Here is a 72,089-nt window from a genome sequence, read left to right on the forward strand (position 1 = left end):
CAGTATATTTTTTTTTTGTTTTTTTGTCCTTGCCCTGAACAATGGTTTTAATTCCCTTTGCCTGGTAGTCCAGGCTTTTTGTGAATGAAATTTTTTTGAATTTGAATGGGAATTGTAAAGGAATTAAAATTTCTAGTATTTTATACCTTGAGCATTTGCTTGCATCACTTATTACTGGAATAGAGTAACTGACAATAGCTACGTCCGGGGTAGGTAAAAAAAAAATGCTAGAAATGGTCTGAATAATTCATTTTTCCATTCAAATACCACGTGGTGGTTAAATACAGAATAAGTACCCGATGGGTAGCTTGCCATAGCTGTATGGTCAAAAAGCAAAAGCTAGGACAAGATGCTCCCGGAGCTACTTGTAATAGTACCGCAGGCGCTGGGTATTCCATGGATGCCTGGAAATGACCCCGTTCATGTCCCGGATGAAAAAGGTTGCGGGGCCTACCTCTTCAATTATCTCGTATGGGCCTGTCCAGGATGGATCCAGTCCCCGAAGCTCTGGGTAAACTTGCTTCATGACCCAGTCCCCCAACTTTAGTGTCCGGGATTGTACTTTGGCATCGTAATAACGAGCTATCCTCCGTTTGTTTGCCAAGTTATGCATGTGTGCCACATCCCTTCGTTCCTCGAGTAAATCAGCATCGAGCTGTAGGCCTTCTGAGTTGGTACCCGCATCGAAGTATTCGATCCGGGGACTCTGGATTTGTGTTTCAATAGGGAGTACCGCCTCTGACCCGAAAGCCATGCAGAAAGGGGTCTCTCCGGTGGCTTCCGTTGCCGTGGTCCTGATAGCCCACAGTACCTCCGGGAGTTTAGCAGCCCAAAGACCCTTGGCTTCGTCAAGCTTCCTTTTCAGTATTTTCTTGATTATCTTGTTGACAGCTTCGACCTGACCGTTGGTCTGGGGGTGAGCCGGGGATGCATATAGGATCTTAGTGCCCAGGTTTTCTGTGTAAGCCCTCAACTCATCATTATCGAACTGGGTACCATTGTCCGTGACTATGGTGTCCGGGACTCCAAACCTGCAGTAGATGTTCTTCCACAGGAAGTTTTTGACTTTTTCCGTGGTGATGGCGACGAGAGGTTCTGCTTCTACCCACTTTGTTTGGTAGTCCACAGCGACAATGGCGTATTTGAACTGTCCCACTGCTGTGGGAAGTTTACCAATCAAGTCCAAACCCCACTGACAGAACGGCCACGGTGCAAGGAGGATGGAGAGGGCCATGGGCGGTGCCCTTGGGATATTTGCATACATTTGGCACTTGTGGCAAGAACTAGATATTGTTTGGGCCAGGGCCGACATGGTTGGCCAGAAATATCCTGCCCTTAGGGTCTTGTGTGCAAGAGATCGGGCTCCGGCATGGTTATTGTTAACGTTAGAATCCGTGGGGACTCTAGTTAGCATCAAAGAGAGAGAGATAGAGAGAGAGAAAGAGTTGACACGAGATGTATAGTGGTTCGCCTCCGCATGAGCGGGAGACTACGTCCACTTGAAAGCTTATACTAGTGTGTGTCGAGCCTTGCGGCCCAACGAGATTACAAGGGATGTAATGAATGTCTTGAGTTGTGGGAGGAGGCATTCCTTTTATAGGTGAAGGAAGCCATCTCCTTTACATTGTTTTCGATGTGGGACAAGTAACAACTATTCTAGTGTAGAAACTATTCTAGTGTAGAAATGCCTAGTTTGTGGAGGCAACTTTGCAAGGGCGGGAAGGTGGCTTCCCGGTGGCGGATTTGCGACTTCCGGATACCGTAGCGTAGCTTGAACATAGGGCTACACGATGCATGTCTTGGTTGGGCCTTGCCATGTCTCGTGGGTGTCCCAAAGTGGGTGTTAATTATGCTTGGTGATGTAGCAAATACTCTATATTGTTGGAGGTATGTACAAGTCCCCGAAGTCCCCAAGTAAGAGGAGCTTCTTGGTTGGGGAGTTATACACACGATGTCACCAAGCATAAGTAACCGGGCGGTACGGAGCCCCTACAAGTCCCCGAACTCCGTAAGCAAGAAGGGACCCGTTAACCTGCACAACAAAGACAAAAAACAGGCATACGTAGAATGCTCGTTGCATTGGGCAACAAATGTGAGTTGCACCGATATGCGTTGGCATATATGAACGTATGGGGTGCGTGATACACGGACGTGTGAGCATATGGATTGCATATGATAAATGTGTAACGCGCGCAAGGAGACGAACGAGGTCGATTTTGACGGGGTTACGCTCGTGAGGTGTAAGTTGCATGAGTGCGGCGAAGGTATGTATTTGTAACTCATGAACGATGACCGCGCGTTCGGTTGTGTCTGTTTGGTTTTCGCTCGTATTAATGGAACTCGAAATGAATTTGATTTGTCGCGGTCGGTAAACGACAAATGGTAGAAAAATTCAATGTTCCATTAACGTGTGGTGTGTCGAGTAGACAGGAGCGTAAAGCTCGAGGATTGTCGGGAAGGCATGAGCGGAAAGCTCATGAGCGGGAAACTCGGGGTTGTCGGGGAGGCATGAGCGGAGGCTCAAGGGTTGCCGGGGAGGCATGAGCGGAAGCTCGTGGGTGCCGGGAAGGCATGAGCGGAAGCTCGGGGTGCCGGGAAGGCATGAGCGGGAAGCTCAAGGGTTGCCGGGAAGGCATGAGCGGGAAGCTCGTGGGTGCCGGGAAGGCATGAGCGGAAGCTCGGGGTGCCGGGAAGGCATGAGCGGGAAGCTCAAGGGTTGCCGGGAAGGCATGAGCGGGAAGCTCGTGGTGCCGGGAAGGCATGAGCGGAAGCTCGGGGTTGCCGGGGAGGCATGAGCGGAGGCTCAAGGGTTGCCGGGGAGGCATGAGCGGAAGCTCGTGGGTGCCGGGAAGGCATGAGCGGAAGCTCGGGGTGCCGGGAAGGCATGAGCGGGAAGCTCAAGGGTTGCCGGGAAGGCATGAGCGGGAAGCTCGTGGGTGCCGGGAAGGCATGAGCGGAAGCTCGGGGTGCCGGGAAGGCATGAGCGGGAAGTTTGGGGTGCCGGGAAGGCATGAGCGGGAAGCTCAAGAGTTGCCGGGAAGGCATGAGCGGGAAGCTCGTGGGTTGCCGCTGAGGCACGAGCGCGAAAGCCTGGCGGTGCCGCTGAGGCACGAGCCCGGAGCTCTGTGTTGCCATGAGGCTTTAACGGGTAGCTCGATGGTGACGCCCTGAGGCATGAGCGTGGCCGTGCTAATTATGCTGGGCTGTATGTATAAGTCCCCGAAGTCCCCAGTCAAGGAGGGTGTTCTTGCGGGTTAATACCAAAGCGTAGCTTTGTGCCGTATATCAAGCATAATTAGTGCGAGTGCGTCGTCCATCGATCTAGAATTGGTTGGAGCGAACGCTTTTGCCCTTTCGGGTGGGCCCCTGCCAGGCCCTGCGAGGAGTCCCCCACTCCTGGCTATAGACCTCCGGATGGTCGGAAAATTGTTTGATGAGGGGAGCTGCACGGAGCAGAGGGTGTTGGGTAGCGAGCCCAATCTTTGGTACCCAAGCGTCGGGGTTAACTGCCGGATCAATGGCTGCCGTGGGCTGTGTTAACTAGTCCCTTGCTGTTTTCTCGAAAGAGAAAAGCTTGACTGCAATGCCGCGTAGCGGTCATTGTCATTATGAGGCGTAGCCTTACCGCTTGGCGGTTGGATAAAAAATGATAAACACATAGAGCAAGTAATAAAATTTTGTTTGAGTGTCCCATACTTATTTAATTTTGCAATTAAAATAGAAGCATGGCATATGTGTATAGCATGTACTTGTAATGTGGATGCTAATATCATTTTTGCATTTTTGTAAATATGCTAAAGGATCATTGAGATCGGTATGTGAAACATGGCATATCTAGTATGTGAGATCTAGAAAGTGTTGCCAAATCTACAAAATGTTGTAGGCATGCTTAAAAGTTTATGGAAGCATGTAAAAATATATCAAGTGTGATATTCTATAAGCATGCTTTAGAAGTGGTAAAAGCATGGCATTGGCATGGTAATAGCTCTAATTGCAAGAGCGTAAAAGAGAAGGTATAATTGCTTATCTTATGCCGATTTGGAGGCTAGAGAAGTCGTTCGAGCATGACGCTCCATCGGATTGGCTAATGATGTCGTTGATTGCAACGGTGCATGTGCCTCGTTAACATAAGACAAGGTAAATGATTAGTGCCTTTGTCCATGTAATTGAATTGATTAAATGTGCAATGAAGATTTTAATGTACACATTTGAGAATGTCATAGTGATAATCATAGTGATATGATCGCTTCACATATATATGCATGGCGTTAATTTGCATATACACGCATTCACGTTATAAACATACGTAGATGCAAAGACTTGCATTTGATGAGCATCAGACTCAAGTTTGAATCAAATAGCCAAAAATGAGATGTGGCCAACACATCATGCATAAATAGCATGTGTAATTAAAAGAGTTGTGGCAAGTGCCCTGGCAGACTATGTGTAAATAGACCAAGGATGCATTGTTCACAAACAATAACTCAGCCATGTGGTGTCCATATATACCTCAAGAAATAGATGATTTTAAGAGGCAAGAGAAACTTAACAGACAAGTATATCGTGCTATGAATCATGCTCACTGACCATTATATTAATTGTAAGATAAAATATGGCTTTGTAATAAGGGTTGGCAGTGGGCATATATTGGTTACAGGCCCATGAAACATGCTGCAGCCTTGACTTGAGAAAATAAATAAATAAAAAATGGTCATAGTGAGGAGATGACTATGAGTGTTTAAGATTAGCATTGAAGAAGTGTCCATATGTATAATTGTGCATGCTTTTGGGGATAAGAAGCATATATTATATGGGTGGTTTCCAGCAATGAGCGGTAGTAACAAGGTTATGTTACTATGGACAAATACTGGGCCACTGCATCAATGGACATGCGCTATACATGCATGATGCTTATAATAGAATGATTAATGATTAATGTACGGTCAAGAGCTATGCACATGTGTGCCGACAGTTGAGTGTACTGAGATATTAACACGTAGCAGATAAGCTATGAAAAAGCATGTATATGATGTTCGGTGTTCGTATCAATAGTGTAAGAAAGACTTAACTTGCCGGTCTTCCTGCAAGCAAGGTGAGTGTCCACAACCGGTGTTGGAATTATTAACTGGAAGTTGGTTATGGCTCCAACGCGGGCATAAGCTTTGGGGGATGGTCTTGAGCTACCGTCATGGTCCAAATTCAATATTGCTGCTGGCGGTTAATGAGTTTTGGCAGGTGTTAACGAGCTGCTGCTGTACTGCTGCGTTATGAGCGAGCATTGTATTATCGCTGGAGTGATTTTTTGTAGTCCAGAGCCTTCTGGTGGAATTGATCACTAAGAGCCATGAGCAGAGACTGACGGGAGGTCGTGACCAAGCGATGAGGGGACTGATGTTAAAGCTTGCTGTTCTTTGGCGTTGACCAAGAGCCAAAGCCGAGGAAGAGGTGATGACCGCTATATGTTGTGTGCGGTCTGGCGGTGTACAGTCTGGCGGTGTGCGGTCTGGTAGAGGTCTTTAGCCAGCGGTGGAGCTTTGGCTAGCGGAGGAAGCTTTAGCTAGCTTAGGTGACCAGCGGAGGAAGGTTTGGCTAGCGGAGCGGAGTTATGGTCAGCGGTGCTCTTGGAGCATGGGGGAACTGTTCAGCGGAGGAGAAGTCGGCGGAAGGTCTCACTGGCGGCAGAGCCTTGCTAGCGGAGGATGCTGGGCTGGCCGCTGAACGTTAGCCGGATGCTTAAGGAGATTGCAGATGAATGATTCGACGAGACCGTTAGATGAAGGTGAGCGGGAGGTTTGCCGCTGATGGATGGCCTCACTGAGCAGAGGTTGATGGATAACGATGGGTGTTAGCGGGTGCTGAAGGATGGTCAGCGGTGCGGTGCCGCCGAAGTATGGTCAGCGGAGACGTGGATCGTATCGGAGGCCCGAGGCTCGTGAGCAGCGTGGGACCTAGCGGTGCAACCCAACGACGGCAGCACCTGGGTGTCCAGAGTAAATGGTTGGCGGAGGAGAGTTCAGCGGTGGAGCAGCTCGGCGGAGCGGGGCTCGTTGATGGAGCTTGTCCTCTAAGCTTTGGTTAGCGGTGCTGTCCATGGCCGGCAGAGGCAGGCTAGCGAAGACAGTCTGGCGGAGCGGAGACAGTCCGGCGGAAGGGTTCGCTGGAGGAGGAAGCTTGGTGCTTGGAGCTCAGCGGAGGTGATGGTTGTTGGTGCTGGTAGGCTGGCCGGCGTTGCTGGCGGTAGGCTCTAGCGGAGGAATATGCTAGCGAATGTTTGGCGAAGGCTTGGCTTGCTAGCGGAGCAGAGGTTGGCTAGCGGAGCCCTTTGTCGGCGGAGTTGGCTAGCGGAAGAAGTGCCGCTGATGGTGCTCTGGCGGAGCAGTTGAGCGGAGCCCCCGGAGCTTTGCCGCTTGTGGTACTGAGCGGATTCTTGGCTGCTGGTGGTGCAACGTAGCGGGAGTTGCTGCCTGGCGGTGCAATTAGCCAAGGAGGGAGCTGGGTGCCGCCGGAAAAAGAAGGGAGAGTGGCCAAAGTAGATCTCTGGGTGTCCAGAGAGAATTGGCACCCAAATTTTTTTTTTTTTTTTTTTTTTTTTTTTTTTGTAGTTGGCGTTGACCAAGTGAATAGTTAAACGTTGACCTTTTTTGAGTTGGGCGTTGACAAAAAGTTGATCAAGCCTTGATGGGCGTTGACTTTGCCTACGGGCGTTGACTAGCCATGTTGGGCGTTGACCGGCCCCAATTTGATGTTGAATGAGCGTCGACTCGACATTTTCGGGTCAAAGTTCGTGGTAGGTGACGAAGCCTTTGTGTTGGCTTCCCACAGACGGCGCCAATGTTAACGTTAGAATCCGTGGGGACTCTAGTTAGCATCAAAGAGAGAGAGATAGAGAGAGAGAAAGAGTTGACACGAGATGTATAGTGGTTCGCCTCCGCATGAGCGGGAGACTACGTCCACTTGAAAGCTTATACTAGTGTGTGTCGAGCCTTGCGGCCCAACGAGATTACAAGGGATGTAATGAATGTCTTGAGTTGTGGGAGGAGGCATTCCTTTTATAGGTGAAGGAAGCCATCTCCTTTACATTGTTTTCGATGTGGGACAAGTAACAACTATTCTAGTGTAGAAACTATTCTAGTGTAGAAATGCCTAGTTTGTGGAGGCAACTTTGCAAGGGCGGGAAGGTGGCTTCCCGGTGGCGGATTTGCGACTTCCGGATACCGTAGCGTAGCTTGAACATAGGGCTACACGATGCATGTCTTGGTTGGGCCTTGCCATGTCTCGTGGGTGTCCCAAAGTGGGTGTTAATTATGCTTGGTGATGTAGCAAATACTCCATATTGTTGGAGGTATGTACAGTTATCGCATACACCAGCGTGTATGTCCTTCATTGTTTTGTGACCTTCCTCCGGTGTTACACACTTCAGATTGGGGAAGAAGTGGCCTCTTCTATACAATTTTCCATTCATGATCGTGTATCGAGCTGACCTTAACTGTAGTCTTCTGGCCTCGACCTTATCGTCCGGTGCTAGGCCGTCGACCATGTACTTCAAAATTGGGTCCATCCATGAAGCTGTGTGATCCACCGTAAATATTTCTGACACCGTTTTAGAAGTGCTAGGTCCTTCGAGTATTTCGACCTTGGTGGCCCCATAGGTAGGACTTGGAGAAGTTGATGCAAGCTTAGCAAGGGCGTCTGCCTTGTCGTTTTCTGCCCTCGGTATTTGGGTAAAAATGTAGGAGGTAAATCTCTGAACTAATGCCCGGGCTAGGGCCTGGTAGGAGGACATGTGGGGCTCCTTTGCCTCGAAGTTACCGCTGACCTGGTTTACGACCAACTGAGAATCATTGAAGATACTAAGGTGCTGCACCCCTAGTTCCCGAGCGATCTGCAGACCTGCTATGAGTGCCTCGTACTCTGCGGCATTGTTGGATGCCTTGAAGGCAAATTTGAGGGCGTACTCGTAGACTTGATAGTCCGGGCTAATTAGCAGGATACCGGCTGCACTTGTTTTCTTGTTGGATGCGCCATCAACGTATAATCGCCAAGTGCTTGGCGGAGGTGGATCCGGGGCTAGTGGTTCAGGTGATTCTCGGGGTGGGTTATGGGGGGGAATTGACTCGGAAATAAAATCAGCCGCTGCCTGGCCCTTAATAGCCGTCCGGGGTTGGTACTTGATATCGAACTCCCCCAGCTCGATGGCCCATTTAATTAACCTGCCCGATGTCTCTGGTTTCTGCAAAACTTGCCTCAATGGGTGATTAGTGAAAACGGTGATTGAGTGTGCTTGGAAGTAATGTCTAAGCTTCCGGGCCGATACCAGGAGGGCCAGTGCGATTTTTTCAATGTCCGGGGTACCTGGATTCTGCACCAGTGTAACCTTTTCTAGCATAGTACACCGGGTACTCGCAATCGGAGTCCTTCTTAATCAGAGCTGAGCTCACAGCCGTTGAAGATGCGGCCAGATATATGTAGAGCATTTCTCCTGGAACAGGTTTGTAGAGTAGAGGTACCTCTGACAAGTATGCCTTCAAGCCAAGAAAAGCAGCCTCGTGCTCAGCTGTCCAGGCTATTACCTCGACGTGCTGGGTTTTTAGCAATTTGAAGAAGGGAGTACACTTGTCCGTCAGTCTGGAGATGAATCTTGACAGGGCGGCCACTTTGCCTGTAAGAGATTGGACCTCGTTCCGGTAGGTTGGGGATACCATGTCTAATATAGCCTGCACCTTCTCCGGATTGGCCTCAATTCCCCTGTGGCTAATGATGTACCCGAGAAACTTTCCTACCTCGACCCCGAAGATGCACTTCTGTGGGTTGAGCCGCATACCATTGCGCAATATGATGGTGAAGACGATTGACAAGTTGGTTACGTGATCCTCCGGAGTTATACTTTTTACCAGCATATCGTCCACGTATACCTCCATGATAGTACCGATAACTTCCTCAAACATGGAGTTGACAAGTCGCTGATAAGTGGCACCTGCATTCTTTAATCCAAAAGGCATGACCTGGTAGCAATAGAGTCCTTTGTCTGTGGTAAAGGCAGTATGCTCCTCGTCTGTCGGGTTCATTCGAATTTGGTTGTACCCACTGAACGCATCCATGAAACTGAGTAACCGGTACCCAGCGGTGGAGTCGATCAGTTGGTCAATTCGCGGGAGCGGGAAGCTATCCTTAGGGCACGCTCGGTTGAGGTTTGTGTAGTCCACACACATGCGCCATGATCCCGGGGATTTCTTTGGTACCATGACCACGTTGGCTAACCACCGGGGGTATGTTACTTCCCTGACAAAATTGATGGCCATCAACTTCTTTACTTCAACCTGGATAGCCCGGTACTTATCGTGTGTGAAGGCCCTTCGTTTTTGTCTTACCGGTGTCGAGTAAGGAACAATACTAAGATTGTGCGTGGCTATCTCCGTTGGTATACCGGGCATATCCTCATATGACCAGGCCAATGCCGATGCATTAGAGCGGAGAAACGAGATCAACCTTTCCCTGACAATCGGAGACAGTTTAGTACCTATCTTAACAGTCCTGTCCGGGAACTGTTCTGATAGCACCACCTCTTCAATGCCTTCTACGGCACCGGGCCGTTCTTCGTCCGAATCGGTATCATCTCTGGGATCCTCGTACCTGTCCGTCAGAGGGTTAGTAGCTACGGGCAATATCTCAGACTTTCCCTTACCACGAGATACAGTCAAAGAATAGCATTTCCTCGCAGAGGCCTGATCACCCCGGATTGTAGCAATGCCGACCGGGGTTGGCACTTTCATCATCAGCATGTGACCTGCAATGAAGGTTTTCAGACGCCAAAGTGCCGGGCGACCCAGGAGAGCATTATAGGATGAAACGCAGTCCACTACGATGAACTCTGTTTTGATGGTTGAACAATTTGGACTTTCGCCTACCGCGATCGATAGGTAATCTGATCCGAGTGGTTGGACGATATCTCCTGAAAAGCTAATGAGGGTCTCATTATCTTGTGACAGCTTGGCTATTCCTCTGTTCAAAGCTTTGTACGCATCGCGAAATAATACGCTAACTGAGGCCCCGGTGTCCACGAGCACCCGGGACATTATATAATGGTCCATTTGGAGCGTGATTAAGAAGGGATCATCATGGGGCATCTTCAGATCGGCTTCCTCCTCCTGCAGGAATGTCACCGATTTCCATCCGGTATCACCGTCTTGCTGCGGGGCCTTGTGGAAATTGAAAACTTCCGGACGACCGAAACTAGAATTTCGCTTCTTCCTTTGGGGAGGTAACTCATTCGGGCCCCCACCGTGGATCGTGAAGATCTGGCCGTACACGTCCACAGCTCCTATCTCCTTAGCAGGCAGGTACCATTGAAGCTTGCCCCTCTGGATAAGGGACTCGATAGTATTTTTTAAAGCAACGCAGAGATTGGTATTGTGTCCGGCATCCTTATGATAAGTGCAGAACCTTCCGGTATCCTGCTGGGTAAGTTTACTCTTCGGGAACTTCCTTGGGGGTGGGCCCGGTATCTCATCCTTGCTTTCGTTCCAAATAGTCTCGTATGAAGCGTTAAGGATTGTGAACACCTCATACCGGGGTGGTGGTGGTGTTCGCGGGGCCTGCTGTACCCTCGGCTCCCGGTGAGGGTGAGTGGTCCCATAACTGTTAGACCTGGACGAGGACTCTTTGCTTCTTTTGCTCGAGGTGTGAGGTGACCTGTCTTGACTATGGGCCCACTCCCTCTTTCGTGGCTCATCCCTGACCGTCGAGGCCGGGGTGTGAACCCTTAGCTCTGGTCTGGGGGTGTCCCCGTACGTTTCGAACTCAGCCTGGGCGTGTCTGATGGCAGTGGCCATCAGCTCGTCGTAGTTAGCTGGAGGATTATGGTTGATCCCATAGAGAAATTCTCCGCGTCTCAAGCCTCTCCTGAAAGCCAGCTCGGCCAGTTCTTTATTAAGGTCCCGACACTTAGCGGTAGCCGCCTGCCATCGATTTACAAAAGACTTCAAAGTTTCATTCTCTCCCTGCTGGATCTTTAACAGGCCCTTTGGTGTGTGTATCCCATCGGTGCGTAAGATGAATCGAGCTACAAACTTGTCGGCTAGCTCCTTGAAATTCCCTACAGAACCGACCGGCAGTTCGTAGAACCAACTCAAACCTTCCCCTGACAAGGTCTCCTGGAACATATTACAACACACCTCATCCGTATATCCCTTGGCGCTTGTTTGCGATCGGAAGGCCTGTAGATGTTGGTAGGGGTCTCTAACTCCCGTGTAGTCAATCGTCAGTGGCTTCGATATATCCGCTCGAATGGCTCCTCTAACCTGTTGGGTAAAAGGGCCCGGGCGGTCCTCGTAGGTGGTCATGGCTCTCCAGGTGTCCCTGTTTTCTGTGGCCTGCACCCTTGCCTGCAGGGCATGCAAAGAGTTGCTCATTTACATAAGTAATGCCGTGTTTGCATCGGTTACCGGGGGGATATTCAGAACAGGCTGTGGTATCGGTGGTGGTGGTAGATGCCTCAAGCTTTCCGGGAACAAGTCTACCGGCACTTGGATTATCCGTTGACCGCCTTCCGTAGAAGGTGCTGGGGCGGTGTTGGAGTCTCCTGCTATCGGGGCAGCGTTCACGCTTGCTGCTAGCTGGGATGCTCTAGCCAGGGCCTGGGTGAGTGCCTCGTTGTGCTGGTGCCTCCTGTCCAGTGCTCGGGCCAGCGCTGTGTTTTCATCTTCCAAGTCCTGCATTCTCTGTTGCGTAAGGCGGTTTGTTTCCCTATCGGTACTCTGTTGTTCCCGATCGATCCTAGATTGTTCCCTGAAGGCTGCGATCTCAACTCGCATAGACTCCAACTCCGATACCGGATCCACTTGATCCGGGACTATCGGGTCGAAGGATCCGAGACCATGCATTTCTCCTTGAACATTTGGCGCTTCTGCTGACGACGTTCCCGGAGAGAATATCAGTGCCCGGGCGACACTTCTACCGGCACTTGCCACATCCTCTGTCTCATTCATGATTCCAGCCCCTATCTGGCGCGCCAATGTTTCTGGTGGCTTTCTCCGGGTACCTCACACAGAATGCTATACCGTCTGGGATACCAATCCAACTCCTAAATCCTGTATCAAGAACACAGCGTTAGAGGGGTAAACCGTACCGGACGGTTTACGCCTCTCCGATGCCTGAGTGAGAGACTAAAATAGATATGTATCAAGTAAATAGTGGACAAAGGAGTTATTACCCGTAAAAGGTGGTTGTGCTAATGCCTTTATACTCGAGCATAGGAAAGGAGTCTCCCCTATCTTCGATGTGGGATGCATGTTGCTCTTCTGATGCCATATCAGCCCTCCTGTTGTGTAAATCGTTGGGCTGTGCTGGCCTGTCCCGGGCCCTGGGTGCCCGGGGTGGTATCCCATATGAGCCCCACCATGGTGGGTCGTGAACCCGGCCCATGGCATAGTACCTGGGAGTATCGATGGGGCCCAGCCGATAGTGCCAAACTTAGTTGAGACTTCCCTAGTATGTACAGTAACAAAAACTTAAAAAGAAAATAGAAAAATAACTACACAAAACATAATAAACTATTTAGATCAACAAATATTCCCTTTTTTTTTTCTTCAAAGAAACAAAAATATGCTAAAGTGACCTAAAGAACCGATTCACCAAGGGATTAAGGCTATTAAACCCTAATCCCCGGCAACGGCGCCATTGACTTGATTCATAAACTCTCGCAAGCGTACAAATCGTTGTCAAGTAAGGGAAGTATTTGAACCTTGATTATCGTACCTCAGGGATTAGGCGTTGGACCTAACCGAGGTAATTGGCGGTAGAGTAACTTAAAAGCATACAAGGAAAACAAAAATAAAATAAAGTGAAATAATTTTCACAAGGCACCAAGCCTCGGCAATGCTCGGCTTAGCTCACACTAAGCCTAATCAAAGCCACTAACTTGTAGCCCAAATGAGTTATGCACAATGGAAGATAGAATTTTGTTTGGGAGTTTTGAATTGGGATTTAACTAAATTAAATGCAAACTAAAATAAAAGCAAACAACTAATTATCAAACAAGAAATTAAATTTCGATTTTCAAATTAATGGAAACATGGGGGTGTCGGGTGATTCACACTAACTATCTTGTAAACATCGATGCCAATTTCACAAATGCATGCATTTCCTATATGTGTCAAGTCCCGTATCTAGTACCGGTTAAGGCTACTAAACCAATTATCCTTTCGGTGTATTGACTATGCCGGTTAAGGCCACAATCAACTCTCTAATTTGGGCATTATGCCGGTTAAGGCCGTAATATCCAAAATTAGAGGCCTAGAGAGCAAGATAATAGAGACCCAAGCAAGCTTAGCTACAATTAAGTTAGCTAATGGTTACCACACTTAAATCCTAGATGCAACAAGACCAATAAGTTGTCAATTTATCAATCTATTCATCACAATTGCCCACAACATAATTTCAAAGGGTGACAAAGCCTAGAAACATGCTTCTAAGGACCAATAAATTCGGATTTAAAGCATACACAATGGAAATTGCATTTATTAAAAGTAAAGCATCAATATTTATACAAGATGAGTTAGGGCTTCACAACCCTAACTTCCAAAATTAAACTACTCACAACCCATTAGCAAATACATCATCAAATACATAAGAAATTAAGAGAAATGATAGAGGAGAGAGGAACACAAGCTAGGCTTACAATTTGTTATAGGCAAACATAAACCCAATTTGATATTAAGCCCCTACTCTTTACCAAAAATAAAATCTCTTTGTGTTGATGAGCAATTGATTGTGTGGGTAGTAAAAGCCCTTTGATTTTCCTTGAGAAAAATGGTGGAGGATGATAAATTGGGAAGAGAGAGAGAAGATGGAAATGGAGTGGAGTGTTTTGGCTGTAGAGAAGAAGGAAGAGAGAGAATGGGGTTTTGTGGAGTGTGCGGCCGAATTCTAGGGTGAGGTGAAAGGAGAATATATATATATGAGTAATCTGTGAGAGAAAGAGATAGAATTGGTGGCTATTTCGTGTGGAGGAGGAAAAGGTAAATGGGATGGGCTGTCACGTGGCAGCATGAGAGTGGACAACGAGAGAAGAAAGAGAAAGACATAAAGAAGAAGAGAAATGAAAGAGCACGTGCAGCTCTAGCTTTGTGTTGTTAATTAAACATTTGTTTAATTAACAAATCTCCACCAATTTTATTTATTTTTTTTCTTTCCTTCTTGTTCTTCTTTTCTTCCGTTTTCTTCTCTTCTTCTTTTGCTTTTCCCAAGCTCAACTCAATGATTTCACATAATTGCTTGCATTGACCCATTGACCATCGTTGACTTTTCGTCCTTTTGTCGATAATTTCAATTAGCTCCAATTTCGCCTCATTTTCTCACAATTTCCGTAACTCTGCTTATTTCCTACAAAATAAATAAAAGTGGATTAATTACATAATAATTGACATGATGATTAACTTAATTCTAGTGTTTTAGATATAATTACACGTATATAAATGCGTGTAATCAGTCCAACATACGTCGGTGCGAGTTTTCCCTTCTTGCCAAATCTCACCACACCTTTCATAGGTGAGACCTTCAAGAACACATGGTCACCCACATCAAACTCAACTGGTCTTCTCTTCAAGTCTGCATAACTCTTCTGTCTACTCTATGCTGTTCGGATCCGATCCCGAATAGTAGTGATCTTCCCAGTAGTCTCCTGAACAAGTGTAGGACCCAAGAGTTGCTTATCTCCCACTTCTGCCCAACAGATAGGAGTCCTACATGGCCTACCATAAAGAGCCATGCCGATGCTAGAGTGATAGCTGTTGTTGTAAGCAAACTCTACCAATGGTAGATGATCCGCTCAACTTCCCTTAAAGTCCAGAACACAAGCTCTAAGCATATCCTCCATCACCTGATTCACTCTCTCAGTCTGCCCATCCGTCTGTGGATGAAATGCAGTGCTCATAGCTAAAGATGTGCCAAATGCCTTATGGAATCTACGCCAAAATTCCGAAGTGAAACGAGCATCCCGATCAGAAACAATCGTGACAGGCACACCATGAAGCTTCACTATCTCATTCAGGTACAACTTGCACAATGTATCACCTGAGTAAGTCTTTGCCACAGGAAGAAAGTGTGCTGACTTCGTCAATCGGTCAACAATTACCCAAATTGAGTCATAACTTTGCCTGGACCTAGGCAATCTAGTCACAAAGTCCATGGAGATTTCTTCCCATTTCCAAACAGGAATCGGCAAGGGTTTCAGCATCCCTGCGGGCCTCTGATGCTCTGCCTTCACTTGCTGACATGTAAGACACTTCGACACATGATCTACCACATCTCTCTTCATTCCATACCACCAAAACTGTCTTCGTAGATCCATATACATTTTGGTACCCCCTGGATGTACAGTGTATCGAGATCTATGTGCTTCCAGCATGACCTCCTCCTTGAGGTTATCGACACTCGGAACATACAATCTCCCTCGAAATCTCAACCCTCCATCTGCCTAAACAGTCCACTCAGAAGGGCCCTCCACATTCGGATCAGCAGCCATCTCAGCAATCCTCGCCTGAGCAAACTCATCAAGTGTCTGACCCTGAATGATCCTGGAAATCAAGGTGGACTATAAGGTGATACTACCGAGAAGGATTCCATGTCCTTCACTTGCGGGCATAAGATCAAACTCGGATGCAGCTTCCAACATGATCCACTCCTGCACCATAAGCGATGCCATGATTACTCGGGGTTTCCTACTCAAAGCATCCGCCACTACATTGGCCCTTCCGGGATGATACTCCAAAGTGAAATCATAGTCTTTGATGAGCTCCATCCATCTTCTCTGCCTCATGTTCAACTCCTTCTGGGAGAATAGGTACTTCAAACTCTTATGATTAGAAAAGAGTTCGAATTTCTCACCATAAAGATAGTGCCTCTAAATCTTCAAGGCAAAGACTACTGCAGCTAGCTCTAGATCATGAGTTGGATAGTTCCGCTCATGCACCTTCAACTGTCTAGAGCCGTAAGCAACAACCTTACCATGCTGCATCAACACACACCCTAAACCTTGATGTGAAGCATCACTGTAAATAACTAAACCACCTCCACTAGATGGAATAGTTAATATTGGAGCTGTAGTCAATCTTGTCTTTAGCTCACTGAAGGCTTTCTCACATTCATCCGTCCACATAAACTGAGTGTCCTTCCTTGTCAACTTGGTCAAAGCTGAAGCAATACCAGAAAACCCCTCAATGAAACGCCTGTAGTACCCTGCCAATCCGAGGAAGCTACGGATCTCTGTAACAGTAGTGGGGCGACTCCAACTCATCACCGCTACAACCTTCGAAGGATCCACAGAAACTCCATCCTTCGAAACTACATGACCAAGGAAATTGACTTCCTTCTGCCAAAAATCGCACTTCTCAAACTTGGCAAACAATTTCTTCTCTCTCAACGTCTGTAGCACAATTCGCAAATGCTTCTCATGCTCATCAGACGACCTTGAATAAATCAAGATGTCGTCCACGAACACTACAACAAACTGATCCAAGTATGGACTGAACGTGCGGTTCATCAAGTCCATGAATGCTGCCGGTGCATTAGTTAGACCAAAAGGCATGCCAAGAAACTCATAATGTCCATACCTGGTCCTGAACGCCGTCTTTGGAATATCCTCATCCTTCACCCTTAACTGGTGATATCCAGATCTCAAATCAATCTTTGAGAACATAGTAGCCTCCCTAAGCTGATCGAACAAGTCATCAATCCTAGGTAAAGGGTACCTGTTCTTGATGGTCACCTTGTTCAGCTGCCGATAATCCACACATAATCGAAGTGAATTATTCTTCTTCTTCACAAATAGCATTGGTGCGCCCCAAGGAGATACACTAGCCCGTATGAACCCTTGTGCAAGTAATCCCTCAATCTGAACCTTCAACTCCTGAAGTTCAGCTGGAGCCATTCGGTAGGGTGCTTTCGATATAGGAGAAGTATCTGGTATCACATCAATGGAGAAGTCCATTACTCTTTTCGGAGGCAACCCCGGTATCTCCTGGAACACATCAGCATACTCTGAAACTACAGGAATCCCTGTAGTCCCAGAAGTACTACTCCCTGATTCAATGTGAGCCAAAATCCCTGCCCTCATGGCGATGTCGGACTTCAGACAACGATAATGAAACACTGGTTGTCCAGGAACATGGAAGGACACAGCCATCCTAAAGCAATCAATCACGGCATGGTTCGGGCTCAACCAATCCATACCCAAAATCACATCATATGTGTGATCCATAATCACAATCAACGATGCAGAGAACTCTCTACCACATATCCCAATAGGGCAATCATCACAAAACATATCAAGCTCAAGTGAGACGCCAAGTGGCGACGTGACACACAAAAATCGAGTGAGAGGTATAGCAGTCAAATCCAGCACATCCACTACAGAACTAGATATAAAAGAGTGGGAAGCTCCAGCATCAAACAATACTCTAGCAAGGTAGTTATAAACAGATAAAGTACCTTCCACCCCAGTGCCTCTCTGACCAATGGCGAAGACCCTAGCTGGTGCTGGAGGTAAGAGTCTCGGCTGGTTACCATGTCCTCCACTATGAGGACGGTTACAATCTCTAGCAATGTGTCCTGCCTGTCCACATGTAAAACACACCTTGGTTCTTGGCTTTGTGCACTCTCTAGAAGTATGGCCCAACCCAGCACAGTTATAACATCTAATAGGTGTAGTTGGTGCTGCTTGCCTAATAGGCATAGCCCTGACAGGTGCAGGCGCTGCCCTGGCTGGGGCCTGGTGCTGATAGGCTATCCTAGCTGGAGCTTATGGATGGAAATGAGTCCGCTATCGCTTCCACGACCTACCTCCACGATTCCTGGAACCACTGCTCCCCACAATCGCCTTCCCTTTTCCCAGGGATTCTCTCACAGCCCCTCGTTCACTTGCACGCATGCTGGTTGCCTACTCATGGGCCATGGCACTAGCAAAAATCTCTTCCTTTGTGGCTAACCGAAGAGGATACACTATCTCCCTAATCCTGTAATTCAGTCCCCTCAGGAACTTCTTAGCCAAGGCTCGAGCATCCAACTGGGGAACGAACCTGTATAACTGGGTGAACCGTGTTTCATACTCTCTCACAGTCATAGTCCCCTATTCCTGAGCAATGAAATCTAACTCGATCTGCTCCCTCACTGCATCAGGGAAGTACATGTCTTGAAAGAGTTCCACAAAGCCGTTCCAAGTCAGAGTAGCCATATCCACCGTATTCCGCTGACTAGCCCACCATATTCTGGCATCCCCCTGAAGAAGATAAGCAGCTATCTTCCACTTCTCAGTTTCGGTGCAAATCACCATCTCGAAACAGCTCATCATATTCTCAAGCCACTGATCAGCAGCCCAATGATCAACCCCCCCTTCAAATGGGGTTGCACCTAACTGTTTGATCTCCTTAACCAGTTTGGCTAAGCGAACGGCATCCACTACCTCCACAACAGGCGGAGTAGGCTGTACATCAAAAGAAGACTCTGCATCACTCACAAAACCTCCTCTAAGGGACGGGTCCTTTCCCTACCACTAACTCTGCCTCCTCTTCTACACCCATTACGGCCTCTCTGTCTGTCCATCACCTAAGGTGCATAGTATGCTTGGTTAATATAAGTATAGCACTTAAACACATTGTAAGTCAAATACAAGTCCATATTAACCAAGTCAATACTACAAGGAAAGCACTCAAGTTCCTACAATGACTCAGCGGCCTAAACGACTCCTAAAGCTCACGCATACCCAATGACATGGCCAATACCGGAGAGCACACGATGGGGATTCGCTGCAGACGGGCCATCACTCGGAAGGTATAGACATATCACTAAATATGTACCTTACGCTCTGATACCAAACTGTCACGCCCCGAATTTTGAATAACCAATTCAAATTCGAAACATGAATAATAACAATTACAAATAACGTTCTGAATTTTTTTCTCAGAAACAAACACACCTCACACCACTCAATATTACATAAACCAAATTCTCAAGTTATTTATTACAGCACGCTCTCACCAAATCAAATTGTAAGGCTCAAAAGAGCATAACTCACCTCACAAATACAAATGCTGTAAATCAAATACTAATACTCTAAACCGCACGATCACCGCCCTGGTTCTCTTGACCTGTAGGATTATCCGCTACACCGTTTGAATAGTGTACCGAGATTGCAACAACACAAAACCCGGTAAGCTTTTTGAAAGCCTGTATGAGTAAATTTAAGAATTGCACAAATTAAGTTAACAATTTCAACTCAAGTATTTCTTAGCATAAGTAATTGAAGTGCACAACGTCACTTCAAGCATCAATCAACTCACATCTCACGATGATCACTAAGAAAACAACAAAACTTTTCTTATCAATTCAAGTTCCACTGAATGACTAAGAAAGAACAACCCTGCACTTTCTTTTACACTAAAAATATACCATGGGTGCAATAATACTATGTATCCCCCAAGAGGTATATTGTACTCAAGGGCGCAATAACACAAAGTCATCCCCCAAGCAGTACGTTGCACCCAAGGGCGCGATAACTCGCAGTTATCCCCCAAGAAGTACAATGGCAGACAGACTAGAGCTCTAACTGAATCGTAACCTGTCACCTCGGCCAAGGTTCAATCTTACGATAATAACTGCCTCAATCATCAATGATAAGAGTACTCGACTCTATCATTTAATCAATCCACACGACTCAATTATCACACTTTACTCAATTACTCTTCATCAAAATCAACTCAACAATATACGATAATTTATATTTTTGAAAGAGTAATGCTTGGAACGGTAAATCAATCAAATCAATTCCACACTTCCCAAATGCCACACCATCCAATATATTTTCCATGTAAATATATATATATATATATATATATATATATATATATATATATATATATATACGTAGTCACCCTCACAGGAATGACTACTAATACTAACTATAGTTCACAGCAACAAAAACAAGAAATTCACTTTATAGTTTAAATACATTTTACTTACCTATGGACCGTAGATGAACAAGTCCATATAATTTAAAACAAATATTTATTTTCTTAAAAACAATTTCCACAATTTTACAATTAAATATAAATCACTGAATTTCGGTTCGTAAATGAACCATGTGCGATTTACTCACCTCTAATCCAGCTGCGTCTTCTTAATAGCTCAAACAACGATTTCATGAATCGTCCGCCAAATCAATCTGTCGATCACCTAATCCAATATGATTTTAACTTAGCCAACAACTCATAAACATACTTAAATGGCAATCCAACGGTCAGATTCTAAATTAAATGATGATCCAACGGTCGGATCCTCCCAGATCGCCCTTAGGATCATCCTCCTAAATTATCACGAAGATCCAACGGTCGGATCGAAATTAAATTATGATCCAACGGTCCGATCCTCACAGATCGCTCATAGGATCATCCTCCTAAATTATCACGAAGATCCAACGGTCAGATCTTCCTGAATCGCCCTTACAAACATCTCCACAAACTCATACGAAAATCCGACAGTCGAATTCTCACGAATCACTTTTCGAATCACCATTTCACAATTATACGAAGATCCAACGGTCGGATCTTCGCTCATGACCACACAAAGTCATCGGAACAGTCATACGATCAACATATCAAAACTACAAGTCCATCGGACAGTCCGATCTTCACAGATCACAAATCAAACGATCGAAATCGATCGAAACGTAAAAATTCATAACTTAATCATACGATGTCCAAAAATTGCGTATAATATATCGAAATGATCGTATTGAAATGTAGAATCTAAAAATGATCAGAAACTGCTCTTGTAACCCCGGGAGATGGCCGAAAAAGCCAGTTGTAGGCGGCAGCAGAGCCACCGTCGACCACCGCCAATGGCGGTGAAACTAGGCTACATATCTTCGTCTAAGCATGCTGAATACTTTTCATAACTAGCTCGAGGTCATAAAATAACGGGAAGAGGTCGAAAATTACCAAAGATTGCAGCGGTGGCCAGAATTTTTCCAGAATCCGGCGAGCTCCAGTTCGACGTAAAAACTTCCACCACTCGCTTTGATCCCTTCTGGAGACTTCTTCAGAAACTCAAGGCGAGTTCACCAGGCCAAGAATCACAAGGATGGTGGTCTGTAACTCGAGATATCCGGATCGAAAGGTGATTTTCGATCTAAATCGAGGCGAGCTCCGACGAACGTGAAATCGATCTACCGAGGTCCGGTCCTTTCTTGGTGCTTGTTCACCAGTTAAGGCGAGTCTATCGAGCCAAGAATCACTAGGAATGGTGGCCTGTAGCTCGAGATATCGAGATCGAACCAAAACGGGCTCAAAACGGAACCGTGCTCCAGCCACCGCTTCCGCCCGTGCTGCGGCGCAGCTGCCACTTCAACTACCACAAAGTGAAATATGCAACACACAATACACAATGCTCAGTAATCGCTCCACAAAAGGACGCCACACGAAAATGTCTAACTTAGACATCAGGCAACCCAACACCACACAGTCACAAAGAGATAAGACACGCAAACATCACACTTCATCTACACAAGATAATTCCAAGCAGATAAGGTACCTTGCACCCCTAGCTCTGCCTCCTTATGAATCCATCACCCAAGGAGCATAGCACCCTTGATTAATACTTGCAAAATCCTCAAACACAAGTATAAGTCAACGCTATGACTCGATCAACCACAACACTACGTCAGAGGAACCATCCCATCCCCCACGTCAATCTAGAGTTAAATCTAAAGGCCCTCACTCCTCAAAAGATTATAACTCCTAGAAGCTACTCTAAGCTCCTACACTTTGTTCACTGAGCCAACACTGCATTGAAGACTCACATTCCAATGCTCACTGCATACCCAATGACTATATCAATACCGAAGAGCATCAAATGGGGATCCGCTGCAGACGGGCCATCACTCGAGGAGTATTGATTGTCACCAAATATGCACCTTACACTCTGATACCAAACTGTCACGCCCCTGATTTTTAACACAAATAAAAATCGATATATAACCCCATAATTATACATGCGTGAACGTTCAGTCATCAATATCAAATACCTGGAAACTTTTTCCCTTTAACTACACACATATTGATGCCCTGAACCTACTATGTCAATATTGACCCGCTCCGTAGAGTCATATATTACATAAGTTTACGAATTAAATTGTCAACAACAAGATAAAACGTAAATGCTCCTCAGAGCTCACTACAAGCGGAAGTCTTTATAACGGTAAAGTCACAAAATTAGCTTCCTACCGTAATGCTGCCAGCACGCCACCTCAGCTTCAGCCACGATTACCCTGACCTGCAGGATTAACCCCTACACCGTTTGAATGGTGCACCGGGTTGCCACACAACAAGCCCGGTAAGCTTTTGCAAGCCCGTATGAGTAAACTCAAAACCACAAAACAAAAACACATTCTTAAGTCACCTCAACCTAACCATGATAAGCACATAACTCACAACTACAACCATCTATTTCAAAATCTTCCATAACATGCTTACGTAGGTCAACTCGTGACTAAACTACATGCTCAGATTCTCAACCTAGCATCCCATTACACAAATTTCCCATCAAACAAAACCTCCTCAGATAATGTTTGGAAATCCCTTGACGCACAACGGTAAATCACAAGGATCACACTCGTTTCCTTTCCACCGGAAGCCTTTGTCATCAACATGACATCAAGGTGAAAGCAATGAATCACCTTCCTATCCTCACACAGAGCACAATCGTCACCACTATGGTCTTCAAGATAAATAAAACCATCAATCAATAAAATCAAGAAGAAACAAGGCAATCACAATTCAAAACAAGCAAAGCAAGTCATAGTAATCATCATAACCCCACACTCTGACATCCATAGGTAGCTCTGACTATCACAGCAGTCCTCTCGATCTTTGTTAACTTAATAACAATTCAACTCTGCTACCGAGCTATCATCACACAGATTTCACCGGTCATCACGCAGATAGCCATCATCCTACTGATCATCACACCGATATCGCTAGTCATCACACAGCTAGCGATCATCCAACTAATCAACACCCAAATATCGCCAGTCATCACACAGATAGCGATCATCCAACTAATCATCGCACAGATATCGCCAGTCATCACACAGATAGCCATCATCCTACTGATCATCACACCGATATCGCCAGTCATCACACAGATAGCGATCATCCAACTAATCATCACACCGATATCGCCAGTCATCACACAGCTAGCGATCATCCAACTAATCATCACCCAGATATCGCCAGTCATCACACAGATAGCGATCATCCAACTAATCATCGCACAGATATTGCCAGTCATCACACAGATAGCCATCATCCTACTGATCATCACACCGATATCGTCAGTCATCACACAGATAGCCATCATCCTACTGATCATCACACAGATAGTGATCATCCAACTAATCATCCAACTAATCATCACACAGATATCGCCAATCATCACACAGATAGCCATCATCCTACTGATCATCACACCGATATCGCCAGTCATCACACAGATAGCGATCATCCAACTAATCATCACACAGATATCGCCGGTCATCACACAGATAGCGATCATCACACAGATGTCATCACTTCATCATACAGATATTCCTACACAAGCTTTACCATATCTTAAATCTCACTTAAGACGGTCATATTAGACCCATGGCATCTCAACACATGATATTCTACAATCACAAATCAATACACAATTTCACCAATCATCACACAGATAGTAATCATCCAACTCATCACACAGATTCCACCAATACATATATATATCACGCAAATATATATATATACATGGTCATCCACTCAGGAATGCCACTAATACCACTATAGTCACAGTTAATCCCATAACTCCAAGACAATATGGTGATTAGGCTCATAACAAATATCGTGAGATTTACTCACCTCAGAATCCAGTTACGTCTTCACACACTAACCAAGACAAGCACAAATTGCTGCAATCCGCTCAACACAAGCCTGTCAAGTACCTAAACACATAAGGTCTCGACTTATTAACAATTCACAAACGATTTAAGTCCAAAACCCCTGTTTTGAACTAAAATCCCCAAAGTGACGCCAATCGGGGCAAAACCACATCCGAAACTTCCCAAAGTCTCCAGAATACTTCCACGATCAATATGCCCAACCCACAAGTCGATCGGACGCTCAAATCCTCACGGATCGAAACATCGAACGGTCCGAAATCGTAAAAACCCTAACATTCTCATACGATCTCCAAAAATTACATATTATATATCGAAATGCTCGTATCGACGAGTAGATCGAAATCAGGAACAGAAACTATCCCTGAGGTGGCCGGAAACCGCCGAAAAATACCAACACAGTGGCGGCTCCGCCGCCAAACCAAACTCAGAATTTGGCAAAACTTCCAACACCAAAGTTCTTCATCTCAACCCTAATTTCAACTTTCATAACTACAACAAAGTCCAATTATAAACCAATCGATCGAATTTTACCTTAGACCAAATCGGACCGATTGAAACCCTAGAATTTCAATTCCAAAATTCGACATCCACGAGTTGAATCGATGCAAGCCACTTTGGGAGAAGCATCCACGTCCTCAGGGCTCCAAAAGCCCTCAAGAACCACCGGCTATGGTGGCCGGAATCGCCGACTCCGATCAAGGCGATCTGCAGCTCCTCCGCGGCCTCTTCTCGACCTTGCCACGCCCACCACAGCTCGACCCACGATGAAACACCTCCACAAACGTGTAGACGAGGTCGAGGCGAGCAAAATCCCCTTTTGAATCGAAGCAAACGGTGGCCGGAGGAGGGAGAACGACACCGGCGAAAATGGAGGCTGTGCACGGGCTCGGGTTTCCTTTTTGGGAAATCTGGGCTCTTTTGCAATTTTCCCAAAAATTCGTCATTTTATACTAAAATGGAAAGTTTTTCCGAAATCCATAACTTCTTCATACAAACTCTGATTCCCGCGTTCCACATATCCACGAAATCATATCGACGCGCTCTACGACTTTCGTGAAGGAAGTTTTTGGAGAATCTCAACGTATAAAAAGTCAACCTTCGCACATCCCCTAAAACCATACTTTTCGAATAACAATTCGTCTGAAACACTTCCGCTCCATCCACGAGCCACGAAACCGTTCAATAACCACCAATTAAATTCCGGAAAATCCTCGGAAAATAAATACAAATTTTCGGGGCATCACATAATTGTTGTATCATTCTCTCCTCTATGCAGATTCCTTTTTCACATATTTATCGAGAAGGGAATCAAGTGGCTGACTGCTTAGCTAACTATGGGGTGGATCATGAGGGGCGTTATTGGTGGGACTCTTGCCGTCCTTGTGCTTCAGCTGCCTTTGTTCACAATCTGTAAGGTTTACCGAATTTCCGTATTAGCTGAATTCTGATGTGCTTGACAGATTTCATGCAACCGTGGTTTTTGCTGCATGGTTGCTATATTCATCAGTCTGTAACTAGTTTAGTGTTAATGCTCAAAGTCCGGCGGTAGCCGAACCTTCGTTTAACGCGGGTCCGGTGGGCGGACCGCTACTCTGTAGACTCGGTGATCTCCGCTAGCTGTCAAATGAAAGACAGGGCGTCAGAGGGAGACCGCGTTGGGCGGTCTTCACTTCTCCGATGCCTAAGTCAGTCGATGCATATAGACAGCATAACAATAAATGAGTAGTAAATGCGTCATTAATGAGGAGAGAGGAGAGGACCTTTTATAGGTGAGGAGAAGGCTGATCTTCTCCTTGTCTTCGATGTGGGACTGATGTGCTTCAGTTCCCAGCGTCAAGAGCTTCTGATGCTATCTTGGCACGACGCGTGGCGGCGCGTCGGCGCTGATCTGGGGGCGATCCGAGGCTCAGGCGGTAGCTCGCCTGGCTGTGTATCCGTAGGCTACTCCTTTGGCGGGAATCAGTACCTCTGGCGGTACCATGAGCGTAGCCCATTATAGCTAATTATGCTTGTAAATGTACATGTATGTACAAGTCCCCCAAGTCCCCAGTCAAGGAGGGCAATCTTGGTTGGGGAGTTGTTCAGCGGTTTGAAGCGTTATCTTCCGCTAGACTTGCAACAGCATAATTAGCGTCATTGCGTTGTCAACCATGGATTTACTGAGCAAACGCTTTATACCCTTTCGGGTGGGCCCCTGCTAGGCCCCCCAGGGAGTCCCCCACTCCCCGGCTAAGATGGACCTCCGGATGGTCGGTTAATTGTTTGTTGAGGGGGAGCTGCACGAAGCAGAGGGTGTTGGGTAGCGAGCCCAATCTTTAGTACCCAAGTGACGGGGGTCAACGTGCCTGATCAGGGCCGTCGTAGACTGTTGACAAGTCCCCGTGTCCCGTAGGGACGGTCTGACCGTAACGCCGCGTGGCGATCGTTGTCAGAGTGAGGCGTAGCCTCGGGATCCGCCGCTGGCGGAAATCCCCCCGCTGGTTATAGCAGGAAGCAGCGTCGCGGAGACGTGCCTGGTGGTATTTTATTGAGCGGTGTTTGTGCTCAGCAAAGTACTGATTTTGCAAGATGGAAAGGGAGTTCCGCTAGAGGTGTCGTGTAGCGGAAGATGTCCCGCTTGCAGGGTGACAAGTGAGAAGTTCCGCTAGCGGAGTTTCGCTTAGCGGAGACTTCGTCACTTGAAGGCGACAAGTGAGAAGTTTCGCTAGCGGAGTTTCGCTTAGCGGAGACTTCGTCACTTGAAAGGTGACAAGTGAGAAGTTTCGCTAGCGGAGTTTCGCTTAGCGGAGACTTCGTCACTTGAAAGGTGACAAGTGAGAAGTTCCGCTAGCGGAGTTTCGCTTAGCGGAGACTTCGTCACTTGAAAGGTGACAAGTGAGAAGTTCCGCTAGCGGAGTTTCGCTTAGCGGAGACTTCGTCACTTGAAAGGTGACAAGTGAGAAGTTCCGCTAGCGGAGTTTCGCTTAGCGGAGACTTCGTCACTTGAAAGGTGACAAGTGAGAAGTTCTGCTAGCGGAGTTACGCTTAGCGGATACTTCGTCACTTGAAGGTGACAAGTGAGAAGTTCCGCTAGTGGAGTTTCGCTTAGCGGAGACTTCGTCACTTGAAGGTGACAAGTGAGAAGTTCCGCTAGCGGAGTTTCGCTTAGCGGAGACTTCGTCACTTGAAAGGTGACAAGTGAGAAGTTCCGCTAGCGGAGTTTCGCTTAGCGGAGACTTCGTCACTTGAAAGGTGACAAATGAGAAGTTCTGCTAGCGGAGTTTCGCTTAGCGGAGACTTCGTCACTTGAAGGTGACAAGTGAGAAGTTCCCCTAGCGGAGTTTCGCTTAGCGGAGACTTCGTCACTTGAAAGGTGACAAGTGAGAAGTTCTGCTAGCGGAGTTTCGCTTAGCGGAGACTTCGTCACTTGAAGGTGACAAGTGAGAAGTTCCGCTAGCGGAGTTTCGCTTAGCTGAGACTTCGTCACCTTGGTGATCTTCCCCTCTACCAGTTACTTCCACTAGACGCTTCGTCTGAAGGTGGTCGACACGTGGCTGGCCTCTAAAGGGTTAGCGTGTGGAGGCGTGTCTCCTCAGGCTGGCCGTCTTCTCGTCATTAATGCGAGTAATTATGGATTTTGTAACCGAGGCAAATCCGGAGAGTAAGTGTAGACGTGGGACACGTGTACGGCTGGTGCGTGATGTCGTTTTTGAGCCGACGGCCTAGAATTCTTTGACGTTGACATAAAAGGGGGGGGGGGGGGGGAACCTAGCGAGATTTGACACTTTTGCGAAAACTTCAAACCTGAGTCGTCGTCTTCAAGCTCTGTTCGTCTACGATTTGTGAAGAGAACTCCGGTGGACGACATCTGTGGAGTTATCAAATCTTGGGGGTGAAATCTCTACCGGTGAAGACAAGCGTTCCCGATCAGACCAGTTTGTGTTGAGGTTGGTATCTCGAATCCCACTGTTTCATTGGATCTGTGTTGTTTCTGGGTTTTGTTGTTTTTGTTTTGGGGTACGATCTGTTCTCCCCCGGTGTGTTCTGAGGGTGTAAAGTGAGGTTTGGGGGTATGTTTATGGTGTTTTGGCAGAGAGTTGGTGTTTACCGATTTGCTAGATGGTCGAATCTGGGTTGAGTGTGCGTTTTGTTCTTGTTTTGGGATTTTCTAGGTAATTGTTCTTAAGGTTCTTTGATGCAACTGATATAAGGATAGGTTAGATTTTGTGTGGACTGACTGATTTGGGTTTTAGGGTTTGGGATGGCTAACGTCGTAGAAATTTCAAGCAGTGAGGACTCCGGGTCTGACGTGTCGTTCAGCGTGGCGGATAGAATTTTTATTGACTCGTTGCGTCCGTCTGCCCATGCAGGAACCTCACTGCCAGAACCGCTAGAGATCGAGCCGCTACAAACCATACCTTGGGAAGTAGCCATGGGTCGTGCTTCGCGTCCAGAGAGTTCTAGGGCAGGGGAGGCTGCCGCTGCCCAAAGCGGTTAGCAAGTAACAGTGCTGCCAGTGGCTCCGCTGACGGGGGAGAGGTGGCGGGGGAGGATACTGAGTCAGCATGGGTCTTTCCCGATGGCACCTATGTTGACGAGGCAGGAGGGCGGATGACTGTTGCCGCCGTCAACCGGTTGAAACGGACGTACCGGTTGCCAGGCGTGGTTAAGCTGCGTCCGCCGACGGTGGACGAGAAAGCTTCGATTCGTCCAGGGGGGTTTGCCGTCGTGCACGAGGCGATCTTCCGCCAAGGAGTGACATTCCCGCTACTGCCAAACCTCCAAATCCTGGTGTGCGAGTTTGGCCTTGCCTTTGGCCAGATCTGCCCCAACATGTGGCGGTTGATGATGGCGCTGAACTCGCTATGGCGCTTGTCCGGCTACGAGGGACCAACTGTGGCGGAGGTGCTACACTTCTACGAGTTGGTGTACGTGAAGCGCCAAGGTTGCAGAGGGCAGGTTAACTTGAGTCGCCGCCAGGGGGCGCCCAAGCTGATCGAGAATCTGAAAGACTCCATGTCTTACTGGCGGGGTACCTTCTGTGTTGCCACGGCGGGGTGGGAATACCAAGCGGGGTCCAACGAGGGGGAGCCGACGTTTAGGATTAAGTCAGAGTTTCAGCCTATCCGAGGTTGTTTGTCGGTCTCCGCTGACCAGAGTTAGCGATTTTTCTTGTGATATTCCTTGTAGTTTGTACTAACGGTTGCCTCTTTTTTTGTAGCGGGCCTGCGCTATAACCTGACTCGTGAAGAGGAGTGTCGTGTGGGACGTATTAGAGGCTGTTGGCAGAATCGCAATCTGTTGGACCTTCGTCTCCTGACCGGTTGGGAGTTGTTGGTAGATCAACAATTGACGCGTGGCATTGGTAAGCAATCTCCGCCATACTGTGCCTTCATTCAGTTTGTCTCAGTCTAAGTCGATTTGTCCCTTTTTTGTTTAGAATCTCCGCCGGGTAATAAAGTGAGTCGCGACGCTTTCGCCAAAGCTATGGATCGTGCTGAAATCGACAATTTTCTGGAGAGTATGTATGCCTCCGGGCTGGCGGCGCAGCAGACAGTCGTTAATCCGGACACATTGGCGCTAAGCCAGTCCGACGTCCCCGTGGTGCTACCTATACCGCACCACTCTCATCTTGGTAGTGACGGCTCGCCCGTCGTTCAGGCGGGGACTAGTATGGCCAGTGGGGTGCCGGCGAGAGTAAAGGTCCTGCAGCCATGCCGCTGAAAGAGAGGGTGCCTGCCAACTGGCGCGGGCCACACAAGGAGAAAACGGTGCCGCCGGCGGAGACCGTCACCGTTGCGGGGTTGGAGCCGCCGCCGAGGGGATCGAGGCCTGGTCCCGCTGGAAGCACACTGGAGCTTCAGCGAAGGCGCCGCCAAAATGACTCTAGTTGGGAAGAGGAGGGTGACGCAGAAACCATTGGGTCCCGTCAGCAGAAGAGGGCACGACAGGCTAAGCTCAAGGCTCCGGTGGTCGAGGAGAGAGAGGCGCCCGCGAGCAACCTGGATTCGTTTACCGCGCATGCGGAGTTCCTGAATGACGATGAGCGGGAATTTCTGTACCATCTCTGCAAGCGGCTCGGGTTCGGGGGCCTAGAGGGGATTGTACGCTCAACCGCGGTTGACCAATCACCCTTTAGCACGGCCTTTGGGCATCTCTCGGTTGGGCTGCACGAGATGTTCCTAGCAGCGTCGAAACAGCCCCGGGTTGAGCGGCAGCTCAGGGAAGAGCTCCAGGGTCTCCAGAGAGAGCTGGGGGAGGCTAAGGACAGGCTAGCGGACACGGAGTGGCGCCTGACCAAGGCGGATTGCGATGCTGCGGATGCTCACGGCAAGCTGACGGTCGCCGTCGAGGGGGACTTGGAGCGGAACAACCACGTCTGCAAGCTGGAGCAAGACATGTCCCTGCTACAGGATCGGATGGTTGCCAAGGACAAGAAGGTTGAGATCCTGCAGCGGGAGTCTGCCGCCAGACTTACAGAGGTGAAGAGGCTGAAGGGTGAGGTCGCCCGCTTGGGAGCTGAAGGGAGCTGTGCTGCGGCCGCCGCCGTGGAGGCATTCAAGCTGTCGGCGGAATATAAGAAGGCGATGACGGAGGCGGCGAAGGCTGGTGCAGTCGCCAACATGGAGATGTTGAGGCAGAAGGGCGCCATTGATTTTGTGAAGGCGTCCCTGCTCGCCGTGCCGCTAGCTAAGAATACTCCGCCGGCGAAGGGTATGGCTCCCGCTCAGGTTGATGGTGCTCGCTCGGGTAGTGGAGAAAGCAGCGCGCGTCCGGCGGATGGTTCTCAGCGGACTCCACATCCCACTCAGTCGGAGGTGTCGCGTGCTGGATTTCTGGCTGCGCATACTCGGGCGGATGGTACCATAGAGACTCCCAGTCCCACCGCTCGAGGGTCTGACCAAACAAGCCGCCTACATCCGCCGCCGCATGTCGAAGGTGAAGACGCCGATGGCAGTCGTGCCCATCCTTGATGTTGAGCTCCTCCTTTTTTTTGTAGCCGCTGAGGCATAATTTTTTATGTTAATGAATATTTTTGGGTGGGGAGTCCCAGCCCTATGTATATGAAGTGACATTTCGAAATTTTGTTGTGTTTGTCATGATATGCCTGTACTGCTAGAGTTTTGACTTGAGTTTTCTTTTGTCAATCAATGAAACATTAAAGGAATTAAGATTGGTCCAAGTGCACAATGTAGCGGACGTGGTCCGCTGACTGTTGCTGGCGTTGCCAGTTGCCCTCATTGCTAGACTTGGTAACAATGGTTTGAATAATTCCTCGTTTCATTGATAGCTGACTGATCAGCGTTTACAAAAGCGGGGTAGTACCCGTTGGGTAGCTTCCCTTAGCTAAATATTGAACAAAAATTTAGCTAAGTCAAGATGCTCTTGGGTAGCGGCATGACTATTTGTAGTAATACCGAAGGTGTTCAGTATTCCAGGGGTGGGTCGTTGTGACGCCATCCTTGTCCATTAAGTAGAAGGTGCCTGGGCTAACGACTTCCACAATTTTGTATGGACCTTCCCAAGTTGGGCGGAGTTTTGTTAGCGGTGGAATTACTTCCTTCATTACCCAGTCCCCCAGTTGAAGGTTCCGGGCCTTGACCCTGGTATTGTAGAAACGCGATATCCGCTGCTTGTTTTGCAGATTGTGCAAATGGGCCTTGTGTCATCTTTCCTCTAGGAGGTCTTTGTCGAGGTTGACGCCGTCGCTGTTGGTCTAGGGGCAGTAGCCTTCGACCCTAGCGGTAGGTTGAGTTACCTTGACAGGTAGTACAGCCTCAGTTCCGAACATCATACAAAAGGGAGTTTCGCCAGTGGCGGAAGTTGGGGTCGTCCTGATGGCCCATAAAACTTCTGGAAGCTTCTCCGCCCACAAACCCTTGGCGTTGTCGAGTTTCTTTTTTAGCAGCTTCTTGATTATCTTGTTTGCTGCTTCGACCTGGCCGTTGGTTTGGGGGTGAGCGACAGATGCAAAACTCATTTTGGTGCCAAGGTTGGCGGTGAAAGATATGAGTTCCTTGTTGTTGAACTGTGTGCCGTTGTCTGTAATGATTGTATGTGGGACACCATAGCGGCAATAGATGTTCTTCCAGAGGAAGTGAATTACCTTGGCGATAGTTATTGCAGTCAGTGGCTCTGCCTCTATCCACTTGCTGTTGTAGTCGATAGCAATAATGATGTACTTAAACTGACCCTTGGCGGTTTGGAATTTTCCCATCAGGTCCAGGCCCCACGTTGAGTGAACCCATGGGCCGATGATGATTGACAGTGGTTCCGCCGGTGCATGTGGGAGATCAGCATATTGTTGGCACTTGTGGCAAGATCTTGATATCCGCCGGGCGTCATCACCAAGTGTGGGCCAAAAGTAGCCTTGTCGCATTGTGTGATTGGCCAAGGATCTGGCGCCCGAGTGGTTTCCGCATTCTCCGCCGTGTATCCTTGCCAGCACAACCTTTCCCTCTTCTGGGGTTAAACAGCGGAGGTTGGGGTGGGTGAATCCCTGGCGGTAAAGCTTGCCATTCTGGATGTTGTAGCGGGTTGCTCTCCGCTGGAGCTGCCGCGCTTTGACTTTGTCCTCTGGCAATGTCCCGTTGCGCTTGTACTCGATAATCTCGTCCATCTAGCTGGGATTGACCTCAATGCTGAAGATCTCCGCCATGGTTTTTGTAATACTTGGCCTGTCAAGACACTCCACTCTTGTGTCTGCTGGACTTTGATGCGGCTGAGCGGTTGCCAGTCTCGCCAGTGAATCAGGCTTGGCGTTCTTTTCCCTGGGGATCTGTGTGATAGTGTGAAATTTGAATTTTTTTAGCAGTGTCTTGACGTACCCCAAGTATGCCGCTAACTGTTGGTCCTTGGCTTGGAAGCTGTCGTTGACCTGGTTAACGACTAATTGAGAGTCGCTGAAGATGTTGACGCTGTCAGCCCTTGAGTCGATGGAGAGGAGTAGGCCGGCAATGAGTGCTTCATATTCTGCCATGTTGTTTGAAGCTTTGAAGTTAAATTTCAACGCGTATTCCGCGTTCAGCCCCCCCGGTCCTGTTAAGATGACTCCGGCCCCGCTGGCCTTGGCACTAGCGGAGCCGTCCACATGCAGGTTCCAGTCTGACTGATGGGGAGCCGGCTCTTCAGCGGTCACCATTTCCGTTCCGGGCTCCGCCTCCCTGCCTGGTTCGAGTTGACACTCGGTGAGTTCAGCAATGAAGTTTGCCACCGCCTGGCCCTTCATGGCGGTTCTTGGTTTGTAATCAATGTCGAACTCGCTGAGCTCAATGGCCCACTTGCTGAGGCGCCCTGAGTGTTCAGGGTTCTGCATTACCTGTCTCAGCGGTTGATTGGTTAATACATGGATTGTGTGGGCCTGAAAGTACTGGCGGAGGCGTCTGGCGGCAATGATGAGTGCGAGAGCGAGTTGCTCTAAGGGAGGGTATCTTGTTTCTGCTCCGTTCATGCCTCTGCCGGCGTAGAACATTGGGAGTTCCTCCTGGCCTTCACGGCGGACAATGGCGCAGCTTACCGCTGATACTGATACCGCTAGGTATATGTACAGTGTTTCTCCTTGCACAGGAATGGAAAGGAGTGGGACTGCCGCCAGGTATTCTTTCAAGCCCTGGAACACCGCCTGACACTCTGGGTTCCAGTTGATGACTTTCTTGTGAGTCGTTTTGAGGACTTTGAAAAATGGGGCACACCTATCAGTGAGTCTGGAGATGAATCGAGAAAGGGCGGTTAACTTGCCCTGGAGGCACTGGACGTGTATTTTCCACTCAGGGTCCTCCATGTCGAGGATGGCTTGTACCTTGTCATGGTTAGCCTCGATGCCTCGTTCGCTGACGATATAACCCAGAAACTTGCTGGCGGTGACGCCAAAGAAACATTTTTCTGGGCTGAGGCGCATACCATAGGCCAGGAGAATGGTTACTATGATCCTGAGGTTTGCCACATGTCCGCTGGCTTTTATGCTCTTGACCAGCATGTCGTCCACGTAGACCTCGATTATTTTTCCGAGATGCTCCGCGAACATGGCATTCATCAGTCGTTGATAAGTTGCGCCGGCGTTCTTCAGACCGAAAGGCATAACATTGTAGCAGTATAGGCCCTTGTCGGTGGCGAAAGTGGTGCACTCCTAGTCGCCGGGATGCATCTTGATCTGATTATAGCCGGAGAAAGCGTCCATCATGCTAAGGAGCTCATGTCCAGCGGTTGCATCAACCAGTTGATCAATGCGGGGTAGCGAGAAACTATCCTTTGGGCATGCCTTGTTAAGATTTTTGAAGTCGACACACATCCGCCACTTTCCGCTGGGCTTTTTGACCATAACCAAGTTGGAAATCCACTGGGGATAGATGACATGGCTGATGAACCCAATGCCCTAGAGCTTGGCAACCTCCTCTCCTATTGCCCGGTACTTCTCTTCATCAAAGGCCCTCCGCTTCTGTTTGATGGGATAGAAGGATGGTTTGATGGTCAACTTGTGCGTGATGATTTCAGGGGAGATACCTGGCATGTCCGCGTATGACCATGCAAAGACGGCAGCGTTGTCACGTAGGAATTGAGTGAGTTCCGCCGCTACCTCTGGGTCCAATTGGGCGCCTATGCGGACTGTCCGCTCAAGGTGCTCGTCCGAGATGCAGACAACCTTCAACGACGTTTCTGGGTTGACTGGCTCCTTCTTTACATACTTCTTCTCCTCATCCCTAGGGTCCTCGAAGATATTTGGTGGTGGTGCCTGATTTCCCACCGGCAGGATTTCATGGCGGCGCGTTGACCGCACTATAGTCGTTGAATAACATTCTCGTGCCAACTGCTGACTTCCCCTCACACAGCCCGTGCCGTTGGGTGTGGGGAACTTCATGAGAAGCATGTATCCGGCGATGATGCATTTGAGCTTGTTGAGTGCCGGCCGTCCGATGATGGCGTTATACGAGCTGAAACAATCGACGACTTTGAACTCTGTATGTATCTCCGCCATACATGGACTAGTGCCAATAGTCAATCGGATGTAATCAGAACCCAGCGGTTGCGTGACGTCACTGTAGAAGCTGAGCAGTGGCTCATGATCCTGGAGTAATTTCCTGTTCCGCTTGAGGTGGTTGTAGCAACCGCTGAAGATGACGTTGACAGCGGACCCGCTATCCACCAGGATTCTCCCCACTGAAAATCTGCTAAGAATGGCGTCGACCAAGAATGGGTCGTCATGGGGTAGATGCACTCCGCGTTCCTCCTCCTCTGAGAAGGTAATTGGTTCCCAACCAGACTTTGGGAGTTTGGTGGATCTCTCGTAGCGGATGTTGCAGACTTCTTTTGGGTGATTAGCGCGTGCATAGCGCTTCCTTGCCCTGTGAGACATGCTAGTGATTGGAGCACCGCCGTCGATGGTGTTGATGCGGCCCAAGGTCTCAACGTTGGCGATCACAGGTGGCGGTTGGCGCACCTTGAATTGCTCCATCTTGCCGTCACGGTACAAGGTCTCAATGGCCGTTTTGAGAGCATTGCAGCTATTGGTATTGTGACCGCTGTCCTCGTGGTATTTACACCACCTGCCGGTGTTTCTTGGTTTTCCCGTTTTTGGGTATCTTGCTGGGGGTGGCGGTGGGATCTGATCCTTGCACTGATTGTATATTTCCTCATACGAGGCTGTAAGGACTGTAAACACTGCATACCGCTGAGAGGATTCCGTTTGTTTGTTGTGGTTATCCCCATGGGATGGGCGGTTTCCCTTGTTGTAGTGTTGGTCCTTCTGCCGCTTGTTCTGGTAGTGGCCCTGTTGCCACTCCCTCTTCTTGTCAGTTGGCGGCGCAACAGGGGTCTTGTTAGCGGTCTCCTGATGACTGGAGGAGGGTTGTGTTGACTTTGTTGGTGTTGCTGGTGGCGGTGGGGTTTCTCCATATGTGATGAATTCCGCCTGGGCGTGAATGATCGCTTCACTCATGACGTGGTCATATACTTGAGGAGTCCCTGCTTGAAGGCCGCCGATGCCATTGTTTTGTCTAGATCGCGGCACTGAGATGCTGACGCCCGCCATCTTGTGACAAATGCCTTCAGTGATTCGTCTGCCCCTTGCTTGACGCTGAACAACTGACTTGTGTTGTGATGTCCGGCGGACAATAAGATGAACCGAGAGAGGAAGGCGTGTGATAGTGCATGGAATGAGTCAATGGACAACGAAGAACCAGTTCATTGCCTCACTCGAAGAACCAGTTCATTGCCTCACCGTCCAACGTTTCGCTGAACAAGTGGCACAGGGTGGCGTCGTCAAATCCCTTGTTGTTGGTGACCTTCTTGAAGGTGTCCATATGGACGAAGGGGTCAGACATGCCGCTGTAATGTGACATCTTTGGGGTTTTTGCGTACGCTGGTCTGATAGCTTGCAGAATCGCAGCGGTGAATGGTCCTGGTCTGGACGCGAAAAGCGGATTTGGAGTTGGCGCTGGGGCGCTCGACTCCTCCCGGATTAATCTCTGCTTCAATTGTTGCATCCTTTCCAGTATTTGGGCTGTTGCATTGCCGGCGGAACCTGCCTGGATATTCCGCTGGACCTGTCTGCGCCTTGGCGCAAGCGGATTGCCTTCAGTCCTTGCCTTAGCTTCCGAGCGATTGGTGTGCGGCAGTGATTCCGCCTCCTGCTCCAACATTAGTTGGGGGATGGGCGGTGGTCCCATCCCCGATAGTTCAGGTGGGTTCAGCGGTACCTGCATCTGTATGATTGGTCCCGGTACCAATGTGCCAGTGTGGGGCCGACTACGCCCGGTGCTTCGTGATTGCTCGCTCTGCGCTAGATTGGCGGTTGCCCTCAGCGTTCTCTTTAGTTCGTCAAAACGTGACATCAGCGTAGCCACTTGTTTTTGGGCCTCGGCCTTCTCTCTGCGCTCCTCTTCACGTTCTCTGTTTGCCTTGTGAAGGTCCGCCAGTGCCAGCTCGTACAGAGCGGTGAGATCCTGGCCCGGTGGGCGGCTTCTGCTTGGATTTGCCTCACCGCCTGGGTTGGCCGGGGTGCTGAATAGTGCACGGTTAACGCCTACCGCTGGGTTGGTGGGTTAGGGAATGGCGGATTGGTCCGCCTGCTCTTCAGTGTTTCCCCCGCAACCGTTAGTCATGGTAATTGTGGTGGGATGACCTTTTGCTCAAGGATTCCCACAGACGGCGCCAATGTTAATGCTCAAAGTCCGGCGGTAGCCGAACCTTCGTTTAACGCGGGTCCGGTGGGCGGACCGCTACTCTGTAGACTCAGTGATCTCCGCTAGCTGTCAAATGAAAGACAGGGCGTCAGAGGGAGACCGCGTTGGGCGGTCTTCACTTCTCCGATGCCTAAGTCAGTCGATGCATATAGACAGCATAACAATAAATGCGTCATTAATGAGGAGAGAGGAGAGGACATTTTATAGGTGAGGAGAAGGCTGATCTTCTCCTTGTCTTCGATGTGGGACTGATGTGCTTCAGTTCCCAGCGTCAGGAGCTTCTGATGCTATCTTGGCACGGCTCGTGGTGGCGCGTCGGCGCTGATCTTGGGGCGATCCGAGGCTCAGGCGGTAGCTCGCCTGGCTGTGTATCCGTAGGCTACTCCTTTGGCGGGAATCAGTACCTCTGGCGGTACCATGAGCGTAGCCCATTATAGCTAATTATGCTTGTAAATGTACATGTATGTACATTTAGCTCAGTGCTCACTTTAAGTACTTTATTTCATTTTGTTCTCAGAGAGGTTTTGGTTCTTGTCCCCCTCTCTCGTCTTGTGATTTTTTCTTCTTTTATTAATAAAATAAAATAGAGGGACGGGCTGTGGGTTCCCGGTTGCGATGGCCCCCTTTCTTTCGAGATTGCGAGTGGGTGCCAGTCAACCCAAATTGACTGTCGCAGAGGAACTAATATCGCCTAATCCTCTATTTATTTATAAAAAAAAAAAACAGTATTGTTAGTTAATTAATTAACACATTCTAAGAAGGTGAAGAAGCGCAAGTTTACTAGTGCAAAACGTGCTTTCGACATGGTTGATGATCAGGTTGAAAAAGCTTCAGCAGCAGAGGACACGACAATGTTTATAGCTAGTATTGACCTCGGGGAAGCTCCCTCTGCGTAGGGCGGTCTTAGAGTGTTTTTTTTTTTTTTTTTTTAGTTAAGACAAACTTCGATCTTAAACTCTAAGTTGGTTCAGAGTGACCTCACATGGCTCAAATTTAACTTAGCCCGCAGATAGTGGATCATAATATGTGGTTTACTTACATTTTTTCACCTAATGGATTGACGAGTGACAACACTCCACTTACGTAATACAAAAAGATTTTAAAAATTACGTAAATACGTGGATCACACTATCATTCTGTACGTTGTTTCGCGCCAAAATTAATCCTATAGATACAGCAACGGCACGCCAAACCTTTGCCCATTAGGCTCTTTGTTCACTTCCCCAAAATCTCCATTTTTCTTCGTACTTACTCTGCATCTGATCCACCATCATCCATGTCTATGATCAACCAAGAAGACTCGGATGAACCCGAAACGTTTGCCGGGTCTAAGCGTAAGAGCTTACAAAACCGCGAGGGTTCGATCAAAAGGGCCAAACCCATTTCGATCCATCATATCAAGCAAGAAGAAGTCTGTGAGGAGGAGCCGATTGAGGCCGAAACGGTCTTGGGTCTAATAACCCTTGGATACGAGTAAAGCAGGAAGTTCCTGATGCCCAATAGGGTTTGACCCACCAGCAAGAGAATGTGATGAAAACCCGATCAGCAATTTGGTACGAAATGCCCGAAAATCAGGCGAATAGAATCACAGGGGCTCGGATTTCCAGGTCTGAGGAGTCGAATAATGGGTCGAAGCCTGCAACTTAACTGAATATATGATTTGTCGATCAGGAGGGCTTCTTCAATCTATGTAAACATTTTCACAGGGGAGGCAACCACAAAATTTCAACTGCAACGCTGATGGCAAGAGGAGGAGTGAGTATTTCAAGCTTCCCTCTAATCTGTATTTAAAAACATATTTAGATTGTGAGGAAAACTTTTAGTGCTTTGGGAATTGGAGCGACTATTATCATGTAAATCTTGTCTCTAACATCAAGAGTTTCTTTATAAATTCTAGATCCTAGCAGATGCAATGGGACTTCGGAAGACTGTGATAACAATTGCTCTAATACTTGCAAGACCAGGTAAAAGAGGCTCTAGTGATATCGAAATTACAAAGAAGAGGAAGATAGATTCAGATACAACTGCCTCATTGAAACCAAAGGGAGGCACTCTTGTTGTTTGTCCCTTGTCTTTGTTAAGCCAGTGGAAGGTAAATAGCTTCCTTTTTTTCTGTTTCGCATTGAATAATTGCGATAATTGAAGTTGTATATTATATTTAAATTTTGTTATGATGCGATGTCAGAAATGTAGTAAGAACTTTCTCATATCCTCAATATATATACAAATACTTTCAATAATAAGATGAATATATTGCTGTTTTCCTTTAGTTTCCAGCATATCTTGTCAGTTCTTCTATTAATGTCAGGATGAGCTTGAAACTCATTCAGAGCCCGAAAGTATTTCCATTTTTGTTCACTATGGTGGACACAGAACCTGAAGGGTTATTTGGTTTCCTGGTAGTTTTAGGATTATTGCAGATTGGGTTTTAGTTTCAGTTTAAATAAGTCCCTAGTCTTTAGGAGGTTGTTCACAGCTTTGACACTTTCTTCAGGGATTTCTGTTTTGATTTTTTCCTTGTTGCATCTACCACGTTTCTGTAAGCGTGGGCTGCTTTCTAGCTATTCTGTTTATTCATGTAAGGCTATAAAATAGCCACTGTTATTCAATAAAGAATCAAGTCATTCAATCCAGTTATTGTGTTTGAGTTCTTTGTTCTCTTGTTCTCATTCCCAACAAACTGGTATCAGAGCCCCCACTGGGTCTGAAAGAAAAGCTGCAGTCTTTTCGAGTGATTTCCAAAACACAGAGTCAAGAAGTGAAAAGATGGCAGCAGAGTCAAGTAACTTCGCGCAACCTTGCATCCCAAATTTTGATGGGGATTATGAGCATTGGAACATGCTAATGGAGAATCTCCTACGTTCAAAGGAGTATTGGAGTGTTATTGAGACGGGGTATGCAGAACCTGCTACTGGAGAAGTTTTAACTGGTGCACAGAGAAAAACCTTGGAGGAGACAAAGCTAAAGGATCTGAAGGCCAAGAATAATCTTTTCCAATCCATTGACAAGTCCATTCTGAAGACAATTGCTCAGAAGGAGACGGCAAAGCAGCTGTGGGATTCCATGAAGGTCGTACCAAGGAAACGCTAGGGTGCAGCGTGCTCAACTTCAAATCCTTCGCAGGAATTTTGAAGTGTTGGAGATGAAACTTGGAGAATCTGTCACAGATTACTTTGCAAGGGTGATGCTGGTGGCAAACAATATGAGGAATCTTGGAGAGAACATGCTTGATGTGAAGATCGTTGAGAAGATCTTGCACACACTTATTGAAAAGTTCAACTACATAGTTTGTTCGATCGAGGAGTCGAAAGACATCAATCGTCTTTCAGTGGATAAATTGCAGAGTTCACTACTTGTTCATGAACAAAAGTTCCGAAAGAATGAAGGAGATGACCAAGCACTGAGGGTCTTTGATGAAAGAGTTGGAGGAAGAGGCCGAGGAAGAAGCAATTACAGAGGAAGAGGTCGTGGAAGAGGACAAGTGTTCAATAGGGCCACGGTGGAATGCTTCAAGTGCCACAAACTTGGACATTTCCAATATGAATGTCCAAGTTTGAACAAGGAAGTCAATTACGCAGAGCTGAATGAAGAGGATGAGATGCTACTGATGTCGTATGTTGAATTGCATGATGTGAAACGGAATGATGCGTGGTTTCTTGACTCAGGGTGCTCCAATCATATGTGTGGATATCGAGGTATGTTTACCAATTTAGATGAAAGTTTTCAACATTCAGTTAAGTTGGGAAACAATAGTAGAATGAGTGTGGCTGGAAAAGGGAATGTGAAGCTATTATTGACTGGAGTTAATCATGTTGTCAATGAAGTGTACTATGTTCCAGAGCTCAAAAATAATATCTTGAGCATAGGACAACTTCAAGAGAGAGGTTTGGCAATCTTAATTCAGGGAGGAGTTTGTAAGATCTACCATCCAGAGAAGGGTTTAATCATTCAAACCCTAATGAGCGCCAACAGAATGTTCATCCTGCTAGCACAGACTCAAGTTCAAGTCCCTACACAAGCTCAACCAGAAAGATGTTTTCACACAAGCTCTCAAGACCTCTCATACCTTTGGCATAGACGATATGGTCATTTGAGCTATAAAGGACTAAGAACCCTGCAGTGGAAGAAGATGGTACGTGGACTTCCCCAATTTCCTGCCTCAAGCATGACCTGCACGGATTGTATCAATGGCAAGCAACATAGAGATGCCATGCCGAAGAAAAGCACTTGGAGAGCAAGTCAGAAATTGGAGCTGATTCACGCCGATATTTGCGGTCCTATCTCACCTGAGTCTAATAGTGGAAAGAGGTACACATTGTGTTTCATTGATGATTTTAGTCGGAAATCATGGGTGTTTTTATTGGTTGAAAAGTCGGAGGCACTGAATTGCTTTAAAAGGTTCAAAATAATGGTGGAAAAGGACACAGGGATGTTTGTGAAGTGTTTACGGACTGATAGGGGAGGAGAATTCACTTCCAATGAGTTCAATGAGTTCTGCAGGCGAAAGGGAATCAAGAGGCAGCTGACCACGGCATACACTCCACAACACAATGGTGTAGCCGAAAGGAAAAACAGAACAGTGATGAACATGGTCCGATCGATGCTTTCTGACAAAGGAATTCCGAAGACATTTTGGCTGGAGGCAGTGAATTGGACTTTCTATGTTCTAAACAGGTGTCCGACATTGGCAGTAAAAGATATTACATCGCAAGAAGCATGGAGCGGGATAAAACCCTCAGTAGATCACTTCCGAGTCTTTGGCTACTTGGCTCATGTACACATTCCAGATGTGAGAAGAGGTAAGCTTGATAATAAAAGTTTTCCTTGTGTATTTTTGGGAGTTAGTGAGGAGTCAAACGGGTATAGATTGTTTGATCCTATCACTAAGAAGATTGTAGTGAGTAGGGATGTGGTTTTCGAAGAAGAAAAACAGTGGGATTGGGATGTGTCTTATGACAAGCAAATTCTTTTAGACTTAGATTGGGGTGAGAATGAAGAAAACAGTGAGCTAGATAAAGAGAGTGACGGTGGAGGTGAAGATGTTAATGATGGTGAGGAGAGAAACAGTGGTGTAGAGATTGGTGAGGGAGATAGAACTAGAGATGAAGTAGGGGAAGATGAAGGGAGAGAGAGGGGTCCTCCGGTGTGGATGCAGGATTATGTTATTGGGGAAGGATTATCTGAAGATGAAGCAAACATGGCATTAGTTGTGTCAACTGATCCTATTCATTTCGAAGAGGCAGTAAAGAATGCAAATTGGAGACGTGCTATGGACTGTGAAATCAATTCCATAGAGAAGAACAAGACTTGGTCACTCACTGAGCTGCCGGTTGGAGCGAAAAAAATCGGAGTGAAGTGGGTGTACAAAACGAAGTACAATGAGCATGGGGACATTGACAAGCACAAGGCAAGGCTAGTTGCTAAAGGGTACTCACAAAAGCATGGCATAGACTACACGGAGGTTTTTGCACCGGTGGCAAGGTTGGATATGGTGAGTTTGATTATTGCTTTAGCAGAGCAGAAAAGCTGGAAAATCTTTCAGTTGGATGTCAAATCGGCCTTTCTTCATGGTTAGCTAAACGAAGATGTCTATGTTGAACAACCGAAGGGGTATGAGAAAAGGGGCAGCAAACATCTAGTTTACAAGTTGCATAAAGCTTTGTACGGATTAAAGCAAGCTCCACGAGCTTGGTTTAGCCGAATCAAAGCACACTTCATCAATGAAGGTTTCCAAAGGTGTGACAGCGAGCAGACATTGTTCACTAAGAAAAGCAGGGAAGGAAAGATCATCATTGTAAGTGTTTATGTTGACGATTTAATATTTACTGGTGATGATGAAATTATGTTGTCCGAGTTCAAGAGTTCCATGATGAGAGAGTTCGACATGTCGGACTTGGGGAAGATGCGTTTTTTCCTTGGGATTGAAGTGTTACAGAGGTCAGATGGTATCTACATATGCGTAAAGAAATATGCACTGGAAGTTTTGAAGAGGTTTGGTATGATGGAGAGCAACTCAGTTAATAATCCAATAGTTCCTGGATGCAAAATCAACAAAGATGAAGATGGCATTACGGTGGATGAAACATACTACAAGCAATTGGTGGGCAGTTTGATGTATCTCACGGCCACAAGACCGGATATGATATTTGTCACTTGCCTTATAAGTAGATACATGTCTAAACCTACAGAGCTTCATCTACAAGTAGCAAAAAGGGCACTTCGATATTTGAGAGGGACTGTAAACTTAGGAATTCATTACAAGAAAGGAGGAAGTGGTGAATTGCTTGCATTTACGGATAGCGACTATGCCGGAGATATGGAGGATAGGAAGAGTACAAGTGGGTATGTATTTTTGCTGAGCTCTGGAGCAGTTTCGTGGAGTTCGAAGAAGCAGCCAATAGTGACTTTATCAACCACAGAGGCAGAATTTGTGGCAGCTGCAATGTGTGCTTGTCAAGCTCTCTGGATAAAAAGGATTTTGAATGAATTGGGGCATTCTGATGGAGGGTGCACACATGTGGGATGTGACAACAGCTCAACTATCAAACTATCTAAGAATCCGGTGATGCACGGGCGTAGCAAGCATATCGATGTGAGGTATCATTTCTTGAGAAATCTTACTAAGGAAGGTACGATTGCTTTGGTTCATTGTGGAAGTCAAGATCAGGTGGCAGATTTGATGACCAAACCGCTGAAGCTCGATGCTTTTCTGAAGTTAAGAGAGTTGCTGGGTGTTGGAAAAGTTCCTGATGTAAACTGACTGCAATTTGCAGTAAGTTTAAGGGAAGGAATGAAGGGTTATTTGGTTTCCTGGTAGTTTTAGGATTATTGCAGATTGGGTTTTAGTTTCAGTTTAAATAAGTCCCTAGTCTTTAGGAGGTTGTTCACAGCTTTGACACTTTCTTCTGCAGGGATTTCTGTTTTGATTTTTTCCTTGTTGCATCTACCACGTTTCTATAAGCGTGGGCTGCTTTCTAGCTATTCTATTTATTCATGTAAGGCTATAAAATAGCCACTGTTATTCAATAAAGAATCAAGTCATTCAATCCAGTTATTGTGTTTGAGTTCTTTGTTCTCTTGTTCTCATTCCCAACAGAACCGCTAACCCCAAGGCAATCTCGGCACATGATGTGGTCATGACAACATATGGTGTCTTGGCTGCAGCTTACAAAAGTGTAAGGAACCTTGCCTTCTTTTTTCGCCAAGTCTTACTATTTGTAATTTGTTAAATCAAAATCTAATATATTAGTCTTCTCATTTCACTCTTTTCTTTTGTTACAATGTGATACAGTATGGGGAGGACAGCCTTTTCCACCAGGTTGACTGGTATATATAGGGTGCTGCTTGATGAAGCTCATACCATTAAATCTTCAAGAACCCAAGGTGCTCGATCAGGCTGTTTTCACCTTGTCATCGCATTGCAGATGGTGTTTGACTGGAACTCCTATTCAGGTCTGCTTGCTGTTGTCATGCTTGATAAATATTGAGTGTGGTTAGTGAAGCATATATGATACTGTGCATTCTAGACAGTAGCTTTTTTCCCATTGTGCATTTTTGAGAACTCTAATAAGCTGTCTCTAGCATAGTAGGGGTGGTTAATATATTAGTATTGACATTATTTATAAAATCCTTTGGTCATCAATTGTTGCAGAATAATTTGGAAGATCTCTACAGCCTTCTATGCTCTTCCATGTTGAACCATGGTGCAACTAGCATGGTATGCCAAATATTGTTTAATTTTAAGATGATGCTTTTCTATAGTATTAATAAAAACTGCTAGTTCAACTATGACTAGTGGGGATGCCAGATTTATAGGTTACTAATATAATTTTGCTGATATCTAGGTGGTTACTAATATAATTCAAAAGCCTTATGAGATTGGTGATCCAAGAGGACTGAGATTGATAAAGGCCATTTTGAGACCACTGATGTTAAGAAGAACAAAAGAAACAAGGGATAAAGTGGGAAGGTGAGTACTCTTGAGAGCTATTTTGAATCTCTCTCTCTCTCTCTCTCTCTCTCTCTCTCTCTCACACACACACACAATATACATTATAAGGTACTGAACTCTTCGTAGGATTTTGATGTTTGGTGTATGTGATTTCAGGCCCATACTTGTTCTCCCTCCAACTGACATTCAAACCATTGAGTGTGAACAGTCAGATGCTGAACACAACTTTTACAATGCCCTTTTTAGGAGATCAAAAGTAAGTTATGTCAACACTAATTGTGGCCAACTTTCAACTGAATTGAGAATGTACTTGCAAATGCAGTATTATTTGCTTACAGATTTGTAATCACTTGGCACTTTCAGCAGTGTTGTTTTCATGCTATTCATAGCTAATAATTTTTTATGCAAAAATATACAGGTCTAGTTTGACCAGTTTGTAGCCGAAGGCAAGGTTCTTCACAACTATGCAAATATCCTTGAACTACTACTTCAATTGAGGCAGTGTTGCAACCATCCATATCTTATCATGAGCTGGGAATGAATTTGCATTTATTTTGACTTAACCACTAGGTTTTTGTCCTTGTTTCATTAACTGTAACTGCTTCTAATACTCGTTGGTTTGGAGTACTGCAGTAGGAGTGATTTACAAAAGAAAAGCAATCGGGCTGATTCACAAAAGTATGCAGACTCGGACAAGCTTGCACGAATATTTCTTGAAGCTAACCAGGATGCTTCCACTTCAAAGCAGACTGTCCCCAGCCGAGCATATGTTGAAGAGGTTGTTGAGGGTATCCGTAAGGGTGAAAACAGAGAGTGTCCCATATGCTTGGAGTTTGCAGATGATCCTATACTTACACCATGTGCTCATAAGATGTGCAGGGAGTGTCTTCTCTCGAGCTGGTGAGGACCAACTCGTGGTCCAGCCCATTATGTCAGAGATTGATATAAAAAACTGACCTCATAAGTCATATCTAGCCCATCTGAAAGCCGCTTTCAGGTTGATTTTTTTGAAGATTGGAAAGAATCTTCAAAGGTTGCAAAGCTCTTGGATTGCTTCGAGCATATTCTTCAGTCAGGTTCTGGTGAAAAAAGCATTATTTTCAGTCAGTAGACTGCATTTTTGGATCTCTTGGAGATTCCTATGAAGACAAGAGGAATTCAGTTTCTTAGTTTGATGGGAAGCTGATGCAGCCACAGAGGGAGAGGGTTTTGAATGAGTTCAATGAGACCAGACTGAAAACGGTAAGCAGCAAAGATTACATTTTGTTCCTTGCAGTTATAAGTTGGTGGTCGTCATCTTATGTGTTAATATCCTTCATGTATTATGTTTCAGGTGTTGTTGACGTCTTTGAAAACTGGAGGTGTTGGTCTAAATTTAACTGCAGCATCTAACGTCTCTTCATAATGGTATTTTCAATCTTTCTGTTTATTATGATTTGAACTGTTGAGAGCGTGAGTCCTTTCCACCCCGAAATTAAGTATGATATGCTCACCCTCTTTTAGGATCCATGGTGGAATCCTGCGGTTGAGGAGCAAGCAATAATGAGAATTCGTCGCATTGGACAAAAACGAACAGTCTGTAAAAAATGATAATTGGTATATTGATAATAATTACAATTCAGAATATTACAAGATATATAGGAAAACAATCTACCTTCTATGGTATGGAATAATCTAGATCCTAAGTATTATCACAAAAATAAATTACAACGATTGACAAAATGTGAAGGGAAACAATTAGCATTTACACCTAAATCTTTCCATATCATGAGAGATTCTCAACACTCCCCCTCAAGTTGGAGAGTGAATGTCATGAAGTCCCAACTTGGAAACTAAAGATTCAAAACTATCTCTTTCCAATGCCTTTGTGAAAATGTCTGCGATTTGTAGAGAAGAAGGAACATATCTAGTAGAAATCAATCCGGCTTGTAGCTTCTCTCGAAGCACATGACAATCAATCTCTATATGTTTTGTTCTTTCATGAAAAACCGGGTTTGCGGCAATATGTAATGCAGCTTGGTTGTCACAATACAAAGAAGCAGGTTTATCTTGAATAATCTGAAATCCTTGTAAAATGTACCTCAACCAAGTTAATTCTTGACAAGTCATAGCCATAGCACGGTACTCGGCTTCTGCTGATGAACATGCCACATTACTTTGCTTCTTAGATTTCCATGAAATCAATGAATTACCAAGGAAAACAGAATATCCAGTTGTTGACTTTCTTGTTGTTGGACAACGTACTTGCCCAATTTGAGTCACAATAAGCTTTTAAAGCCAAATCATTTTCTGATGGAAATAAAATGCCTCTACCCGGATTTCCCTTAATAAAATGCAATACTCTCATGGCAGCTTCCATATGAGGTTTCCTTGGCTGATTCATGAATTGGCTGAGAATTCGAACAGAATACACAATATCTGGTCTTGTCACAGTGAGATAAATGAGATTCCCAATCAATCTCCGATAACATGTGGGATCTTTAAGAATTTCCCCATTTGTAGGTGTAAGCTTTAAATTTTGTTCCATAGGAAAATGACATGGACGTGCTCATGTAAGACCTGCATCAAGTAGAATATCTAATGCATATTTTCGTTGAGAAACAAAAATTCCTTCCTTAGACCGTGAGACTTCAATGCCCAAGAAATATTTAAGATTGCCAAGATCCTTTATGCAAAATTCCTTATGAAGAAATGCCTTTAATAATTCAATGGCTTTGGGATCATTTCCAGTGAGCACAATATCGTCAACATAAATGAGCACAGGAGTGAAAGAATTACCAACCACACGTGTAAATAATGAATAATCAGCCTTGGATTGCCTGTAACCAGCCTTTTGAATAGCATTGGAAAATTTGGACAACCAATTTCGGGAAGCTTGTTTGAGACCATACAATAACTTATTTAGTCGACATACCAGATTCTCCCCCTGTCGACTGAATCCAGGTGGAGGAAGCATATAAACCTCTTCATGAAGGTCACCATGAAGGAACGCATTTTGTACATTCATTTGATGAAGACTCCAATTTCGGGAGGCAGCAATAGCGAGGAGACACCTAAATGTGGTTAGCTTGGCAGTGGGTGAGAAAGTCTCACAATAATCCACTCCTTCAACTTGGGTGTAACCCTTGGCAACGAGGCGGGCCTTGTAACGTTCAATGGTGCCATATGAATTATACTTGATCTTGTACACCCATTTGCAGCCAATGGGTTCCTTGCCGGGAGGAGGAGGAGTAAGGCTCCAGGTGTTGTTAGCCTCCAAATCTTGAATTTCAGATGTCATTGCTTCTTGCCGTTGAGGATTTTTTATGGCCTCTGCAAAACTATTAGGTTCCACATTTCGAGTAATATTGGCAATAAAAGAACGGTGAGAGGAATAAAAACGGTGATATGAAATGTAATTAGAAAGTGGATAACGCGTACCTTTATTAGGAAATGGCCACAAAGACGATGAATCCTCCTAGGTAGGCAACACAACATGAGAACAAACATAATCTTTTAGTTTGACATTTGGTTTTCTAACGCGTTCTGAGCGGCGAAGTGCAGGGACAATATTCTCATTAGGTACTGGAGGAGAAGAAGGAGGTGAAGATGGTGATGAAGGTGAAGAGTTGTCAAGTGGAGGGGATGAATGATGTGAAGATGGTGATGGAGGTGTCTGATCATTGGGATGAGTCTCAAGGTCAAACAAGACATCTGGAGATAAAGAATTGTCAACTTGAGGAAGGGTGTGTTCAATGGGAGAAACCCTAGATGCAGACAAGGGTTCTTGAGGGATATCATTTTTAGGAATCACATTAGGAAGCACTGCATCATGAGGCTGCAGAGAAAGATTAGGAGAATCTTGCTTATAAGGAAATATATCCTCATGAAAAACAACATCCCTGCTAGTGAAAAACATTTTGGTAGTTAGATCATAAAGTTTATATGCCTTTTGACCGAAAGGATATCCAACAAATATGCATTTATGAGCACGAGGATCAAATTTGTGTTTGGGGAGAACATTAGTGGCATATGCAAGACAACCAAAAACACGAATATGAGAATATTGGGGAACACGTTGAAATATTTTTTCAAATGGAGATTTACTAGACAAAAGTGGTGTAGGCAGACGGTTGATAAGATAAATTGATGTGAGAACACATTCCGCCCAAAACTCTAATGGAAGATTAGCTTGAAAAAGTAAAGCACGGGCAATCGTGATTATATGGCGATGTTTTCGTTCCACAACTCCATTTTGTTGGGGGTGTGTAAACGCAAGAGTGCTGATGAATGATGCCATTAGCTTGAAAAAATGAACGCATGGATAAAAATTCACTTCCATTATCAGAACGAATGTGTTGTACCTTTTGATTGAATTGTGTCTCAGTAAAGGCAAGAAAAGATTTCAGAAGATTTTGAGTTTCAGATTTGGCATGCATAAGATACAACCAGGTACATCTGCTAAAGTCATCCACAATTGTCAAGAAATACCTTGCACCGGAATGAGATGCAATTTTGTGAGGACCCCAAATATCACAATGAATGAGAGCAAATGATTTTGTTGTGGAAATAGTACTCAAATTGAATGAGAGACGTGTTTGCTTGGTGATAGGAGCATAAAATGCGATAAATACAAAGTGCAATCCTTTACACTTTTCTTAGTTATTTCCTTTAAAAAGTCAATTTTAACTTTATTTTCTTTTTAGGTAGTTCGTGAAGTAGTTCAAGAGAAATAGGAGCTTAAAGGGAGCAACGAAGCCATGTATCATGAATTACTGATGCAAAGGACAAAGATTGATCCGCCTTTTGGCCGGAAATTACAAGGGAAGTCCACATAAATCATTGTGCAAAACAGTTGCTGCAAAGCAGAAAACTGCAGTTTCAGAAACAGCTTTCTGGGAACGGTTTTGAGGATAAATTCTTGCATCATTCCAGCTGCACCTTTTCATAAAGGGCCAGCGATCCTTCAAGACATGATGTTATACTTTAACAAGAGCTAAATAACTGGTAAAAAGCGTTGACGAGGCAGTAGGAAATCAAAGTCAAAGCAGGCTTCCCGATAAGGCAGAAACTGTCAGCTTTTCACGAAGCTTTTTGGAGATCTTTTTGGGCGATTTACTTGGCGTTTTTTCAGAAGGTTATTGATTTTTCTAGAAGATATGATGTCATAGAACATGCGGGAGTCAAGAAAAATCCATAAACTTGGCAAAACGAAGTCGTTCCTTGTCCAAGAAGGAAGCTTCAGAGACAGAAATTGAATCCTAGTCAAAACAGGGCATTCTGGCCGAGACTCTTCTTTGGACGGATTTCTTGGGAATTTTTGGAAGGTTATTGATGCTGCAAATATCAAGGAGAGTCCTAGAATGATTCCTCAAGATTTTGAGAAGACTACTAAGGCTTGAAAATCATTTAATTGTGCACCAATTAAAGGAATCCTCAAGCAACTAGGGGAGGCTTTCAAAGCAGAGTTGGAGAAGGAAACTTGGGCTGTGCTCCTCATAAATATAAAGCTTCTGCAAACGTGAAAAAGGACCACGCCTTTCACCTTCTGTTCTATCTCTCTTTCTTATTCATCCGCCATCATCTTTTTCTCTATTTGTTTTATTTTGGTTTTTAAAACAATGTGTAACTAACATTCTTGTTGTTAGGGGCAAGGTTTGAAGCCCCAATTATGTAGAACATATGTTTGTTTAAATTTAGTTTCTTGATCTTTGGTGTGAATTGGTTGTTTTTTTCTGCTTGATTGAAAACTTTTTTGTGTGTATGTTTTATGGTCGCGAACATAGGATTTATGCATGTAATTGGAGCTAGGTTTAGAAAATAATTCACCTAATCGTCTTGTTTTCTAATCCACAAGTATGCAAGGCTTTGGACAAGAGCTGATGTTTTAAACAACTAGAAGAGCATGCTAGGTAGGCGTTCCACACTAGATTGCAACTCTATAATCAATCGTTTCCATGAGATCTTAATGCTTCAAATATGTTGACACTATATGTGTTGTTGATAGGATAGCGTTCTATACCTTGATTGCATGTTTGATAGGCTTAGCTATTGTGCGTTCACGTAGACTAAGTAATTAGGGAAACATTAATAAGGGACATGATCTGCTCCGACTTGTTTCTTGGTTGGTTTCTATTCACACCTTAGTAATTGAAACTAGGTTAACTTAACATTGTTTGAAAGTAATTGGTGGTGGATTTCCGAGTCTCTAACGTCTTCTCCATATTGTTTTTCAAACTCTAAAATCGTTTTTGCTTTCTTATTTTCCTTTTATTTTCGTAGGAACATAAAAACCCCAAATCTGTTTCAACTTAGGATTGAAACGCACCCTTCTATCCCCGTCTTGTCCTGCCATCTTTTTCCCTCTTTGACATTTTTTTTTCTTAGTTTTGTTATTTGTTTTGTGCTTTAGTTAGTTTAAATTAGTTTGTTTTTATTTTGTGTGATTAACTTGTTACCCTCAATCCCCGGCTTGAACGATCCCTACTTATTCTATACTGACGACTACATTTTGCAGGGTTAAGTTGAGAGTCTAATTTGGGCGTATCACTTGGCTAATGGACAGACATCACATACTTTATCTGCACTACAAGAAACACCTGGAATTGTTTTGGCTAGCAATTGCAAGAGATTTGGAGAAGGATGACCAAGATGTCGATGCCACAAGGTGGAAGAAATGACTGCATGATTGGCAGAAGAAATATGTGAAGGTTTAGTGGCTAAATTTGGAGTGAGGTAATAGAGACAGTTATGCTCCCTACCCAAGCCGATTATCTTCTTCGTAACCAAGTTCTGCAAAAAACACATGCATGTCAGGAAAAAAGGTGATGAAACATTTAAGAGATTTTGTAAGCTTGCTTACTGAGATAAGATTAACCTTAAAACTTGGAGCACAAAGCACGTCATTTAGATGAAGATTAGAATTAAAAGAAAAATCCCCAACTGAATGAATGAGAGCATGTTCACCGTTAGGTAATTTCACAGGAGGGAACGAAGGTGTAGGAACAAGATTTGATAAAGAATTAGGAATGGATGTAATATGGTCTGTTGCCCCGCTATCTATGATCCAATGATTAAGAAAAGAAGAGGAATGTGGTAAACCTGTACCATTTGCTTGAGATGGAAAAACACCCTTACTCTTTACCAGTGCCATAATTTGTAGGCATTGTTCAACGGTAAGATTGGGAGTAATTGCTTGAAGTTTATGGATGGTAGAATGAGCGGCAGCCATGATGAACAATAGGAGAAGTTAAAAGCTTCTCAAAAGAAATTCCAACACTAGTTGAAAATATTTTGAAATTTAGGTCCAAGAGCATTTTGCTCTGATACCATGTAAAAAATGATAATTGGTATATTGATAATAATTACAATTCAGAATATTACAAGATATATAGGAAAACAATCTACCTTCTATGGTATGGAATAATCTAGATCCTAAGTATTATCACAAAAATAAATTACAACGATTGACAAAATGTAAAGGGAAACAATTAACATTTACACCTAAATATTTCCATATCATGAGAGATTCTCAACACAGTCACCGTTAGAAGATTTATTGTCAAGGTGAGTATGTTTTTGTTATGGTCTTCAGCAGTCTAGCAGTTATACAAGCCTGTTCATGGGAGAAGTGGGATAAATGTCACCTGAACTTTGAATTGCGTTCTTTAGAGATAGTGATTGGCTAATATTCTGCATCACTAGGCCTAGTGTCAGGTCAAATACATATAACTTCAATTCCGCTCTTTTTTTTTTTTTTTTTGTTGAACATAGATGAATTATATAGCAAACTTATACTAGTCAACTGGGTCAGAACCCAAGGCCCTAAGCTATCATAACTATTCACTAATGCATGAATGAGTTTAGCATAGATGCCTATGATTGATTCTAACTGGTATTCCAACAGCTGTCATAGTTATTGGTGTTTAGTGAGTTGGACTAGTAGCTCTTGCTGTTTTTGCCTAGTTTGTTAAGGATTGTGAAATAAGTCGTTCAGCTGGTAAATACCATAATCTCTATATTTTACTGTTTGAGTTATTAAAATTGGACAGGACACGGTGGAGGAACGCCTGCTACAAGTTCAGGCCAGGAAGCAGAGAATGATTGCCGGAACTTTAACTGATGAGGAAGTTCGATCTGCTAGAATTGAGGAGCTCAAAATGCTTTTCACATGAATTTCTCTTTATGTATATAGGTAGTTAAAAGAGAGCAGCCTTTGGGGCCTTTTTTGTACGTGCAGTCTAGAAGTCATACACCCCAATTTTGTACATGGTTGGGTTTTGGCATTTCAATGCCAATCACCTTCTCTCTTATTTATTTTAGTTTAGCTACTGTTTCCTAACTATGGTTAAGTTAAAGGTAATGATCCCAGATGAGCAAAGCCTTGTAGTGAGATCATTAATTTGAATGAGAATCCCATTTTTGATTTCATTGTGTTCTTCTTTCTCGAGGTGTAGTATTCAGGTAACAAACAACTTTGTTCCCACTTGGTAAACTGATTAAGAGCAGTCATTTTGGCTAATCGGCTATTGTTTCAAAACTGGTACATTTAATATACCCGTGTATCTAGTTGGTAAAATGCTAAAATCATAAGCCAAGTTATTTAAAAATGGGCATCTTCACAAAGTGAATAAACCAAAATGGTCTCTTTTTTTTTTTTTTTTTTCCTTCATAATGCAGCAAAATGTCTAGATTACTATTCATCGACGAAATTATTACAAGCTTTCGCAACGTGTTCATAAATAGAATTTCAGCCCTACACAGTTAACATAGAATTCCGTAATGTTTGGCAAAATTTGTTGCACGCGCCTTATTTGGTAGATTTTGTAAAACCATAATTACATGCTCACAACATATGCACAACAATCATAAAAGGATCAAGGCTTACCTTCTGCAATTACTGTCATGGATTCCATCTTATGCAACTGCTTAACTCGATCACTGAATATGGTCTTCTGTTACTTACCAACTTGCTTCTCAATGGACAGAACTTATGCAATAGTCGTGGTAGTAATCAGGGACCAATTCATCTGTATATATATGAGACTTAAACCTCAAGAAGCTTCCCATTAAAGCATTCCTTGTCGGTTTAGGTTTCACTGTTAGATTCCTAATGTATCACAACTTGTAGCCTTTCTTGTAGACTAAGCAATGGATTACTATCCTTAATGAATTGATACACTACTTCATTAAGTCACTAGTATTGATTTACTGTTTGTATCCATGTTAAACTAGGATTGATATTAAGCTAATCATCAATTACTTTATGATGATATTTGTTATGTCCATATTTGATCTTACAATCTCCCCCCTGGACTCACACATATCATGCTCGATGATTTGCACCAGAGAACATCAAAACCTACTTAACTTACTGAAGTGCGCGCCAGATAACAAACTCAAATCGAAAATCCATTCCAACATGGTCAGATCACAGTTACTTATGCAGAGCAAGAAACAGTATACATTTTAACAAAAATGCAGAGTTTCAAAACCACTAACACAAGCTTCTGCAATCCACATATGTTCAACCAAAAGTGATACAATATATGTTAATGTGTATCAACATGTAACATATATTAGGTCCTACTTTATGTTTCTAAAACCAGAAACTCAAGCAAATTCACTGAACACTGATGGCTTAAAAATATTGCTTGAACCTTAACATCATGCTTCACATGATTTAAGCCATCTGATAGCAAGTATAACTTTAAACACAAAATCGATAATTTTCAGAACATTCAACAAAAACTGCAGCAATAACCAAAATCTGAAAAGTACCTCAAATTCAATTGATAATAATAAACTGTCATTACAAATAAGTTGTGATAAACAAAGTCAAAAGATCACAACTGAAAATACAAGAACTCAAAAGCCTTAGAATTTTAAATGCTCCAACTGGACTAACTCTCTACTGAACCTAAGCATCTAGATTAGCTAAAACTCCAATGCTTGCTGTATGCTTCTGAAATGCTACTACTGACAAGGCCTTGGTGAAGGGGTCTGCTAGCTGTGAATTCGTGTCAATGCTCAAAACAGCTATTTCACCATGTTTTACCCTTTCTCTAACACTGTAATACTTTAAATCAATATGCTTGGAATTATTTGATCTTTTACTGTTCTTGCTAAAGAAAACTGCTGCTTTATTATCGCAATAAATCACAAGTGTACCAGCCACAATATGACTTAACACTTTTGTCTGCATCAAGAAATTTCTGATCCAAAGTCCTTCACACACAGTTTCATATACTGCAATAAATTCAGCTTGCATAGTAGAAGTTGAAACAAGAGTTTGCTTCATGGTTTTCCAAGCAATAGCACCTCCTGCAAGCATGTACACATATCCACAAGTTGACTTCTTGGAGTTTGGATAGTTCCCTGCGAAATCAGAATCTGAAAATCCAACGAGTTTCAGATCCTCCACTTGCCTATAAACTAGCAAATAATTCTTTGTTTTCTGCAGGTACCTCAACACTTTCTTCCCAGCTACCCAATGTTCATGGCCTGGATTAGATTGGAATCTCGATAAAATCCCTAATGCAAAAGACAAGTCTGGCCTAGTGTAGACTTGTGCATACATGAGACTTCCTACAAGTCTAGCATAAGGCTTTGACTCCATATTTTCTTTCTCAACATCACTTTTGAAACTTTGCTTCTTGGTTAGTTTATCTCCTTTGGACATGGGGACTTCTCCAGCTGCACACTTCTCCATACCAAATCTCTTTAGAATTTTGGTAACATAATTCTGTTGAGACAAACCAAGTAGTCTCTGTGCTCTATCTCTTTTAATCTCAATGCCTAGTACATAGGATGCTTCTCCTAAGTCTTTCATGTCAAAATTCTTTGACAGAAAGCTCTTAGTGTCTTTAAGCAGTTTAATGTTACTGCTAGCCAAAAGTATATCATCGACATAGAGTACTAGGAAAATAAAATTGTTCCCAACTGTCTTCAAGTAAACACACTCATCAACAAGATTTTCTGTAAATCCAAAAGTAGAAATCACAGAATCAAATTTCTTGTACCACTGTCTAGAAGCTTGTTTAAGGCCATAAATTGATTTTCTTAACCTGCATAGTAAGTTTTCACTTCCAGCTTGCACAAAACCTTCTGGCTGCTTCATATAAATCACTTCATCTAGTTCACCATTCAAAAAAGCTGTCTTAACATCCATTTGGTGTAGCTCCATATCAAAGTGAGCCACTACTAAAGCCATGATTATTCTAAACGAGTCTTTTGTAGAAACTGGAGAAAAAGTCTCAGTAAAGTCAATGCCCTCCTTCTGTGTAAAACCCTTGGCAACTAATCTTGCTTTATGTCTCTCTACATTGCCATTTGCATCTCTTTTGGTTTTGAAAACCCATTTACAACCTATTGGCTTATGGTTGGGATCAGGTTCAACTAATTCCCAAACCGCATTTTGACTCATGGAATTAATTTCTGCTTCCATTGCTAGCTGCCATCGATGAGATTCACTACTTTCAATGGCTTGGTTAAAAGTATTTGGATCATTGTCCTCTGCACAGTCCATTTCAATTTCTGCTTCTTGCAGATAAACAATGTAGTCACTATCTTCCCCCCCCATAAGTTGGTTTTCTTGCTCTCTGTGATCTTCTAGGCTAAGGATGTTCAGGATTAGGTTGAGCAACAGGTACGTGATCAGTTACTTGGTCAGTTACATGACCAGTTACAGATACTTGACCAGTTACTTGGTCAGTTACATGACCAGTTACAGGTACTTGATCAGTTACATGAGCAGTTACTTGATCAGTTACTTGACCAGATACAGCTACCTGATCAGTTACTTGGTCAGGTACTCGACCAGTGACTTGATCAGTTACATCTTGTTCTAAAGCCAATACTACACTGATATTCTCATCCGACACAATTTCCTCAAAATCTGAGGATAAATCCTCAAGGTTTGTATTGTGAACTTTTTCACTTAGAAACTTTACTTGATGTGTTTCAAAAATTCTAGGTGAATGATAAGCAGAATATAATTTATAGCCTTTAGATTTATCTGGATAACCTATAAAATAGCAACTAACTGTCTTAGGATCAAGTTTATTCAAGCTTGGATTATAAATCCTAGCTTCTGCATGGCATCCCCAAACATGGCAGTGATGAAGACTAGGTTTCCTGCCACACCAAAGCTCAAAAGCAGTCTTTTCTATAGCCTTACTAGGGGTCCTGTTGCAAATATAATTTGCAGTTTTTAAAGCCTCACCCCACAGAAATTTAGGCAAACCAGTTGTACACATCATGCATCTAACCATATTCAAAAGAGTCTTATTCTTTCTCTCTGCAACACCATTCTGTTGTGGGTTATAGGGTGTTGTATATTGAGCTTTAATTCCATTGTCTTGCAAAAACAAGGCAAATGGACCCTTTTGTTGGCCGGATTCAATGTACTTTCCATAGAATTCTCCCCCTCTATCTGACCTTACTGTTTTGATTTTCTTTTCCAGTTGATTTTCTACCTCAGACTTAAAGATTTGAAAGGCTTTCAATTCTTGTGCCTTTTCTGAAAGTAGATAAATATAGTTGTATCTAGAAAAGTCATCAATGAATGTGATAAAATACACATTCCCACAGATAGTTTGATGCCTAAATGGACCACATATATCAGTGTGTATGAGTTCTAGTAAGTTTTGGCTTCTATATGCAGTCTTCTTTCTAGTATTAGTTATTTTTCCCTTAAAGCATTCAACACAATCTGTTAGATCAGAAAAATCAAGTTCATTTAGGATGTTGTTTTTCACCAAAATTTTCAGTCTCTCTTTTGAAACATGGCCGAGTCTTCTATGCCATAAAAATGCTTTTCATTTAGTTTGGTTCTTTTAACACCTGTTAAAGTGCTAGTACTGTTTGTGTTATTTTCAACAAGTAAAATTTCTTGTTGAGCCATTGAACAATTTAACTGTAAATAATCATTCATAATAACACCAGAACCAATTTGAACAGAATTTTTAGAAATAAGAATTCCATTACTATCCATAACAAGTCTACAACCAGATTTTACTAAAAGAGAAACTGAAACCAAATTCCTTCTCATGGAAGGTACATAAAAAACATTGTCCAGAACTAACAATTTTCCTAATCCTAAATCGAGCTTTAAGGTTCCAATAGCCTTGACTGCCACTCTCATGCCATTGCCTACACACAGGTTCACTTCATCACTTTTTGGGATTCTCCTCCTTATGAATCCCTGCAAAGAATTAGTAATATGAATAGGTGAGCCTAAATATATCCACCAAGACTGTGGTTCAACATTTATAAGATTAATTTCTAAGGAAAAAACTGTATTAGAAAAAATCTTACCCTTTTTGGCTAACCAGTTCTTATAGCCAGTGCAGTCCTTTTTCATGTGTCCTACTCTTTTGCAAAAGTAGCACTTGAACCTGAATGGCCTGTTTTCCTTGGCCACTGCAGCTGTTGAACTCTTAGTTATGGCTTTGATAGGCTTGAGCTTATTCTGGGGCTTTTTCCTTTTAGGCTTCTCAATAAGGTTAATGGTCGTAGCAGGTTCCTTTTCTTCCTTGATCCTAGATTCCTCATCCACACAGATGGATATGAGTTCATCTAGAGTCCAGTTTCCCTTTTGAGAGTTGTAACTGGTCCTAAGATGACTAAAACTGTTAGGCAAGGAATGTAGTGCATAATGCACTACCTGCTCATCCCTAACCCCCATCAAGAGCTCTATGAGTCTGCCATTTATATTGATCATCTTCATAATATGCTCTCTAACTCCCTCTGAACCCATGTACTTCAAATCATGAAAATCCTTGGTCAGCCTAGCTGCTTCTGCTTTTTCACTTTCTTTAAACTTAGCACCTATGTGTTCCAGAAAATCTGATGCTAGCTCAGGCTCTTCAATACTTCCCCTGACAGTCTTAGACATAGATGTTCGGATGAGGTTCTTAGCCATTCTATTGGATCTATGCCACTTCTTGTAAAGGTCAGTTTCTTTCTTGGTGCTCTTTTCATCCAACTCTTCAGGCTTATCCTCAGTAAAGCAATAGTCTATTTTTCATGCATTCCTATGTAGTTTTCTACAGAGTCTAGCCAAGCTCTATAATTTGTTCCAGTTAACATCAAGACACTGTTCAAGTTAATGTAAGAGTTACCTAAGGAGCAAAACAAAATTCATGTGAGTTCTCAATTTTGTAAAGAAAATAACTTTAAGTTTTCTGTGTTTTATTTAGCTTTAAGCAATCAAAACAAGAACATACAGAAAACCTAAACAAAACATACTTGCATTCATGTCAGTCCATAACAAAAACAATATTAAGCATCACTTTTGAGCAGAAACTTAATATCCTGTAGTTCTTTATCAATATTCCATGCTTAATCAAAACATGTTATCCAAGGAAATTCATCCACATCTTTAGACAGAAGAAAAATTTCCAAGTATCCAAATATATTTCCATTAAGCATGCATACTGCTGTCTTGCATTCTAAAACCACACTTAACCACTTCTTTGGAAGATAAAACTGAAGTATAGTTTTAAAACACAAAACACAATTTCAGTTTTGTTACTCGATCAGGTACAGTTACTTGGTCAGTTACTTGACCAGTTACACGTACCTGATCAGTGTTTTCTGCCAACATCAATGAAGGATGCTTTGTGCATCATAATCACTTATGCCAACAGAAAACCACAAAACATATGAGCTCTTTTACTTTACATTCTATCCAGATTCATCCTTGTAAGAAAATTAAGCTCTTGTATCTGTCAACTTTAACAACGTGTAAACAAAATCTGGGAGATTTTTGTTCTTCATACAATTTTACACAATCACAGATACAATACCATATCACCAATCAATTCAACATGCATATTCAAGCATAACCAAAATTGATTCGATTCCAAGAAACCACATAACAATCAAGAAATTGTAAATTTCATCCGGTCACCATCTACTCTAACCTAACGCACGCCGGGAATGCAACTAGGGTTCTTGAGCACAATCAAAAATTCAATTATCATGCTATGAATCGAAATCAATCTCACAGAAAAACCTGTTTTTGCTTTTTTCCCAATTTGCTACTAAAAAGCACAGCGGAAGCGTGAATTTGATAATTAACCAGATGCAGCAATCGACTTAAGTAACTTACCTTGATCAGGTACCTGACCAGTTACTTGGTCAGTTACCTGGTCAGTTACTTACTTGGTCAGGTACCTGATCAGTTACATGACCAGTGACTTGGTCAGTAACCTGATCAGTTACTTGACCCGTAAAGCAAAAACCCTTAAAAAAAAATTTATGTTTGTTTTGCAAAACCCTAAAACGATTTTCATATTTGTGAGCCTATGCTCTGATACCAATTGTAAAACCATAATTACATGCTCACAACATATGCACAACAATCATAAAAGGATCAAGGCTTACCTTCTGCAATTACTGTCATGGATTCCATCTTATGCAACTGCTTAACTCGATCACTGAATATGGTATTCTGTTACTTACCAACTTGCTTCTCAATGGACAGAACTTATGCAATAGTCGTGGTAGTAATCAGGGACCAATTCATCTGTATATATATGAGACTTAAACCTCAAGAAGCTTCCCATTAAAGCATTCCTTGTCGGTTTAGGTTTCACTGTTAGATTCCTAATGTATCACAACTTGTAGCCTTTCTTGTAGACTAAGCAATGGATTACTATCCTTAATGAATTGATACACTACTTCATTAAGTCACTAGTATTGATTTACTGTTTGTATCCATGTTAAACTAGGATTGATATTAAGCTAATCATCAATTACTTTATGATGATATGTGTTATGTCCATATTTGATCTTACAGATTTTAATTCTATCAGGCCCCTTTTTTCTTTTCTAATATTAAGTTATTTAGGAGAAAATATATTGATGTGGTGACTGTATGGTTACAGACTCAAAAGTCCAAATTGAAACTTGATTGGGAAGCTGGGTTTAACATTTGCCTGGGAATAGCTACGGGATTGGTGTATCTACATGAGCATCCCAGGCTGAAGATGGTTCACAGTGACATTAAATCCGCTAATATTCTTTTCGATAGATACCTTAAGGCTAAAATATCAGACTCTGGATCAGCAACCCTTTACACCGAAGATGATCAATTCAAGTTCATCAAAGTAGAAGTGTCACAGTAAGTAGAACTATAAAACAATACCTACTCCCGGCCACTTTATATATACTTGTTGCAATCTTTGACTTGGTGTAATGATAAGTTACCTCTTGTTTCCTGCAGGCCATATATGGCACTTGAGTATGTTCGAGGAATTGTGACATCTAAAGCTGATATCTACAGTTTTGCGATGGTTATACTTGAAACTGTTAATTAGTGGAAGGACAAATGCAGGACACAGGCGAGATAGACAGGAAAGTGAATTTCTTTTAGACACGGTAAGCAAAATTGGCATTGCCATGCTTTTCTGCCTTCTTTTATTCAACTTGTTTGTCCATACTATGCTGTAATCTCAAACACGATGTATATGTTGTGTGTGTGGAAATGCAGGCGTATGATTTACAGCGAGAAGGAAGGGTGGTGGACTTGGTTGTCAAAACCTTGTCTACCAAGTATGATGCGAAAAACAAGCCATCATCATCTTGAATTTAGCAGTAAAGTGCACCAGTATATCCCTGTACTTACATAGGCATTTGCAAGCATAATTAGCTATAATGATCCACGCTCATGCTACCGCCAGCGGTACCAACTCCCACCAAAGGTGTGACCTACGGAAACACAGCCAGGCGGGCTACCGCCTGAGCCCCGACTCACCCCCAGATCACCGCTGACGCGCCGCCACGCGCCGCGCCAAGGCAGCGGCAGAAGCTCCAGAAGCTGGGGACTGAAGCACATCAGTCCCACATCGAAAACATGGAGAAGCTCAGCTCCTTCCTCACCTATAAAAGGTTCCCTCTTCTCTCATTAATTACGCATTCAATACTTACCTACTGTTACCTTGTCAACATAAATACATTGACTAACTTAGGTATCGGAGAGTTGAAGACCGCCCAACGCGGTCTCCCTCTGACGCCCTTTGTATTTTACTTGACAGGTAGCGGAAACTCTGAGAACATCACAAGTAGCGGTCCGCCCATCGGTCCAGCGTTAACAAGGGTTTAGCTACCGCTGAACTTTTAGACATTAACATTGGCGCCGTCTGTGGGAACCTTGAACAAAAGGCCATCCCACCACATCCACCATGACTAACGGTAGCGGGGGGAACGCGGAGGAGCAAGCGGATCAATCCGCCAACCCCCACCCCACCAACCCAGCGACTAACGTTAATCGTGCATTATTCAGCACACCGGCCAACCCCGGCATGGAACCCCAGATCACTCCCCAGATCCCGCCAACCCAAACAACAGCGGAGGCTCAACCGAGCAGCAGCCGCCCACCGGTGCTGGACCTCGCCGCTATGTATGAGCTGGCACTGGCGGACCTTCACAAAGCAAATAGAGAGCGCGAGCAGGGGCGCAGAGAAAAGGCCGAGGCCCAAAAGCAGGTGGCCACGCTGATGTCAAAATTTGACAAGTTGAAGAGGGCGCTGGAGGCAAACGCCAACCCGGTGCAAAGCGAGCAATCGCGGAGCACCAGACGTAGTCAACCCAACACCGGCGGAATGGTACCCGGACCAATCATAAAGATGCAGGTACCACTGAACCAACCGGAGCTACGGGGAATGGGACCACTTCCACCGCCCCAGCTAATGTTGGAGCAGGAGGCGGAGTCACAACCATTCACCAGCCGCTCGGCAGTCAGGGCTAGAACGGAAGGTAATCCACCCGCTCCCAGACGGGAGCTGGTTTAGCGGAACCTCCAGGAGCGACCCGCTGGTGATGCAACCGCCCTAATCCTGGAGTGGATGCAACAACTAGAGCAAAGGCTAATCCGAGCTGAGGCAGGCGCCCCAGCGCCAATTCCTAATCCACTCTTTGCGTCCAGGCCGGGCTCATTCACCGCCAGGATCCTGCATGCCATCCGCCCAGTACACGCAAAGACCCCAAAGATGTCACATTACGGAGGCATGACTGACCCTTTTGTCCATATGGACACCTTCAAAAAAGTCACCAATAACAAGGGATTCGATGACGCCACCCTCTGCCACTTATTCAGCGAAACGCTGGATAGCGAGGCAATGAGTTGGTTCTTTGAGTGCCCGCCCGGTTCTATCGACTCATTCTACGCACTGTCAAATGCTTTCCTCTCTCGGTTCATCTTGCTGGCCGCCGGACATCACAACACAGCTCAGCTATTCAACCTCAAGTAGGTAGCGGAGGAAACGTTGAAGGCGTTTGTCACCAGGTGGCGAGCGGCAACATCCCAGTGCCGCGATCTTGACAAGACAATGGCTCTGGCAACTTTCAAGCAGGGACTCCTTAAGGGGACATTTCTCTATCACCTCAATTACAACCACCCAAATGCCGCATATGACCATGTCATGAGCGAGGCTGTGATTCATGCACAGGCAGAATTCATTACATATGGAGAAATCCCCCCACCACCACCAACACCTGTAAAGACCACTCAGCCTTCACCCAGCCATCAGGAAACCGCTAGCAAAACTGCTGTTGCGCCAACAGCTGATAAGAAGAGGGAGTGGCAGCAGAGCAACTACCAGAGCAAGCGGCAGAAGGACCAACATTACAATAAGGGCAACCGCTCATCTCATGGGGATAACCGTAATAAACCGACTGAATCCTCCCAGCGGTATGCAGTTTTTACAGTCCTCACAGCCTCGTATGAAGAAATATACGACCAATGCAAGGACCAGATTCCGCCACCACCCCCAAGAAAGTACCCAAGGGTGGGTAAACCGCGAAATACTGGCAAGTGGTGCAACTACCATGAGGACAGCGGTCACAACACCAACAACTGCAATGCGCTCAAAAACGCTATTGAGACTTTGTACCGAGATGGTAAGATGGGGCAATTCAAGGTGCACCAACCGCCACCTGTGATTGCCAACATTGAACCCCTGGGCCGCATCAACACCATTGACGGCGGTGCTCCAATAACCAACATGTCTCACATGGCAAAGAAGCGCTATGCACGTGCTAACAACCCCAAGGAAGTGTGTAATATCCGCTACGAGAGGTCCGCCAAACTCCCAAAATCTAGTTGGGAACCTATTACCTTCTCAGAGGAGGAGGAGCGCAGGGTGCATCTGCCCCACGACGATCCATTCTTGATCGACGCCATACTCGGCAGATGGTCAGTGGGAAGGGTCCTTGTTGACAGCGGGTCCGCTGTAAATGTCATCTTCAACGGTTGCTACGACAAACTTCAGCGGAATAGAAAACTACTACAGGATCATGAGCCATTGCTTAGCTTTTCCGGCGACGTCACACAACCATTGGGTTTTGACTACATGCGACTAGTTATTGGCGCTAGTCCATGCACAGCGGAAATCCATACAGAGTTCATCATCGTGGACTGCTTCAGTTCATATAATGCTATCATTGGTCGACCGGCACTTAACAAGCTCAAGTGCATCATCGTCGGCTACATGCTTCTCCTGAAGTTTCCCACTCCCAATGGGACAGGCTGTGTAAAGGGAGGTCAACAACTTGCACGCGAGTGTTATTCAACGACTGTGTCGCAGTCGATGTGCCGCCACGAGATCCTTACAATTGGAAAGCATGCACGGGCACCAGATATCTTTGAGGACCCTAGGGATGACGAGAAGAAGTATGTCAAAAAGGAGCCTGTCAACCCAGAAACATCCTTGAGGGTGATCAGCATCTTCGACGAACACCCTGAGCGGACAGGCCACATTGGCGCTCAGCTAGACCCAGAGGTAGCGGCTGAACTCACCCAGTTTCTACATGACAACGCCGCCGTCTTTGCATGGTCCTACGCTGACATGCCAGGCATCTCCCCAGAGATCATCACACACAAGTTAGGTATCAAGCCATCCGCCTACCCTATCAAGCAGCGGCGAAGGGCCTTCGATGAGGAGAGATACCGTGCAATAGGGGAGGAGGTTGCCAAGCTCCGGGGCATCGGATTCATCCGCTAGGTCAATTACCCCCAATGGATTTCCAACTTGGTCATGGTAAAAAAACCCAGCGGAAAGTGGCGAATGTGTGTCGACTTCAAGGGCCTCAACAAGGCGTGCCCCAAGGACAGTTTCCCTCTACCTCGCATCGACCAACTGGTCGATGCGACCGCTGGACACGAGCTGCTCAACATGATGGACGCCTTCTCTGGCTACAATCAGATCAAGATGCACCCTGGTGACCAGGAGTGCACCTCCTTCACCACTGACAAAGGCCTATACTGCTACAATGTCATGCCTTTCGGTTTGAAGAACGCCGGTCCAACTTACCAGCGGCTGATGAATGCTATGTTCGCGGAGCACCTGGGCAAGATCATCGAGGTCTACGTGGACGATATGTTGGTAAAGAGCATAAAGGCCAGCGGACATGTGGCAAACCTCAGAATCATATTTGCCATTCTCTTGGCCTACGGTATGCGCCTCAACCCAGAAAAGTGCTTCTTCGGCGTCACTGCCAGCAAATTTCTGGGTTACATAGTCAGTGAGCGGGGTATAGAGGCCAATCCTGACAAGGTACAAGCCATCCTCAACATGAAGGCCCCAGAGTGGAAGAAGCACGTTCAGAGCCTCCAGGGCAAACTAACCGCCCTCTCTCGGTTTATCTCCAGACTCACTGACAGATGTCTCCCAATTTTCAAAGTCCTGAAGACAACCCACAAGAAGGTCATCGACTGGAACCCATATTGTGAAGCGGCGTTCCAGAGTCTGAAAGAGTACTTGGCAGCAATTCCGCTCCTCTCTATTCCGGTGCAGGGGGAGACATTATATATATACCTAGTGGTATCACAGTCAGCGGTAAGCTGCGCCATTGTCCGGCGGGATGGCCAGGACGAGCTACCCGTATTCTACGCCGGCAGAGGCATGAACGGGGCAGAAACAAGATATCCCCCCCTGGAGCAGCTCGCTCTCGCACTCATCGTTGCCGCTAGATGCCTCCGACAGTACTTTCAGGCACACACAATACATGTCTTAACAAATCAACCGCTGAGGCAGGTAATGCAGAACCCTGAACACTCGGGACGCCTCAGCAAATGGGCCATCGAGCTCAGCGAGTTCGACATTGACTACAAGCTAAGGACCGCCATGAAAGGCCAGGCGGTGGCAGACTTCATTGCTGAGCTCACCGAGCGTCAGGTTGAACCCAGCTCAGAGGCAGACCCTATTACAGAAATGGTAACCGCTGAAGAACCAGCTCCCCAGCAGTCGGACAGGAACTTGCACATGGACGGCTCCGCTTGTGCCAAGGCCAGCGGCGTCGGAGTCATCCTGACAGGGCCAGGGGGACTGAACGTGGAATACGCGTTAAAGTTCAATTTCAAAGCCTCAAACAATATGGCGGAGTATGAAGCGCTCATTGCCGGCTTGCTCCTCGCCATCGACTCAGGAGCTGACAGTGTCAACATATTCAGCGACTCCCAGCTTGTCGTTAACCAGGTCAATGACAGTTTCCAGGCCAAGGACCAACAGTTAGCGGCGTACTTGGGGTACGTCAAGACACTCCTCAAGAAGTTCAAATTTCACACCATCACGGACAGGACCAGCCCCGAATTTCACCCTGAAATCCGAGGTGGCCCTGTGGGGCCCACCTTAGGAATAACTCTACTGAAAATTCAGCAGAGTTACCCCTAAAAATGGACTACCCAAAACCTGTAGAATTACAATCACACTTCTAACAAATCATCCATAATCACCTGGAGCCACCCTGCTCCTCAAAATCCAACAACTCCACAATTTACAATTTACAACTAAAATCCGAACAATACAACATGACCCAAACTTTACAATAATTGTCCCACAAGTTATCAGAGCAATCTAAAAGAGAAAAGAAATTCATAATACACGTAGGTTCAACGATTAACCTACAATATGAAAACGACTGCTGCAGATGCTATGCCTCGAATCCTAGTATGCCGAACCAGCTACTCTGCGGACTGGGCATTTGAAACCAAAGGGCCCAGGGGAAAGTACATAAAAACGTTAGCGTGAGTGGACAAAAATAAACAATTTAAAAGAAAAAGTATTTCATACTTTCCCACATTTATTCCTTTAAAAACCGATGCATGCGCAAATGATAAAACACATTTAACTTCAAATACAAGGATTTCAAACGGTAAACCGACTAGCCCCGCTAGTCACAAGATTCGAAAAACAAATATATTGAAAAAAATTGAAATACCGTTTCTCAAGAAGATAAGACCAGCCCCGCTGGCTATAATGAAAATTAGACTAGCCCCGCTAGTCAAGCAACGATAAAATATGGGGAAGAAATTTCACCATACGAAAGAAGGGAGCCTCCCAGGCTCGGGTCGGAGTGTCTCACACTCTGGAGCATCCCATGCTCTGCTCTTACTCACCCACAAACACATAGTAAGCAGGGAGGAGTACTAATAGGCTAGCTAGCAATAAAATATAGCGACCCAGGTATGGTGGGTAAAAACTATTAAAATCCAATAAATCCTTAAGGCTTCCCCATGTCCTATGAATAAAGAAAACACGGGTACAATTCCCAACCGTACCCGGAAATGCTCATAAAAAGTCGTATAAACCAACAGCGTGTCCCACACGCTAAAAAGATAAATAGATTATCAATAAGGCATTCCCAATGCCAAAAATCGTAGGTCGATAAATAAACATGGAGATTTACTCCAACAACACTCAATTTGCAAATAAAGTCTCAAATCGACGAATATAAATATAATATAAATAGTATAAATCCGGAAATCACATCGAAAACAATTCGTCGAAAATCAACATCAATTATAAATTCGAATCCGAGCATAACGACTTAATAACCGAAACTCACAACCGGTATAAATCAATATTTATTTTATGAGAATCATTATTGAAAGCAAATCCACGAGATAATTCGTAATCAAATTCATATGCTCGGAAAATAATATGTTAATTAAATAGAACATGCTTTAATAAATAAATGCATGCATCACTTATTTGAAAACAAAAGTCCACTCACTATATACGGCTAACGTGGTATCCAAGCGTAAGGATCCTCGTCGAGCGATAGGTCGGTATCACGTCCTGTACACAAATATAATCCGTAAACAACAATTCGATGGATATTTACGATAATCAATAATTAATCTCAAAACCCATAACCTCAACTTCTCCAATCCTCTTCCACACCCAATCAAACTTCACCAACACTGCCCACTCGTCGATTTCAACTATATAACAATTATGGAGGAAATCCGACAATCGGATTCACGATTAACATTAACCAAAATCCAAATCTTTAGAAATTTATAACTGATTCAAAACTCCACCAATCCTTACCAAACTTCACCATTAATATCCATCCGTCCATTAATGTATTCCATATCGGAACAAGGGAAATCCGAAGGTCGGATTCCCACAAATCAACAACCGAAACTCTCAAACTTCGGAAATTCATAATCCATGTCAAACTTCTCCCAAAAGTAACCAAAATCACATATTCAACCTCTACAACAATTATAGAATTTAATAGGCTAAAAAAAAAATTGAAATTAAAAAGCAGCTCTAAGCGCCTCCACGCGCGACCTACAGTGACGGCGCGTGGGGCCCACGCGCCGACGGCCACCACCTCCGATGGCCACCAAATTTTGGCAGCAACAACTACTCAACACGTCCAATCTTTTTCCCAACTACAACACAATCTAATTTTACCTTGAAACAGTCGAAATCAACCGGTGAAGAAAACCCAGAAATTCAAGAACCCTAGGTTGTCGATTCGGCCTCTACACAGCAAATTGGAATGCAAGGCCTTAGGGGAAATGATCTCCGTCGAAAACCGAGCCTTCGACGCCGGTTTGGTGGCCGGAGACGGCCGGAAACGAATGAATTGCCGGAAAACCCCAATCTGCTACAGTTTGCTTCTCGCCGTCGATTCTCGCTTCTCCGGCCAAATTGGCGTGACCCACGGGCACTAGCGTGAAGAGGGGGAGTAGGCGTGCCGGTGATGATCGGTGACTCATTCCCAGGTGGCCGGACGGCGGGGAATTGAGAGGAGGAAGATAGAGGCCGAAAGGAAAGAGGGAGAGATCGGGGGAAAGAGAGAGAAAGGGTGGGTTTCCGGTTTTGGGAAACCTACCACAGTAAAATTTCAATATATATAAATTTACCATGAACAGTAACTTCCTTATTTCGCTCATAACTTTTGCATACGAACTCCGATTCCTACGTACCACATATGCATGCGTTCGGTTTAACGTCCTCTACAACTTTCATGAAGGAAATTTTCTCAAATTTTGACCCGAACAAAAGGTCAACTTTTAGGGCCACTAAACGTACTGAAACGATAGTAAAAGTGAAAATAAAGGTCGTTTACCGTCCAAATGACTAGTAAACGGGTAATTGAGATACGGGACGTTACAATCACTCAGATCCACAGGGAAAAGAACGCCAAGGCTGATTCACTGGCGAGGCTATCAACCATTCAGCCACACCAGAGTCCAGCGAACACAAGGGTGGAATGTCTTGACAAGCCAAGCATCACAAAAACCCTAGCGGAGATCTTCAACATTGAGGTCAATCCCAGTTGGATGGATGAGATCATCGAGTACAAGCGCAATGGGACACTGCCAGAGGACAAAGTCGAAGCACGACAGCTCAAGCGGAGAGCAACCCGCTACAACATCCAGAATGGCAAGCTTTACCGCCAGGGGTTCACCCACCCCAACCTCCGGTGTCTAACCCCAGAAGAGGGAAAGGTCGTTCTGGCAATGATACACGGCGGAGAATGTGGAAACCACTCGAGCGCCAGATCCTTGGCCAATCGCACAATGCGACAAGGCTACTTTTGGCCCACGCTCGGTGACGACGCCAGGAGGGTTTCAAAATCTTGCCACAAATGTCAACAATATGCGGATCTCCCACGCGCCCCGGCGGAACCACTGTCGATCATCATTGGTCCATGGATTCACTCCACGTGGGGCCTGGACTTGATGGGAAAATTCCAAACCGCCAAAGGCCAGTTCAGGTACATCATTGTGGCCATCGACTACAACAACAAGTGGATAGAGGCGGAGCCACTAACGGCAATAACTACCGCCAAGGTAACTCACTTCCTCTGGAAGAACATCTATTGCCGCTATGGTGTCCCCCACACAATCATCACAGACAACGGCACACAGTTCAACAACAAGGAACTCATATCTTTCACCGCCAACCTGGGCACCAAAATGAGTTTCGCATCTGTCGCTCACCCCCAAACCAACGGCCAAGTCGAAGCAGCAAACAAGATAATCAAGAAGCTGCTAAAAAAGAAGCTCGACGACGCCAAGGGTTTGTGGGCGGAGAGGCTGCCGGAGGTTCTATGGGCCATCAGGACGACCCCAACCTCCGCCACTGGCGAAACACCATTCTGCATGATGTTCGGAACTGAAGCCGTCCTACCTATTGAGGTAAGTCAACCTACTGCTAGAGTCGAAGGCTACTGCCCCGAGACCAACGACGAAGGCGTCAATCTCGACAAGGACCTCCTAGAGGAGAAACGACACAAGGCCCATCTACACAATTTGCAAAACAAACAACGGGTATCACGTTTCTACAACGCCAGGGTCAAGGCCCGGAGCCTCCAACTGGGGGACTGGGTAATGAAACAAGTCATTCCACCGCCAACGGCACTCCGCCCAACTTGGGAAGGTCCATACAAAATTGTAGAAGTCGCCAGCCCCGGCACCTTCTACCTGATGGACAAGGATGGCGTCACAACGACCCACCCTTGGAATACCGAACACCTTTGGTATTACTACAAATAGTTATGCCGCTACCCTAGCGCATCTTGACTTAGCTAAATTTTTGAATCAATATTTAGCTAAGGGAAGCTACCCAACGGGTACAACCCCGCTTTTTGTAAACGCTGATACATCAGCTATCAATGAAACGAGGAATTATTCAAACCATTGTCTCCCAAGTCCTAGCACAAGAATCAACCGGCAACGCCAACAATATTCGGCGGACCACGTCCGCTACATCGTGCACTTGGAACAATTTTAATCCCTTTAATGTTTCATTCAGTCACAAAATAGCAGTCAAAACGCTAGCGGTTCAACAATATTTAAACAATACAATCGGTAAACACAATCATATCGTAAACAAAGAAAAGCCATCTGTATATTACGGGTCGGGACTCCCCGCCCAAATATATTGTCAAAATACAAAAGGGCCTTAGTGGCGCCAAAAAAAAGAAGAAGACAAAAAGCCTCAGCGGCACTACATCAGCCTACAGAGCTATTTTCACGGGTGAGGAGCAACAGCGGCAGGCTCGTCCTCCGGTGGCGGTCGTTGCTCTGACAGACGGCTCATCTGGTCAGACCCACGAGCGGTAGGACTCGGCGTAATGATGGTACCATCCGCTCGGGTGTGGGCGGCCAGAAAGTTAGCACGGGAGATTTCGGACTGAGTCGGAGGAGGGGTCCGCTGAGAGTCGTCCGCCGGACGAGCACCACTCTCTCCGCTGCCTGATCGGGCACCCCCAACCTGAGCGGGAATAACACCCTTCGCGGGCGGTGCGTTTTGGCCTGACTGTCCAGCGGGCTGGGACTCCTTGACCCAGTCGATAACGCCCTTTTGGTTCAGCAGCTCCATGTTGGCGGTGGCACCAGCTTTCGCCGCCTCAGTCAGCGCATTCTTGTATTCCGCCGACTGCTTAAACTCTGCCACAGCTGCGGCCCTCACACGGTTCCCCTCAGCTTCCAGCCGGGCAACCTCATCCTCCAGCCTTTTCACCTCAGCGGATTTGGAGCAGAATCCCGCTGAAGGATCTCAACTTTCTTATCCTTAGCCGCCACTCGATCCTTCAGCAAGGCTATATCCTGCTCCAGGTCTCGCTCAACGGCGACAGCCAACTTGCCGCGAGCATCCGCAGCATCACAGTCTGCCTTGGTCAGGCGCCGCTCCACATCCGCCAACCTATCCTTGGCATCCCCCAGCTCCCTCTGGAGACCCTTGACCTCCTCCCTAAGCTGCTGCTCAAC

The 72,089-nt window shown here is 45.1% G+C and overlaps 1 pseudogene; it reads left to right on the top strand.

Annotated features, from left to right (window-relative positions):
- Positions 1-29,673: 29,673 nt before the first annotated feature.
- On the top strand, positions 29,674-53,278 carry LOC133711852 (DNA repair protein RAD5B-like; annotated as a pseudogene).
- Positions 53,279-72,089: the final 18,811 nt, after the last annotated feature.

This window comes from Rosa rugosa, chromosome 5 (genome assembly GCF_958449725.1).
Source record: "Rosa rugosa chromosome 5, drRosRugo1.1, whole genome shotgun sequence".
Classification (NCBI taxonomy): domain Eukaryota; kingdom Viridiplantae; phylum Streptophyta; class Magnoliopsida; order Rosales; family Rosaceae; genus Rosa; species Rosa rugosa.